Below are 72089 nucleotides of genomic sequence, written 5' to 3'. Positions count from 1 at the left end.
TATTATAATTATTTAATCAGTGTACTCATACGTGCATAAGTATAAACATGCACGTGAAGACTGTGAAACAACCACCATCACTAGCCACCATCCACACTCCTCCGTTGGGTCCATGAATAATGCAGAACTCCCATTTTCATACCACTTCCTCTTCCCTCCCCTCATCCCCTTTTTTCTCCTCCTCCTCTTCCCCTGTGCCATAGTAAAAATAGATCCATAAACCTGCAAGCTTTCGCTCTGGTGTTTACACCATCGTGGCCCTCCCCACTGCTCTCTCTCTCTCCTGACAGTAGGGTTATTACTCTCATTCATCTCAGCCTGTTCTCTCCATCTTCCACGGGAGCCAGAGAGCAGAAACAAAAGAAGAGGTTGTTGGGCCAGACTGCGAGCAGAGAGAAGGTCCTCAGGTAGCATGTAGATGCTTAATCTCCATATCTTTATTATGTTGCTCATAAAAATAGCCCTATGTTCCACGTCTCCCCCTTCCTCCTCCGTGTGCACTCACTCTTAGCTCAGGGGAAATGAGGAGCTCCTCTACCAGGCATTAAATGTACAAAGTGGGATGCACCGAAAGGAAAAAAAAATTTGATGTCCGCTCCTTCTCTGTGGATGCAAAGCAGTAATAAGTTTACTTGTCAGTGCGTCGTCGGGGAGGTAAGATGCGAAAAACTGCTGTAAATTCACTTTATACATTTTTGTTTGGTAAATTAAGTATGTCTGCTTTTTCCTTACGGTAAATAATATTAGACTTGTTAGTGGATTGAAGCGATCTCTATGAACATAGAGAGGTTTGGAGCAAACCTAGCTTGTTTCACTGAGTAGCTAACAAAAATAACCTGTGAATTACCACTGAAGAAAACAGGATGTTAAAAAAGAAACTTGACGCACAGACTTAACTTAAACCCTCCCCCCAACCCAGTACCGTCTGCTTATAGGTCAGAAACTCTAACAAGCACAGTAGACTTACCCAAGTTGTGGACTTCATATCCTAAAGCAGTGCACGTGTGGCTTATATAGAAATCTTTAGTGTGCAAAGAGTTTGGAGGTCTGGGTCTTTCTTATATAGCTTTTTCCTAATTAACCCTCCAAATAACAAGAGTGTAGTATAAGCTTTGTGCTTCTCTGCTCTAATATAAGGCTCATTATGTCCATTGCAAAGAGCTTTTCATTAGCTAACTGCATCATCATTGGGTTACGGGTTACATTAAAATCCCCCACATTAATGTCACATCAATCCAAGAAATTTGATCATTTGATCATCAGCCAATGGGCTCTAAGCAACACTTAAACATCCTTCCTGATTTATGAGCAAGATATTATTTGTCAGCACCTTGTAAACTCACTAAGTCATATCTGTTTTATGATATGATAAAACTATGATTATGGTCAGTTTATGTTTAGAGGTTTGGGTTAATTAATTAATAAACATTGTACTGAAGTTAGGGAATAGTCATGGTTATTGTTTAAAAGGATGAATGACCATAAATGACGCCGAGCTCCTTTCTATAGGGATGTTGCCGTTCTGTTATGATGTCACATGACTTCCTTTGTTGGTTTGATCATATTGAATAGAGCTGCTGTATGTCACGGCGGGGTGCGCCGATGTGTGTGGAAACAGGACCCAAAAGCAGATGATGACGAGGAATTGTAATGATTAACAGAAAGGTGAACCTTTAATGCGATGACGGCAGGGAAATGAACCAAGAGACCAAAAACAAACAGGCAAAACACTAAGAAACAAAATACTAAATGGTACTGAGACCAAAACCTAAACTATGACTGTGGTGGAAAAATAATAAACAAAGACCATGACTAAGACTAATAATACATAACAGATGAAAACTAGAACTATGACTGAGGTGAGGTAAACAGGCTAAGACCATGACTAAAACTGTGACCCTGGTGAGATAAACAGACGAACCGACAATGGCATGAAGAAAACAAAAAGCTTAAATACAGACATGAGGTGATCAGGGGAAGTGGGGACACATGGGGGAACAGCTGACAGACATAAACCTAATGACAGGACCAGGAGAGAAGGCTAAATACAATGAACAAAGAACACATGACATTGTCAAAATAAAACAGGAAATACTAACAACTAAACATGACAACACAACAGACCCAACACGTGATGAATAAATACCAAACCCCAAAACATAGAAAACCCAGGAACAATAACCAATAACTGCCTAAACTAAAAAATAGGAAATAACACAAACTAATAACATATCAAAAAATACAAAGAAAACTCAGAGTGCTGGGTCGGAGACCCAGCCTGTGACAGAGCCCCCCCCTCAAGGGCGGATTCCAGACGCCCGAAAACACCCAGAAAACAAAACCACAACAACCCACCAAGGGCGGGCGGCGGGGGCCCAGGACGGAGGGCCAGAAACAAGGCCACAAAAAACAAAGAAACGAAAACACACAGAGCAAACACAACAATGGCACAAAAAGTCCGAGACCCGACTTCAGGAGGGCGACCATGAACCCGGCAGAACAGGAGCGAATGGCGAAGCGGTTCAGGTGGCCGCCCCGGAGGCCGACAACAAAACAAAAGACAGTTCAAAAGTTCAGGAGGCCGACCAGGAGGCCAACGGTCCAGCAGTCCAAAATCCATGAGCTCAGGGGGCCGACCCGGAGGCCAACGGTCCAAGAGCCCAGAAAACAGTTCAGGAGGCCGGCCAGGTAGAAGGCACCGGTGGCGACGGAGCAGATCAGGAGGCCGACCGGGCGGGAGGCAGCGACGGCGACCGAGCAGGTCAGGAGGCCGGCCGGGCGGGAGGCACAGGTGGCGTAGCAGTTCAGGGGGCCGTCCATGACGGCAACGACGTCCAGTCATCGGCCGGACAGAACGTGCAGGACGAGCAGGCCGGACAGGACGTGCAGATCGGACCGGACGTGCAGGACGAGCAGGCCGGACAGGACGTGCAGGCCGGACAGGACGAGCAGGACGTGCAGGCCGGACAGGACGAGCAGGACGAGCAGGACGTGCAGGCCGGACAGGACGAGCTGGCCGGACGGGACGAGCAGGCCGGACGGGACGAGCAGGCCGGACGGGAAGTGCAGGAGCAGACGAAGCTGAACACTCGGAGGCCGGACCAGGCGGAGCTGCAGAGGCTGAGGCCGGACCAGGCGGAGCTGCAGAGGCAGAGGCCGGACCCGACGAGGATGAAGACTCGGATGAAGCTGGACCCGACGAGGATGAAGACTCGGATGAAGCTGGACCAGACGAGGATGAAGACTCTGACGAAGCTGGACCAGACGACGATGAAGACTCTGACGAAGCTGGACCAGACGACGATGACGACTCGGATGAAGCTGGACCAGGTGACGACGAGGCGGCCGCAGGTGGCGGCTGAACGGTCCCCTCGGACCCTCCAGCTGACGAGGCATGAGGCTGGACGGGCTCCTCGGGCCCTCCAGCTGATGAGGCAGGTTGCTTTTCAAGTTGCAGCAACACACAGTCTATAGTGGGTGAAATGAGTTCGTATGAGTTCTCAGACTGAGGTGTGGCAGAACCAGGTGAGGCGTCGTCCTCAGGCTGAGGCGTAGAAGCAGCAAGCAGTAGCGCAGCAGGTGGTGGTCCTGCAGGCGGCGGCACGGGAGCCGCAGGAGGTGGCGCTGCAGCCACAGGTGGTGAAGCAGAAGGTGGCCGGACGGGCTCCTCGGGCCCGCCAGCTGACGTGGCGTGAGGCTGGACGGGTTCTCCTGAACCTCCAGCAGACGAAACATGAGGCTGGCTGGGTTCTCCTGAACCTCCAGCAGACGAAACATGAGGCTGGCTGGGTTCTCCTGAACCTCCAGCAGACGAAACATGAAGCTGGCTGGGTTTTCCTGAACCTCCAGCAGACGAAACATGAGGCTGGCTGGGTTCTCCTGAACCTCCAGCAGACGAAACATGAAGCTGGCTGGGTTCTCCTGAACCTCCAGCAAACGAAACATGAGGCCGGACGGGCTCCCCGGGCCCTCCGACTGACACTGAAATTGGCTGCACCAGCTGTACCTCCGTCTCCAAACCGGCCTGGATAGCAGTCCCACAGCAGCTTAGCTGAGCCTGATGGCTAGCTTTTCCAGGGCAAACAGTCTCTGTATAGCCGGGCTCATTAACCGGAAAAGTAGTGTCAGTTTCCATAACCTCCGGAGAAAAAACATGAGGTGCCAAGATATAATCACTCACTTGTGTTTGTGTAATGGAGCGTCGGCGGCGCGCACGCCGCTTTTTCTTAGGAGTGGAAGACGGCGGTGAAATAGGTGGAAGTCCCTGGTAACTCCGAGGTCCCCCGAGAGCCAGTCGAGTTCCCCGGAAAGAGTGCTCGTGCTCCGGAATGAGCCACGGCTTCCACCGGAGCTCCTCCTCCAATAGAGCGCAGTATATCGACTGACGCTCGTCGTGATCTAAATCAACGGTGTCCAGCGCTTCCTCGCGCTGGACCGTGGCAGGAGTATGGCGAGACTGTGATGAGGGCGTGGAAACTGGTGAGCTGAGAGGTGGTGACGCTGTGGCGAATCTCAGCGAACCGACACGAACACACTCAGGTTCCGGAGGCAGCAATGGAGATGACTGATTGTGGGGTTGTTGTGACTGGTGGGTGCTGGAAGCCATTTCCTGACTCGACAGTGCCTGGGCCTGCAGCATCTCCTTTATCCTGGTAAAGGCAGCAACTATGGCAGGTGAGTCCGGGAGCTGGAGAAGGCGGGGATCCCTCTCCATAATAGCTTCAGCAACGTTAACCATTACCTGCTTGCTCTTTAAATCGGGCGCTGTAAAGATGCGGTCGAGGATCACTTGGATCCGAGCAGTCTCCTCCAGACACTCGGTGAGAGCAGCATCCGCTGGGTCCATACTGGTCGGTTCGTTCTGTCACGGCGGGGTGCGCCGATGTGTGTGGAAACAGGACCCAAAAGCAGATGATGACGAGGAATTGTAATGATTAACAGAAAGGTGAACCTTTAATGCGATGACGGCAGGGAAATGAACCAAGAGACCAAAAACAAACAGGCAAAACACTAAGAAACAAAATACTAAATGGTACTGAGACCAAAACCTAAACTATGACTGTGGTGGAAAAATAATAAACAAAGACCATGACTAAGACTAATAATACATAACAGATGAAAACTAGAACTATGACTGAGGTGAGGTAAACAGGCTAAGACCATGACTAAAACTGTGACCCTGGTGAGATAAACAGACGAACCGACAATGGCATGAAGAAAACAAAAAGCTTAAATACAGACATGAGGTGATCAGGGGAAGTGGGGACACATGGGGGAACAGCTGACAGACATAAACCTAATGACAGGACCAGGAGAGAAGGCTAAATACAATGAACAAAGAACACATGACATTGTCAAAATAAAACAGGAAATACTAACAACTAAACATGACAACACAACAGACCCAACACGTGATGAATAAATACCAAACCCCAAAACATAGAAAACCCAGGAACAATAACCAATAACTGCCTAAACTAAAAAATAGGAAATAACACAAACTAATAACATATCAAAAAATACAAAGAAAACTCAGAGTGCTGGGTCGGAGACCCAGCCTGTGACACTGTAAGGCTCTGTAGCTTGTTTATGTCATTTGTTGTTTTGGTGCTCACTAACTGAAACTCTCTGTTTTAGGAACAACGTTCAGATTACAACCATCTTTGAACTTGTTTTAGGTTTGCTGACAAAATTGGGCACTTTCATTTTGGCAATTTGTTTTTTCATGGGTTTTTTTCTGTTTTTTAATTGTAGTTTTTAACTAAATCTTATTAACAGGAGTTCTAGCCTGACATTTTTCATGTATTTTTCCCTTTTTCTCTTCCAAGCAGTTTAAGGCTACATCCACACTAATGCGTTTTCGTTTGAAATTGCATTGTTTTCTCTTCGTTTTGGCCTCCCGTCCACACTGAGACGGCGTTTTGAAAACGCTCTCGAAAACGCATACATTTGAAAACGGTGCTTTTGCATCGCAGTGTGGACCACGAAAACTGAGAATTTCTAAAATGATGACACATGTTAGTCATATGATGCAGTCATGTGACCAATTAAGCTAAGATAGTGGAGGGCATTACACAGCAGTTGTTTTGTTTGCTCTGAAATTTGACAGCCCTATTAAAGATTAAATTCTTTAATTCTCACCCACTTTTGCAACTTTGTACTTTTGTGTTACTCGCAGCAACAACTCCACCTCATTGTTAGTCCATTTAAAAAACTCAGTGCTTTTCCTCGACATTTTGCCGCAACGTTTCAAAAAGCCGGAAGGTAAATAAGCAGCAGACAGAAATGAGGCAGGCCGAATCTTCTTGCGTTTCACGCATGCGCAGGACTGGAACGTAAGCGTTTTCAGCCGTTTCAATGTGGACGTGCAACTCTGTGAAAATGACTAGTGTGGATGTAGCCTAAGACTACAGCCTCAAAAGTTATTCCCCACCCCAGCCGTAAAAGGCTGCTGGGGTATTGATGTCACCTGACCACATTCAGGCCTTGCAGATATGCAAGTTTGTAAATGCAATAACTCGAGAATAAGACAATGTAGGATTTTGAAATCAATACCATAGATGTGTCTACTAGGAGGCTGAGAGTTAGCAGTGGCAGCCAACAAAATTTTTGTTTATTATTTATTTATTTATTTATTTTTAATTTATTTATATTTATTTTATTTTATTTTATTTTTATTTACTATAAGCTGTTCCTGACAATAAGACCGCCCCTCCCTGAGCCTGGCACTGCCAGTGGTTTCGTCCTGTTAAAAGGGAGTTTTTCCTTCCCACTGTCACCAAGTGCTTGCTCAGAGGTCAGTCATTTGATTGTTGGGATGTTCTATTTATTATTGAGGGCTCTTACAGCGTAAAGCACCTCGAGTTACTGTTGTTGTTGGCGTTATATAAATAAAATTGACTTGAATTCGGAGTGGTCTTGTCACACTGTTATCACAGAAATAACTGGATGTCCTGTAATACAAAACCAATGTGTGCATTTTCCCCCTTTTCTTTTACATTCCTATGTACTGAATAATTTATGTAAGCTAAGATGTTATCAAGTTCCAATAAATGGATAGTTAGAAAAGCTTAGATGTCATTTCAACAAACCCAATGCTGAAGAGGAACAATAAGCTGCTTTTTGAAGCCTCCTGAGTTACTGTGGATGTATGTTGAATCCTGTGATTGCTGTAGAAAGCTTACATGCTGTACTACAATGCGAGAAAGTTATGGCAACAGTAACTGAGGGTGACAATGGGGAATGCTTTTCATTCATTCTGTTCTCTCCCATGGATTTTTCTTATTTTTTTACACATCACTGGACTTAAATAAGCTTTTATATAATAAATGATGAGACACTTATACTGTGAAAGGGGCACAAAAGCTTCCACGCAGAAGGGAACAGCAGTCCGGTTAGTAAACATTAACAGCAAATTTGACAGGAGACAAAGTGGAAATTGAATGCATGGATACCCTCCATTGACTAAGGTCTCTTTGTGCTACTTTTCTCTCCTTCTCCTCCACGCCTTCAAAAGGTCACACAGTAGACTACAAAAAAAATCCCATTTGAACGTTTTGAACATGAGAAAGAGGAGTTTGTTACACCGATGCTCGTCCCACACAGGTTTCCCCTCGACACAAACTCACCACAGAGCATTTCAAACGAGCGAATGTCAGGCTGTGATTCAGGGATGTTGGACCGAGTCTACATAAGCCTGTTTGTGCGTCGCACAGACAGAGGAGCACAAACAGTAAAACCTCTGACAGTCTGCCACTGTCTGAACCTGTGATTCAGTTCAAAGAGCAGAGAGAGGTGTGCTAGACATGGAGGAGGCACAGTCCCACATTTCACCTCTCAAGGTGACAGTGTTTTGAAAACACGTCGGGTCTGTCATGCTTTTTGATTACATGTGGCGTGTGAGGTATTGCTGAGTAGTGCTTTTGTCACTGTCTTGATCTGTGTTTGATGCAGTTTTCCAGGAATCACTCTTTAAATTTCCCCATATGTATATTTTTCCACCATTTTTAATAATGTTCATTATAAGGCACGACACCACTGGGGAATATCACAGATACAGACAGCACTTGTCATATTTGTGTCTACCGGAAAAAGACTCTGCAACGCTAGCTTTCACTTCTGTCACTTCAAAAAATGAAAGTTGTAGCCATTAAAATCTAACACGTAGCTGATGTATTCACATTGTCATCTGAATGCTCCGCATTTAGTATTATCCTAAGTAGCTCAGTGTGTTTATGGCGCCATGTCTGCACAGCCTCTGTGTGCTGAGTTTTCCACAGTGGCGTCCTCATTTGGCGACAGTCGATTTAAAAAAATATCATTTTTTGTCACCGAGGGAGTGTGAGACTGATGAATTTTAAAAAGGCACCTTAATCACGCTGCCAACAGCAAAATTGCTTCCATATTACTTCTCAGGCCATTTGCTTTCTAATTATCTGTCCAGCATGAGTCCCTGCTTTACTCTATTTTCAATCAACAGCATGTTTGGGTTATTGGGTTTTTTTTATATAAACCAACAAGGCATGCAGTAGAGCAAGGTCACAAAACCAGAGTACAAGACACGGCCTTTTGTGCTTTTATACAGTTACATTTTTAATAAGGAGAGCTTGTTGTTGATATAAACTCTGTATACCTGAAATTTAAATAAGATAGCTCTACACTGAACATGAAATGAATGCAGACTGATGTGTGTGTGCACCATCTGTGCTGCTGTTTCTCTGTTTTTACCCCCACCCCCTCAATTCAATCAGCAGTTCAAAGCCCTGAAAATACAGATGTAGTTATCCCCGTGAATATGAGTTTTCTAAATGTACCTGTTAGACAAATTCCCACTTTTTGCTCCAAGGTCTAACAAGGCAATACAAAGAGATTCATATCAGTGTAGAAAGATATCCGTATGCACGTGTTGTAGAGGATCACATGGCATAAACTGCACTTCTGTAAGTATCCCATTGTTGAGACATTCACAAGCAGCAGACGTCACCATGTTTAGCTAATTTAACTCTTTCTGAGAACTGCATCAGGGGTTTTACATAAGTCGCTCATTTAAATAAGGCTTACAGTTTGCATTATTGAGGGCTTGGCCGCTTTGACTGACAACCGAATGCTGCCACATGTGGTTGTAGTCAGCGTATGTCTGCTAGGCCTGTATTACGGGGATATACACCTCTTAAACGTTGTGCTGTTAGTGCCGTTTGGTTTTTTTTTTAAAATCCTGTCCCATCAGTCTTGTAAGTACAATGTCCCGCCATGCAGGTAATTACAGATGCACTTTGCTAGCCAAACCCGCTAAAGTTAGCTGACAGCATAGTACATGGTAGCAGGCAAAAGGCTAGAAGAAGATTTTCAAGAGAAGATTTTCAAACTCGTATCATATCATATGTTGTATAATTTTTAAGAAAGATAAGAATGCAAGTTAAGATCTCCGCCACTGGTGAATAAGCAGAAAAGCAGCTGTGAGCGATCAACATATGGCACAAAACTAAATCAAGTGAGAGAAAGTACATCGACAACAGTACATGGTAAATGTGTGGAGACTTTTGTGAATATGAAACATGTCGCAGACACATCGTGACTCTTTGACCATTTCTTGTGGCAAGCTTTTTTTCTCTCTCATTTTTTTAATTACCCTCTGGGCATCCTGCTGTCTCCAAAGCCTTTGAAATAGGTTTTAGATTGGCATTCGATCCGCTGCTCTCCTTCACTTTAGACACGTCTTTCTTCTTCTTCATGTCTTTCATGCAGAGCACCTTGGCCGCTGAAAGGGAGCATTGGAGAGCTGCACGGTTATTCGATGTGAAGGCACATGACATAAAGTGAGAGGATAGGAGAGAAGATTTAAAGGAAAAAAGGAAAGGAAACAAGGATGTAAAGAGACAAGGAGAGAACAGGAGAGACCGAGAAATGAAACAGAGAGAAGATTAAAGTGGACAGGAAAGAAGATGAAAAGAGAGGGGGGAAAGGAGGGAAGAGGAAATTCAAAGAGGACAGAAGAGGGGAGGATGAGCAAAGAAGGGTGACAAAGGGATGAGTGTACATAAAAGAGAAGAAGAAGAGACGATTGAGGGTAAAAGAAAAGAAGAAAAAGTGTGGTAGAAGAGACAAGGAGAGAGAGAAGGAACTAAGGTTAAACGAGGGGAGGAGAGGAAATAAGGATAGGGAAGGAGACAGCATAAAAGACAAGAGGAAACACGAGGACACATGGTGTGGAAATGAAAAAGGGAGAACATAAAAAACAAGGTGAGTGGGTAAAAAGGAAAAAAAGGGGGGAGGTAAATGTAAGAGAGGAAAAGGGAGGCAAGAAGGAGAAAGAAGAGAAAGCAAAAAAGGAGGAGAAAGTGAAGGAGGTGTAAAAGAAACGACTCCGAGAAGAAAGAAGAAGAAAAAGAGAGGACAGGAGGAGGATGAGAAGCCAGTCGTTCTTTACCCAGGGGGAGGCGCGGCGGGGGGTGGGGGGCTCCTCATCCCTCTCTCCTCCAACTGATCCTCCTTCTTCAAGGTCAACCACACGCATGCATACACACTCATGTACACACAAAACAGACGCATATACACACACACACACAGACAGGCGGTTGGCAGACACGGTACACACCAAAATACACACACACACACACAAATGCATTTAGTCGAGCTCAAGTAGAAAAGACGCCTTCTGCCCGCTTTTTTCTCTCTGACTCTGTGTACCAACCAGCCAAATCTCAGTCAACCATCTGGAGATAAAAACATTCTTCCCATACACACACACACACACACTCGCAGAGACACAAATGCACACGCACACTGTGTGTTTATGATAATAGACCAAATGCCTCTATTGATTCTTTCTCTGTCTGTCTCTCTCCCTCTGTGGTTGCATGTAAAATCAGTTTTATGTCTCGCTCCATTCTCCTTCTTTAAAATATCTATTCCTCTCTACTTAGACAAAAAAGAAGAAACAAACATATGACTTCTCCGTATTAATACATCACCTGCTCCTCATGATCATTACATTTTGACTCGCAGGGATCTAAAACGCCGTGGCCAAAAATAAAATGCCTCCGAACCAAGAATGCAAAGAAAAGAAAAGATCTTGCCCGAGAGGTGAAAGTGAAGGCACAAAGTGTCGCTGAAACTCCAGCTGCTGTGAACCAGATGGGGTTTGAATTCACATGAAACAGGATTAAATGTGCCTGCTTAAAAGCACAGAGTGCTGAAGGAAAATGTCAGACATGGACGTTTTACCAGTATTAGATCGGTAATGGAAGGCTCACATGATTGCTCTTGTATTAGCGCCCTGCTGCAAATACATCACAACAATGCTTTCAGGTAGCAACCTGAAAGCATTGTTGTGATGTATTTGCAGCTTGACAGCTGTTAGTGAAACATAAATATAGTTTGTAATTTTGTGTGTGTGTGTTCTGCTGTGCACATTGTCAGTCCTCATTTTACTACAATCTTGTTTCATCTGTTTGATATTTTTTCTGCTGTGTTTGGCTTGGCTTTGCATCCCTGAGTCATCTTCATTGGTGAGGGGTAATTCTGCTGAGCCACCTCTTAGCTTCTGGCTACTGACTAGAGAGATTTTAGTGAAACTGTTTTTCCAACACAAATGCAAACCTTTAATTGTGGGACTACGTTTTCTCAGCATTGGTTATGTAAGAAAATGTTTAGTCTTGTAGTGGTGACTCTTGACCTTCTGGAGTAAAGGAGGAAGAAGTGTGAAGTCAAGAGTGAAATCTCGAGGAAGGTAAAGAAGTGAGCACCAATAGGGACAAGATATCACACAGAAAAGCCCTATAGGTGTGGTCAACGAGTGGTAAATGGAAACCAGTGGATAACGGCTACATGTAGATATGAGTAAGACACTGCTTCACTGCTACTTAGGAGACATTCTCTATGCATGTTAAATATCTAGGATAATAACATCACCTACATGCAACTCTAGATGCATGTTTCAAAACGCAGTTCTGTATTAGAAGCTGTGATGGTGATGGAGGGTGTTGGACTGCTTGTACGTTTCCACTCGTTTAAATCTGATCCCTGTTAGATTCCAGGTTTTCCTCCTTTGTAGAGCTGCAGTGTCCCAACATTCAATGCCAGGATTTTACAAATATATGTTTCAAGTCTCGAAAACAACATTTATCTTTTAATTAAAAGGCTGTTTTGTACCTAATTTTTTTCTGTTTTACAAGGTCTATTTGACAAAGTCAGTGTTGATTTTTTTGCCACGACGATCCAGCAAAAATGGTTAAAAATCAGCAGAGCTGAAACCTCTAATGAGACATGGAGAACAGGCTGTAAAATATTCCTCCTCTCCTCTTTGGGTTAACCCCCACCCCCACCTCAGCACCTCCTCACCTCTTGTTCTTTTTTCCACCTCTTTATTTTAATATATATAACTGGCTGCAAATTCACTGCTGTTCATTACCCAGGCAGGGTCAAATCCCCAAACAATGTGTTTGGTGCCACAATAAAAAGGGTGTTTTTTACGGCGTGTAGCAGTAAAATGCTATTAAACAGATAAAACACCGGCAACGAGCATCAGGAGGATTATAAAAAGAATTGCCTTGATAAACTCTGCATATCTGCGCGGCGACACACCAGCAGCTCTCGTCTCTCCAGTCCTGGGTAGGACGAGCCAGAGACCGAGGAGCACATGGTCTCAGAATTTTCGCAGCTTTACAGCGCCACCATGTGGTAAGGTCGAAATACCAATTTTTGGTTCCGGGGAAGAGGAAAAAGAATGAAGGTAAAAAGAAAGAACCTTGGACTGCATAACCATTTTCACAAATGCACAGCAGCCCTGAAGTTCTCCAGGCATTGCCCAGCAGAGCTGTGCATGAGAACAAAGCTCATGAGAACAGAGCTTATTATTCATATCCATCTATATTGGTGTGGTTGGAGAGGGTTTGAGCAGTGAAGTGTGTAAATTATTCTTTTTCTTCTACCACTTCTTCTTTCTTTGCATTTTTCTCAAAGATTGGCATTGTCATAATTTGTGTGGCATTTTTAATCCCTCGCTTCCTCTGAATCTTTGCACCATTCATCGTCTACTCTAAACATCCATCCATCAGATTTCTGAGCCTCATATCCACATCGGGGTGGGAAGAGAGCTGGAGCTTATCACTGCTATTATTAGGAAAGTGGGGGGTTACACCTTGAACAAATCACCAGTTCATTGCAAGGCTAATACAGGGAGGCAGCTGCTCACATCCACACCACGAGCCAACTTGAATTCATTCATTTCCCTAACAGTCTCCTGTGCTGGGAAGAAAATGGAGCAGGCACTGGTAGAAAATGCAAAGTCCATAACAAAGGCTGACGAGGAGGTTTGAACCTAGAACATTGCTGGTAAAACAAAGTTCTAGGTTCCACCCTGTTTTCTCCCAAAATGAGGTCTCAACAAAAATCGACGACAACAACTCACTGAATGCATCTGTACAGATTCAAATTAGACACTATATATATATCTATATATCGATAACTAAAATCTAGCAATGGTTAAATGGGGGAAGGTTGAGGGTGGTACAGCGCTGTCAAGAAGATCCTGCGTTCAAATTCAGCTCCTTCTGGCAGGGATAGCTCAGTAGGTAACGTGGTGGCCCCATGATCGGAAGGTTGGGGGTTCGATTCCCCTGAACAGCTACCCTGAGGTACCCCTGAGCAAGGTACCGTCCCTTCACACTGCTCCCTGGGTGCCCAATGGCTGCCCACTGCTTCACTGAGTGAATGGGTTAAGGGCAGAGAGGAATTTCCCCATGGGGATCAATAAACTACACTTTCTTTCAGTGTGCAGTGTGCAAGTTCTCCACAGGTCTGGACACCCTGGCCAAAGACATCCATATTAGGTTAATTGGTGATTCTAAATGTGAGCGTGACAGATTGTGTTGGCCCTGCGATAGACTGGCGACCTGTCTAAGTGTACCTGACAGCTGGGATAAGCTTCTGAATTGAATAAACAGAAGAAGATGGATGGATTATTAAATAATAATTAAAACTCAGTACATCTGTCCATCACACTGCCACCTGGTGTCAGTTCACAAATCTACACCTCTCTTTATGAGAGTATTTTTCATGTCGCAACATCACCAAAGAATTTGACATATTGTCAAATTCTTTGACAATCAAATCAAATTTTAAACGTACTTTGTGCATATTGCACAAAGTACGTTTAAAATTTGATTATTTCTGACTGTCATGAGCCTTTTAATGATGACAGCTTGGACACTGATCATATCCACTTTATTTCTTCTACATTGAACATCACAACAATCTGTTACATCTGATTATGTAATGTCTGATATAGCCATATTTGTTCATTTCTACATATAGAATGTTTTTTGTTGCAAGATTTAAAAATCTAGCTGATATATTTTTGCTCATTCTTGGATGTGTGATACAGAATATTTTTTATCAGGATTTAATTATGTATGTATGTATGTAAAATTCTAACCCAGTGATTAGGTAGTAAAACTGGATCTGTGTCCTCTTGAGTCCCAGGCTGGAGTTCAGTCTCCTCATTAGCATATAAACGCCTGAGAGAAAATCTGCAAGTACTTCACATTAAGTTTGCAAAGTTCTCTCTCTCTCTCTCTCTTGTTTGCCTTTGGCTGATCTCTTGAAAACTTCTCACTTGAGATGGCTTACGTTTTCTAGCAGATTGAATGTCTGCGAAATCTATTCGTGCACATGCTCAGCTGGTCTTATGCTGCCCTCTTGTGGTTAGATTCTGAATGGCTACAGCAAGTTGGTCTTTTTCACAGCAAAAAGTTGGGTTGTCATAATTTGAAAATCATTACGTGTGCTAAAAGCTTTAACTTTTTCTTCATTTCATCAGAGGCTCTCAGTAAACCATTACAATGTACTTATTTCTGATTAATGTGAAAATGATGTACACTGTATCTCTTGTAGTGTGGTTACAAAGAAAGTGAAAGGTGATAAAATGCAGGGCATCTTCACCATCACTGTGAGTCAGACTGTGCTTTGGTGTCAGTAAGGATAAGCTTAATACTGTTTCTGTTGTAAAGTTTTTGCAAGAATTGTACTGACACTGACTTTAATTCCAGCTGTGTGCAAGAAGCAGCATTCATCTTTTGAATAAATCTATTCATGAAGAGTTTTCCTCTGGGACCTGCCTGAAACTTACTGCAAGAAACACCAGAACAACTAATGGATCTAAGTGTAATCCTCATGCTAAAAGTAGAAGAAAATGGAAGATAGATATATAGATAGAATTTTAAGGGCTTAAGTTAAAACTGCATATTTTCATTTTAAATGTTTTTCCTAATTTGTAGATCCCCAACGAATGAACGAGTGTACAGGCGTAGTTCAGTACATCAGACAGGCTCTTTAAGACAAACAGACTATCACAATGAGATGTTACAAAGTTGTAACTGGAGGCAGTAACTAGATAACTTGAAGAAACAAGACTTAATGTGCCCCAGGAAATATTCAGTAACACATAATTATATTACCATGTGGTAGTAAAAGCACAGACCTGTTACAGTCGAGCAGAGGTTTCATTAGTTTGAAAAGCAAGTTAAAATCCTTTTTAAAAAAATCCCCCGTGAAGTTAGATATTTAACCTTGTTATAATACATTTCTAATAATACAAGTTGTGATCTATAATCGCAGTACTTGATAAAAATTAATAAATATTTTTTTAAAAACCCCGCAGCTCCACTAAACTAACAAATCAATACAACTAACTGGGGGCCACTGGGAGAGGCAATCAAGGCTGAGGAGCGCCCAATGATGTATAAGTTTCAGATAAAACCACGGGGCTTCCAAATTAATTAGTTAACTGGACTGTGTTTGTATTAATACCGTTGAAAATATATATATTTAAAAAAAACATAGAAAAAAAATAGAAAGTAGCTTGTCTGTCACTAATATTTTACAGAATTTCTGTTTCCTGCTTTGTCATATGTCTAATACGGCTTTAGATGAACGCAGCGACCCTCACGTTTACAACACGCTTTTATGACCACCAGCTTTAGCTGACAGATTTTTATTGCTTTTGTTGTGTAATTATTGAATTGCAAATAAACCGCGTATTGTTTTTTTAGTTATTTTGCCAGACGTTTCATGGGGCACGAGGGTGTCGTTGCTATCCGTTCATTCTCGGCATTTTCCGGCATTTTCCGTCTGCACTTCGTTTATTTCCGGTCAGCGTCGCCATCTGCTTTCTCGTCCTTCTCCAATCTCCGTGTTGTTGTTCCCGGTGACGCGGCGGAGGTGTAGCCTGACGCGGGCTCTTACGTGTCGGCCAGAATAAAAGTGGAGCTCCGGAGGCCTGGGAGTGACGAAGGGAGACTGTATCGGTAAGGACGAAGCGGTGTCCGGGGCTCACAGGGACGGGACACTGCCGTAGAAAGTGTCGGTCTGGTCGGGTTCGGCCCGAAGCAAACAAAGAGATCATGGCGCCGCGGTGTGTTTGTAGCAGGATGGAGGGAGGGGAGTCTGCGGCTGTTTGGGAGAAACGGAGCAGATGTGTGGCTTTGCTAGTGAACCAGGATGGGCAGAGTGTTAAGACACAACAAACGGCGGTCGGACTTTAGCTTTGTTAATACGCTCACATGTAAATGATGCTGTAGCTGACTGAGCTTTCTGCGCAAAGATTTGCGCTGTTTCCCTCCCGTTAAAGGCGCACTGAAAACACTAGCTACGATATTTGCGTTTTTCTCCGTCACTTGAGAGACTTGATTGTTATTCTTTTATATGTATATATGTACATTTACATGTATGATTGCATACCCATTTGTATCGACGCTCTTTCGTGGTTAGTGATTTTGCTCCGAGTTTGCGTCGATGTGCACACAGAAATGTGACATCGTAGGCCTCAGCGTTTGGTCGCCCGTTAAAAACATAACCCACGGGCCTGTGGATTTAACGCACATCGTGTGTCTGCGGTCTCATTACTTTTTTAAAAAAATTGCGGCACATCTCCTGGGATGTGATCGGTGTGCGTTGAGGGGGCGTTACCCGGCCATGTGGCGCTGCTGTCACACACGGAGCATCCGAGTGATTTTTGAAAAGCAGAGGGAGAAATGTGTAAAGCCAATCATGCAGCGGGGAGAAGCTACGCACTGTGTGAGATCACGGAGCTCAAAGAACAACACGTCCCAGATCAACACTCGCTGCATCGCCTGAAGTCAGGCGGGGATCACCTCTCCAAAGCTCCTTTATTAGAATCATAGTTAATGTGGGGGCTTTGGGTTAGGAGCAGCTAAGTTGAGTTTGAAGTGTGACCTCCTGATAATTGATCAGGATTTGTTAGGGAAGCCCAAGATGCCCTTCATGATCATTAACCATTTTTATTTTATTAAAGAAAAAAGAAGTTCAATAATTTTCCTTTCCAAAATAAAAGCATTTTGTGTGTGTTTGTTATTGAAGATGACGTGGGGCACGCCCATGTGTCCCCTTGGAATTACCCTGGATCACCTTTGTATGTGTTAATGAGTAGATTTGCATCTTCACAAAATAATTTCTATCCCATTGTTTGGGACATTTTTTTCTTTCATAAACATTTGTAACTTTATCAAAACCTGCCCATGCAGACAATGGTGAAAACACAATTCAGATGCACAATATAGTGTCTAGTGCAGGGATGTCAAACATAAGGCCCAGGTGCTCGAATTACCACGGCAAAAACTCCAACCCAGCCCCCTTAACAGCTTTGGAAAATGTGAAGAAAAGCAATGATTTAATTTTAAATGTAAAAGTATTAATGGAATTAAAATAACATAAACCCTGAACATAAAGATGTCAGTTTTGATTCATCTTCAACTAACTGCTCGGCTCCAAACTCACCTTCCTGGACGTGAGGACAAGGTCGAATTTTTTTGCTGTTAGATCCTGATCAACCCTGTCTTTATTTGGGGCTGAATTTCTCATATATGAACAGTGAAGTTACTGCTCTTGGCGTGACTCCTTTATACATGCGCACAGTTGTCTCACTTTAAAAACAGAATTATTCTGATGCTTCACATATGTTATAAACAGCTGAAATAACTGTCTTAGTACTTAATAATTACTCATTTAAATAACAGTAATGTGAAAAAACAGGAAATTCCTTCTTTTTTTTATTTTATTACAGGACAGTCTTGTTTGTGAGCCCCCAGAACTTTTTCTGTAATTTTACAGAAATAATTTAAGCCCAAAAAGTTGTGCACTTCTTTCAGTTACTACAGCAGTAATTCTCTGTCTTGTAGAAAGACTGTTGAAAGTGCACTGCTTTCACTTATATTTGATATATAAAATGTGCAGTTAGACTTGTTTATGTTTAACTGCATTTTTTTGTCTTCCCCGCGCAATTGGTTAATATTGTTAACTCCCTGAAAATGGCTTCAGCAGCAAAATTAAGATGTTGATCAAGCTCTGATAATGTGGTCTGAATTACACAAACAAAATGAAATTGTTGATAATCTCTAAGAACAACCTAACCTGTGATTTGGTTATTTTTTTAAGCCTCTGTCACAGAGTATGTCACTAGGGTGACCAGATGTTTCTCTGTTTTTATTCCTTATCCCTCGACCCACATCTTGAGACAGTGTCCCACATTTTCTAAAGGCTGATTTTTACTCTGTGTATATGAAGGAATGGCTTTTTTAAATTACAGTTGGAAGGAGGACGTTGGCCTGTCTGATGTCATACTCATCAGGGAAAGTCACACGTCAGCAAAAAGTCACACTCTTTGCAGATTTTGTTGAATATGATGGAAGCTACCATGAAGAAAATCAAGCGGCAATATGTCCTTAAAAAGAGTTTTTGTCTTTCTTTGCTAGTTATTTTTCAATTTCACAGAGAGGCAAAATACGGTGTGAAGCGACGATACGCGTGTCATAATTGGATAGGGCATGTCAGTCTGTGGATGCATTCAAACTGAAACCGAAAAACTGTTCCCAAACAGAAGAGCAGATGAGATAACGTGGAATAAAAGAGAATACAGGAGTGTAGAGATGATTTTCAGCCTCTTTTATCTTATTGCTCCTCACGGTTTTATTCATTGAGATTCGTAAGGCTATTGTGAATACTTTACCGTTTGACGTATGTCAACAATCCTGGCTGTGCTGTGATTTCAGCTGCATTTACATAATAACAGTAAGTGAAGTGATCACAAGTTTTCATCTGACAGGGTGCTCTGCTCTCTGTCACACTGAAACCTCTGCTCACTCTGAACAGAGCAGAGATAAAGTGTCGTGCCTGCGTCGGGAGAGTAAGGCCTTGTTGTGAAGCAGTGTTGTCTGTGGGTGTTTTCAGAGTAATGACATGGTAAAAACAACCTTTCCAGGGGAATGAATATTCAGTTATTTCCCAATGCATCCAGGTCATGTTTGTTATATGAATGTGTGCCAAGTGTTGTAGCAGATATGCGGTGTTACTTTTAGTCACTGAAACTATTTTTCCTGCAGTTTTCAGTTTTATTCTGATGTTGTTTTTACTAAAGCCAAAAATGTGAGCAAATAACAGACACAGCATTGTTATTTGGCACAAACTGATTGAGTTGTGCAGTCGGCTGAGTGTTTGACTTTTCCTCCAGTCAAACACTCAGCCGACTGAGTGGGCAAAGTTACGTGACAACACAGTAGTATGTTTGAAAGGGGATAGTACATAAAAGTATTAATGGAATTAAAATAATAAAAACCCTGATCAGAGGTTCTGAATGTCAGTTTTGATTCATCTTCAACTAACTGCTCAGCTCCAAACTCACCTTCCTGGACGTGAAGACACAGTCGGATTTTTTTGCTGTTAGATCCTGATCAATCCTGTCTTTGTTTGGGGCTGAATTTCTCATATATGAACAGTGAAGTTACTGCTCTGGGTTTGTTGGTATGTTATAAACAGCTGAACTAACTCAAAAACCTTTTTAACATTTTACTGTAAAGTTATATTTTACAATATTTACATTTGTAGTAATGTGAATAAGTTGAATGACAGAAACCTGCAGGGGAACCACTTAAAATGTATTGTGCTTAAATTTTAGGGAGAAAAGTCTTTTTTTTTTTAGATTAGCTCGGGAAATGTGAGACTGTGAAACCGACTGAAAGCAGACGCTACACTGAAAGCATGAGAGCTGAAAACCCTGTTGGCCTTTTCTGTTCTTGCTGCTGTTACCCAAAGCAGTCGTCTTTTGCTGAGCTGACAAACTCGTAGAGAAGCAGAAGAGTAGTAGCTTTGTGACGCCATTCTCTCAGAGGTATGCTGTGTTTAAATTCATGCAGAATTATTTTAAGGTCTGACCTAGTAAGTAATTGCAGTTCTGCCTTTACAGAAAAGTGACCAGGGTTTACATTCAGACATGAAGACGACAAATGCCTTCAGCTTATTGTAAAGCAGTGCGGGCTTTAAATACCAGAACATTGCACAGGTATAGAAGAAGCTCCAGGAGATTTTATTATTGATGATTAGCATCATAAAAGCCATATTTTTTTAAGAGAATGATAGTATGTTAAACCTCTTTACTCAGATGGCCAGTGGTTGACAACTGTTGTTATGTTTACTGTTATTGACTCCTTGGTGACTCATTCTGAGTCATCTAGTTTGGTGTTTTTATTTAAGTGGAAGTTTAAATTCAAACATATTCTAAGCTTCAGTCAGCTTCTGACACCTGGCAAGTCGTTTGCTGCAGCTCCCCAAAAGCTTCGTTTTAACACGTTCATTCAAATCTGTACCCAGGTTACAACATCAGGTTAGCCAATGAAGATGGAGTCAGCAGCAGAGGTTCAGCAGGGGGCAGAGACTGCTGTGACTGAGACGGAGAACCAGCAGATCACCCCGGCACAGATTGCTACTTTGGCGCAGGTATCAATCACGTGATGAAGATGATGTTGACACAATTTCCCCTACTTTCAGTGCGTTCAGTGCCCATCTTGAAGTGTGTTAAAATGCATGTGATAGCTCAGTCATATCACCTCTGAATTTAGGTGTCCATGGCAGCAGGACATGCTTCAGCAACAGGTCCCACAGTAACACTGGTACAGCTGCCCAACGGACAGACGGTTCAGGTCCACGGTGTGATCCAGGCTGCGCAGCCATCTGTAATCCAGTCCCCACAGGTCCAAGCCGTACAGGTGAAGCTTGAGCAGTACTGTCTTTTTATTCAGCCTTAGCACAAGATCATTAGCCATGAAGTGTTGATTAATGTCTTGTTCTTTTGATTGATGCTCCAGATCTCCACCATAGCAGAAAGCGAGGATTCGCAGGAGTCTGTAGACAGTGTGACCGACTCTCAGAAGCGCAGAGAGATTCTGTCACGGCGCCCCTCATACAGGTAATTAAGACATTCAAGACAGTGGTGTTACGCCACAGACGAGTCTAAAGCTTTGGGGGAAAACTGTCAGATGGCCACTAAACCATTTTCATTTGGCTCTGTAAATTTCAGGAATCGAGAAGTAGTTCCCAAAAGTTAAATTTCTTCTTGCTTGATAAAATTGATAAAATTGTGCATATTGGTTGCAATACAATCTGCTAATTTTAGTTTGTGTGTGTGTGTGTGTGTGTGTGTGTGTGTGTGGGGGGGGGGGGGGGATATTGGTGTGCCTACAGCATGGATATGGGCATTTCTTTTATTTGTATTCCCCCAAAAACGAGTGCAAAGTGCAAACTGCATCCCGGACAGAAACAACTCCATTACGGTGCTAAACCAAGCTCCTTGCAAGCATCTACAGAGTCAGTGTGCTAACGTTAACCTAGCCTAGAACCCAAAATGATGTTAAAACTGAATGAATGCAGACCCCAGTCCAGCAGCCAGATCCTGAACTTGAAGAGCTAACAAAGGCAGTGATGAGCAGTCAGGCTGCAGCCTCATTTTCTATTTGTTTCTAAAGTAGACTCACTGTGATGCCTTAAAGTCTCTTTGTGCTGATTTTCACCTTTGCTTTGTGCTGATTGCTTTGTTTTTATACCTAAATTCTAAATAAAAGGTCATATGTGTGTCCACATTAGGATTTGTGTTGGTGTGTGGCCTCAGATTTATATTGTTAAAGGTTTATTATGAGACAAATAAGTTAAATCCAAATGTAATGTAACAAGTAGTAGTAGTATACCAAATTATGTTTTCATGGGAGCAATTGTAATAATGTAATATTACTGCATTAATATTTACAGGAAGGATACAAATAAGCAGTGAAAGATGCTTTATGGAACAGAACACTGTTTGATGTTTAAAGAGAGAGTTTGCTTTCACTTTGGTAGCTGATGTCTATTTTTAGATTTCACAGGGCACTGGCTGTCTCGCTTGCCCTGACTTAACGCTCATGCTAAGGCTGATACATTATTTTATATGGATAACTAGGATTGACAGTAAATCCACTTCTGCGTGTCCTAACAGGAAAATTCTGAACGACCTTTCGTCTGATGCACCTGCTGTCCCTCGTATCGAGGAAGAAAAGGCCGAAGAAGACTCATCTGCTGCTGCCGCCACACCTGCAATCACCACTGTTACTGTCCCGACACCCATCTACCAGACCAGCAGCGGCCAATACAGTAAGTGACATTTGGTTCAGTAATTAAATTATGTTAAGTTATTTTAGTAATTAAAAGAATATAATTAGGAATTAAAATATAAAATATTTATAATAATTAAAGCAATTTAACCATCAACCTCACTACTTCATGTGAAGTCTTAAATGATCTCCCCAGTAATACAAAAACCTTGATTACTTAATATAAATGTAAACATATTGAGGGAGATCACACTAGGATTAAAATATGTTATGTTTTCAGTGCAGTTTAAAGCATTTTTAAATGACTTAAACTGGGTTAAGAAAGTAAAGGGCAGTTAATATTCCACATATTCATCACATCGAGGAAGACAATGAGTCTGACCTGTTTAGCTAATTGTTTTGTTTGTGGGGCAGTCCAAGAAATGTTTAACAGTTTGTGCAAGTTCATCACAGAAATACAGTTTGATGCTTCATGTTTGATTAAGCGCAAGACTCTAAAAGAAACAATAACAACTTCACAGCACATTCATCACAATGTTTTCTTTATGGGAAGACTGGAGAGCGAAGAACGATAAGAATGAAACAAATTTATAATGTGTTTTCTGTCCTTTTATTTTTCTCCCCTTTCATTTGTCCCTCAAATAGTTGCAATCACACAGGGTGGAGCCATTCAGTTGGCCAATAATGGCACAGATGGAGTACAGGGCCTTCAGACTCTGACTATGACCAATGCAGCAGCAGCCCAGCCTGGTGCCACCATACTGCAGTATGCACAGACCAGTGACGGCCAGCAGATACTGGTTCCCAGCAACCAGGTGGTGGTCCAAGGTAAGAGTGGCAGTCTATTATCCATGAGCACAGCCATTCTTCAAAGCATTCTTTTGTCTTTGGCAGCAAAGACAAAAACATTTGGATGTTCATCGTTAGTAAACAAGATAGTTAAACAATGAACTCGGTTCATTAAGAGGCCAAATTAAACATCTGCTTTCTGTCAAATTTTCCTGTTAGCTGCCTCAGGTGACGTTCAGGCCTATCAGATCCGAGCAGCCCCTGCCAGCACCATTGCTCCCGGGGTAGTCATGGCCTCGTCCCCTGCTCTTCCGACCCAGGGTGCCACTGAGGAGGTCACCAGAAAACGCGAGGTCCGCCTCATGAAGAACAGGTATAAAAAAGGAGGACTGTGTGTTTTTGTGTTTGTTTGTTTTGTAATGTCTTTGCAGTTTCTTCAAATACATTTCTACGGCTGCAAGCACCAGGAATCGCAGGGTATTCATAGCAAGTTAATAGTGATTCATAGTAGTGAGTATGTTTCAGCCCAGAGTTTGGTACATTTGAGAAGTGTTCACATTGCAGGTATTAGAAAGGAGGCTAATGAGTACCCATCAAATCCAACATGCAGAAGGAAACAAAAACCCAAATTGTGTCTTATCCTTCTACAGAGAGGCGGCCCGTGAATGTCGCAGGAAGAAGAAGGAATATGTTAAATGTCTGGAGAACCGAGTGGCCGTTCTGGAGAACCAAAACAAGACACTAATTGAAGAACTTAAAGCCCTTAAAGACCTTTACTGCCATAAATCAGAGTAGTTGCACTCCTGAACACCACACTGGGCCAAGTAGCATTTCAATACCTTTCAAATGCTTTGACTGTTTCTGTCCACCTGGCCTTCCGGTTTGCCCTTGCCTGGTCTTTATCCCCACCCCCACAAAATGGCTCAATCCAGAAGACTGTTATTACAATAAATTTAAAAAACAAAAGTTGTGTACTGTTATCAAGGTCTGATGAGAAAAACTGCAAAAGTGCTAACTGATACTTCATAGGCAATTACAATACAGATCGCAATGACAAGCATATGACAGTGGTTAACATGCTGCTTTGTGTACGAGCCTGAGTTTTATTGTCATAGTTTTGGCTGATGCCCAGATCATTTAGTCTAATGTTGCTTCACAGAAGAAGAAGAAATCCTGATATCTGCTTGTTTTGTTTTCTGTTTGTTTTTTCTTTGAGTAAATGGTTCAACTTCCAGACCAACTTGAAGATGCAAATCATTCATAATGGTTTACTGAGGTACTAACTTTTACTATCTCTCTTCCAAGTTCAAGTTTGTTTTTTTGTTTTTTTTACTTGAATCAAGGTTCAGTTGTTGAAAAACAGTTTATTTTCTGGCCTCACTGGACTCCCGTAGAGTCCTGCATTTACTATGTAAGCAATAATGCCATCTTTAAGTTGGCCTTGGAGTGTCACTGTTGTAGCTGTCGCTTGCTGTTTAATTTGCCCAGTGGTTTTGGTTTAATATCAAACTGTAAGGCAAGAACTATTTTCACTGTGTCCTAATATGTGAGTCAATAGAAACTTGCCAAAAAAGGTTTTGTTGCAGTGGCGCAAGATCACATTGAAGGCAGTCAGCTTTGAAAATGTTTACTCGCCAAAACTTTGACAAGAACACAAAGCTTGTTTTAAAAAGAAAGGGGGGGGGGGGGGGGCATTGGTTGATTTGTTTTTTTATTTTATTTATATACATATAAAATTATCTTGTCAATTGATATTTTTCCAGCTGTACTTTTTTTTTTTTTACTTTCTGGAAAATAGCCAATATGTTGCTGTACCAGGCAAACCCAGTCAGTTGCAGTTAAAGGCTTTGAATGAAACATGAATTTCTACTTGATCCACTCGTTTATGTGAACCACGTTGTAAAGGGGACTCTACAGCTAATTAGGCACAAACAATCCTTTTTTGTCTTCTAAATATTTGTAATGATGCTACCAACTGCCAAAAAGGAAGAAAGTGGAGCTACGTAGGTGCAAGCAGAAAGTTGATTGCCGCAGTCGTATGTGTTATATAATGAAATGGTAATATTACAATTTTCTATTCAATGCTTTTTTTTCTCATGACGATTGTCGCTACTCCCGAAAGATCATTAGCACTGTTTTAAAGGCAGATTATTTTTGTTACAATCTAGACTAAGTTTTTATAGTTTTAGTAAAGATTCCTAGTAATTCTGGGAACATTTTACTCATTAGCTTAAGGAAAATTTTCAATTTTAGACATTAGGTATATTCATGGTTTAAATTATTAAAGTGTTGCATTTGCCAATGCACGCTCTTAATTTGGTGCGTAAAATGCTCTCACAACAAAATTTTAGAGGATTAAAAGAAGAAGGAAGCAAACCCAAGTAACACAAGCGACAAACTTTTATTTTGTTTTGTTCTTTAATCTTATTTCCATTTTGCAGTGTCTGTTAAATGATGGTAAAATCTGAATTGTGACACCACAAGATTGCGGGTCATTTCTGGATATGTAGCAGATTGGATCCTTGGTGAACTCTACAGAAGATAACGGCTACAGTAACATGAGTTTAACTCTAATAACCCGTGAAGATGTACACTCCATTGAGAGGAGATCACTTTGTGGGACTGTGTGTGGTTTTTGAACAGATATGTGTATGTATTTGTGTGTTTATTTTTTTATATTACTGTACATAGACTCTACAGCATGTGTAGAACTCATGTATTTCTGTTTGTTTGATATGGAAAAAAATGTTCTTATGGCTTGTATGAAAATCAACTTTGCATATTTGTAACATATATCAGTGTATAATTGAAAGAAATGTATGTGTGTATTCATGTTATCCACCGGGCCTACCACCGTCATGGCAGCTAGTGTATGAGAAAAGGCCTTCAATGGAGATGTTATATTTTGGAGTGTTCTTTAGGATCAGTAGTGTTTGTAGACAAAAACAAGTCTGTTGAGAAGCATTTGGGGTCCACAAGATATATCAGCTTCACAATTTTGTCATTGGAAAACTTTATTAGGTTTCCTAAACATATCTTTTGTCTATGCTCATGGAATTTGAGAATATCTTTCCCATTGTTTAGGGTGACTTTCAAAATAAAATGTATTTCATAAGAAAGCAATATTTGTTTTAACAGAACATAGTGGGGAGTTTTAGCAGTGATACGATATGTATATCAACTGTTTCTGTTCAAACAAATGTTATATTATATTGTTGTGACATAAATTTGTTATGAAAATCATTCTAAATGAGCAGAACCTCCAGCAGGTCTAAGTTAAGAAATTAAAGCACAGTTTTTATTTTTTCTTATGTTAATTCAATCTTTCATTCATTTCAACCAGAACATTACTGCAATCCTCTCTAATGAAAAGTTTGAGGCATTTTTAGTAGGAAAGATGCTGACATGAAAACTTCAAAAGCTAGAAAGGGAAATTTAAAAAATGTCCTTCAGCCCACGGTTGTGATCTTTATACTCATCAACAAGTCGTTTGGTCCACTTATTAGCATTTGGGAAGCATTTGAAAGCTTTGTTCAGAGCTTTCAAATGCTTCCCGCTCTTCATCTACACATTTGCACAACAGAGTGCGGACTTTGATTTAAAGCAATCTGTAGAATTCGTAAAGTCATAAATAATGTTCTTGTACTGCACTCCAGGGGATGATGATGATAAAGTCTGATGATCGAGAAAACCATAAATGGGCTAAAAATCTGTATTTAGTAATAAATGCATGGTGAGTGCCAGGGCTCTAACAGTGTGTTCAGGGATTGGTAGCAGTGACAACTTTTAGATACCAGTGCCATTATGATGCGACAGAGAGGAAATGCAAGAAAGTCAACCCCTTTGTAATTCAAACTTTCAGTGGTGCTTATATTAAAAAAATAATAATCTAGTAATAACTTTCTTTTCTGTTGATTTGATATGGTGAGCTCAACTTTGTGATGTGATTACACAATATCTTTTAAACGATAATTGTTTTGATTTCTGTTTGTGTGCCAGAATAATTTGTAACAACGGGCCTCGTTTGTGCATGTAACAGAACGATATCCATGTGTGTAAAGGTGTGTATATATAAACAGGATTTCTAGAACAGTAATAATGACATTTTTTCTAACTTTTAATGTGATGAGTTTGTATATTGCCACTTTTGCAAGTTATCAATTGAAAATGCCATGTATCATACGGTACCTTGTATAGACGGGGTTGCCAGATGAAGAATTCAATACTGTTTGTTTAAACATTGTCAAATTATAAAACTATACCAGCCCATTATTTCAAAGTGCTGTTACTCTGGCATTATGTCACTCTTTTGTAAACACTTGCTATGTCACAATAAACTGATACTGAAGATTATATATCCTATTGTTAATTGTATTAATTGTATTGTGTGTATTTTCAATCTGCTTGACTGCGTTGTGTTTAGTGTTCTATTTCTAATAAAATGGTAGCATGTCAGTTTAATAATCATGATTATCCAAGTTTCAACATGTACGAGGACATCGAGAAAGGGGTGAGGTGTGAGCTTTTCAGTGTGGCAGTGGTGTTACATCAGTGATCAGCTCTGAGCCTTGTTTGCAGTGGTGTTTGACGGGTTGACAGATGAGGTCAGGGAGGAATATGATGTTTGCAGACGATACTGTGATCTATAGTGAGGGTGAGGAGCAGTTCAAAGAGAGCCTGGAGAGATGAAGGTGGAGGTATGCACTGGAGAGAAGAGGAACAAACGTCAGTACAAACAAGCCGGAATACGTGTGTGAATAAGAGATGAAAATGGCAATGTAAGAAGCAAAAGCAGTAAAGACGAATGAGTTGAAATGCCTGGGATCAAGTATTCAAAGCAACAGAAAATGTAGGGGTGGGGTGGGTAGAAGTCTCAAATCTATTCTAACATGCATTTAAACCCATAATACGTGACCATGAACACTAGGTATGTGTAAGCCACTAAGCAAAAAAAAAAAAAAAGAAGGTTGTTTGCTATAAATTTAAGCTGATGGGTTTGGGGTAACTGTGGCTCAGGTGGCGGAGCAGGTTGTCTTTGGGATGTCAGTGGCTTGATCTCCTGGCTTACCGTATCAAACACACTGTAACTTAAACAATGGAAGTGGTTAGGGGAGAAAATCATTTGATGAAACAGCTGCAGTAAACAACTAATAGTAGCTAATTATCTATAGTCATGTGATCAGAACGCACTTTGCCTGCATATTTTTCTCCCTCACAACACCAATGATCCCACACTTCTTTTCAGCATGTCTCAGTCCTTTGCATGTTTTGGTATCTGTCACTTCTGAAGCTGTTCCATCACGTTTTTGTCACTGCGAAACACTTCCATTGTTTTTCATGTGCTTTTGCAGTATTTTCTATTTGCATGTGCTTTCTTGATGTTCATTATGATTTTATTTATATAATCGCCTCAAGGCGCTTTATTTTGTAAGGTAACACCCTTTTAACAGGAAGAAACCTCTAGCAGAACCAGGCTCAGGGAGGGGCAGTCATCTGCTGGGTTCAGATTGGGGTGAGGGGAGGAAGACAGTGTGTAGTGTGTTTGACCTCTCTGGGTCACCGTACTGGCTCTTCCTGTCCATGTGTCCACCCCGAGTTGCCTATGACATATCTTTAGGGAGTGTGAGTATGTGTGTGAATGTTAGGCAGTGTTGGTCAAGTTACTTGAAAAAAGTAATCAGTAACTAATTACTGATTACTTTCCCAAAAAAGTAATCCCGTTACTTTACTGATTACTTATTTGCAAAAGTAATTAATTACTTAGTTACTTAGTTACTTTTTAAAAACACGATTTACAACCTGAATAGGTGATAAAGCGATAGATCCTTCAGCCCAATTCTACTTTTTCTACATAATCCATCATACAAAATGTAATCAAATGGAAAAATCTCTTTTTTTAACTTGTTTTATCAGTTTTAATCTTTTAACTTTATGCATCAAGCAAAAATGTAATTATAGGCTATGCAACATTCTCTGACTGGAAGAAATTAGTTTAACATTTAAACCTATTTTCTGCACATTCCAGCACATAAAATAAAATATTTTTTGTGTTTACACTCAGTCTTTCAAATAGATGCAAGTAAAACACAGCAGAACATAAATAAAGTCAAAGACTCAGCGGTCCTGTTGCTCTATTTTCACCTATTAAGCAGCACCGAGGTAGGCGGAGGTTTACCCTGGTGCAGGTGTGCCACAGCGGTCAGTTGAAGAATCCGGGACTTTCTCTGTGAGTTTCCCATTACGTCGTTGCGCACTCGGTACTTGCTTGGAAGTTTAGGGGGTTTTTTTCGCTGTAAAAAGAAGTTTTCTTCCCACGCACGATGGACGCTAATGTTTTTGTCACTTTTTATGGAATCAAACTCAAAGTAAGGTCAGTACTTCCACGCTTTAAACGCTGCACGCTCATACTCTCTCCCGCACTCGATATATTATCCATTGTTGATCCGCACACAGCTGTTGTCACTAACGGTGCACTCGCTTACGTCACTGTCGTGAGACATTCTCGCAAAAAATCACGGTTTTAGTAACGCAGTGTTCCTACGGGAAAGTAATGGTAATCTAATTACCGATTTTGCAATAGTAATCCCTTACTTTACTTTAAAGTTACAAGTAACGCGTTACTGCCCATCTCTGGATATAAGTGCTTAAGTATAGATTTGGGAAAAGAAATACTGTATAACTGTGTGTAATTGGGTGAATGAGAATGAAAGGGTTTTGAGCACTTAAAACTGAGGAGAAAGATGCTTATAGGTACCAGTCCATTTCCCATTTATAAGTAAATTCAAGTATATTGGGTATTTACTTAAAAAGTAGTTGAAGTCTGCTGAAGTATGTTTTTTAGTCTCCAGCGTGAACTTGCAAAAATAGGGTTGGATGACTGACATGGCTTTCTTTGTTTGTACTTAGAATTTCATGTTTACACATTAAAATATTCAACATACACACACATACTGCTGGCAGATTGACACTAGTGTATGATTTATGTCATTTGCTTATTTAATCATTGAGCAAATTTTTAATACAATCTGTGATTTCCCTGCTTCATCACATACAGCCAAGAGTGAGAAGGAAGAGGAGTCAGGAATCCTGTTTCTGAAACCAGAGAATGTGAATTTAAGTTCTGTCTGAGCTGCCACATTTTAATAAAAACTGTCTGACACTGGTTTTCAGTGGCCTGTAAGGAAATCTATCATCAGCTCACGGATTCATCTTTAAATATTTGTCAGGGCTTTGTGGGGGGTTTTTTTATCCCTAAATAATAATAATAATAATAATAATAATACATTTTATTTGAAAGCGCCTTTCAAAACACTCAAGGTCGCTGTACACAGTAGTAGTAGTAGTAGTAGTAGTAGTAGTAGATCTTCCTCTCACTCTTAGGCTTCACATTTAATTAAACAGCCATTCTTATTTGTTTAATGAATTAAGATTTAACAAATGTAGCATGTTAAAAAAATATACCACCTGACTTACAGTCCCTGCTTGCCTATCCAAATTTATTGCGTTGTTTGAATAACAAAAGATGCACTGAGTGACAGGTAGTGCAATAGAGGATGGGCTTCGGTTTTCACTGTCAAAAAAGGGTGTGGATCAGTGACGATACAAAAATAGGAGCGTTGTAATTACATTTCATGAGTTTAAATCTTCTTTGATAGACAGCCTTCACAACCAATTAGCAGGGTTTAAATGCTCGCCCATTGATTTATTAGCCAATAGTAATGCATGGAATTCCGAGGTGGGCGGGCTTACCACGTTCAGTGCCAAGGCTTGTCCGTTTGGGAGCTCCGGCAACAGATGGTGGCAGTGGCGTCTACCTACGGCACAAATCTGACAGGGAGGAGACTCAAATGGGGGTGTCCGGAATTGTGAATAGAGTTGGTTGTCTAACGATGGACCGGAAGAAGACTTTGTCAGTGCAACTCCATTGATAATTTCTTGGCTAGTCTTTTAGAATTTTATCCTTTTTTTCTTTGTTTTCCAAAGAAGGCCGCAAAAGCCTCGAACTGGATTTGTCGACACACTGGGCTCAGTTGCAAGAGGGCATCTCTGGGATTGCTCGGAAAGTCTCGTAAAATATGTCTGCTGGAATGTGACATTTTGAAGACGTAACACGGTCATTTTGAAGAGACTGTTTTATTTACTTGGTACCACAAAGTTGAATTGATGAGGAGCAGAGAAAAGTTAACGAACCGAGCTAACTAGTTAGCTAACATGCTATAATGCTAGTTGGCTACTTAGCATCGAAACTCTGGCATGTTGAATGAATGAATGGACCAGCTGCTTTAAACTAAGAGCGGCTTTTGTTAGGACGAGAATATATCGACTGTTACATACGCCCAGTCTGACTTTCCACTAAAAGGCAAAGCTTTTGGCTGTTTGGTCTCCGGCTGCTGCTCTACTTAGCCACAAATGGACAGGAATGCAGTTCCTGGGAATTGGTGGAGAGCGGCGTTTTAGGACGCAAAGATAATGTGCTTGTACTGAGTGCAGCCTGGTAATGTTTATGAGGCCGAGGGAGGCTAACCTCAGCTAGCTATATATATTTGCACTACTTGGATTTGGCTGCTATCGTGTGAAGCTTCCGCTCAGTTTGGAATGGGGAATACGGTGTCATGCTGCGTGTCTCCGGAGTCGAGCCCCAAACTGCCATCGAGACTGCCGGCAGAGCGGCTGGAGGAGTTCCAGACCAGCACCGAAGTGAGCGACGACACTGTGCCCTACCTGCAGCACATAAGCGACAGAGAGGTCCCTGATGGTAAGAGCCTGCCAGACATCCAGCACTTAACGATTCCTTTATAGCTTTAACCCCCGTTTCACTTTTCAGTATCTGGGCCTGTGAAACACTACACCCATATGTGTTTGTTTACAGGGAGGCTCATCCTAATCCACCCACTGGCACAGAGCAGAATGATCTTTGTGTGACTCCCAAGCACACACGCAAACTTTGATGACTGTATACAGGCTACATCATGTATGCACAAACTTCTGTTAATATTGACCCACGGGATGAATCGAAAGCGAAAGATCATCCAAGAACTAAGTAATAATAGTGTTTCACAACATGCACACACCACACCCACTTTGGTTATTGCCTAGTTACACCTTCTTTGTATTTATTACCATGCCAGTGGTAAAACTGGCCTTTTTAATTAGGACATTCTTGGCACCATTTATCCACTGCATTATATTGATCAAATTGGCATACATACAAAAGTTAGACATCAAATGTGAAAACAAGCTTTTTGATATCTTGGTTACTTAGAATCAATTTCTGCAATCTACTGTGTGGGGAAACTTGAAAAGGTAAAAATAAAGAAACTGAGACACACACACACACAAAAACAAACCCAAATGGCAACTGTGTTTAGTATTTTCTTTTTTTGCATGACATTTTTATGTTCACGCATGAAATTTACATATTCCTTAGGAAATAACTTCATCTTAATGTGTCTTTAAGCAGGTAGTGGTTGAACACAATGTTACAGAATAAAAAGTACATATTAAGTGTTGTCCCCCTCTTAGTTTTGATGCCCACACTGTAATTTCATGCTGTGGTACAGACCCCGATCAGGAAAGTATCTCAGATATTTCTGTGTGATGTAGAGCCAAGCTCAGTCCTTATGTCGCCACTCTTTATTGATTCCCCAGCTTGCACAGTTTATTCCATTTATGAGGTTATGGACAGTTGTGAGTGCAGTTTGTGAAACCAGCTGTTGGCAGGGTGAAAGTGGGAGGGGGGAAACAGGCCAGCAATCTGTCGTGCATTCCTTATGGTACTCCCTTAACAAATGCTTCTATCACCTAATCCCTTGTATTTTATGTAATGTGCCGTCTGCATGAATTTGGAGAAAATGGATTTCTAAGTTGTGGACGTCTATGAACCAGTGCCAGCAAATCAAACTAATGACACTTGTGCTCTGTTTAATGTCTAAGTTGTTTTGAAAACCAGAGGTTTTGTTTTAAATGTAGTGAAAAGTTTTAACATAGTGCTTGTGTCCTTGATAGTCTCTGTATTTGCACAGTAAATTGAAAAAGTAATTGGACAGTAATGCCGTTGCATTTGCTAATAGTACTCGGGCAAATTGGATTTAAGGAGTAAAGGTCATTGTAATTGTAATGCTTTAATTGAAATTTTGCACACAATCCACCTGTCAGGCAACACGATTACATTTAGTTCTTCTAAGTCAGATGTGTTGGAGGCTTTAAACCTCCAACACATAAGCACAAACAGGTTCCCAGTCTCTCTAATCTGTTCTGAGCTTCATGTCTTGTTTGTCTTTAAACAATTAAAAGACTGTCTTTATTACATTATTCTCCACTATTTATGATGATGATTTACATAAATACACTGTGTGATCTTATAAGTGTTTGATGGTTTTGTTAGCTCACAACTTTATGGTTTTTCTTTTCTTTCTTTATTAATGCAGAAACAGGAGCTAAATGCTTCACACCAGCCACTAATAATGAACATTTAAATGCTTTTCTTCCTTTTGTTGTATCAGAGCTGGCCTTGGAGTCTAATCCATCGGACCACGCCCGAGCAAGCACCATTTTCCTTAGCAAGTCCCAGACAGACGGTGAGCAATCATAACATGACACTCACACAGCAGTGATTCACACAAACTGTCTTCATCTAAATCCCAGTTAACAGAAAACATGCACACATCTTTTCACTTGAGCAAATGTTTGAAATTCAGTGGTCTTTAACCTGCCAGCTCCCCTAGTTGTGAGATGATCGGCTACACCCTCAGAGAACAGCACCGGTAACTGTTGGGTGAAATTACAACACTCTATCCTGGCTGAGACCTTAGTTATAGATCCTATTGTTATAGCTGCTGCTCTGCAGATACATAAGTGTCTTTTAAAAATTCATCACTTTCTTACTGTAGAGTTTAAGACTAAGATGTATCATTTAAAAAACCAAGTTGGCGATTACTTGAAAGGGTCTCAGAAGATTTTTAGAATTTTATAAGGAAAATACAAAATAAATCACTTTTAATGGTTTGCTAACCTATGCATTATGAGTTATGTGTCCAAGACATAGTTGAATAAGTATATATGGTATTATATTTACAGAAAAATATCTAAACAAATGTAAATAAACTCTTCTAACTATAATTTATTTTACATGATTCTTGAGTGTGAAAAGGCTGTTAAGTGCTGTGGTATTACAATTAGTCTTCTGTGATTGATGCTGCTTTTAGTCTTTGTTGAACATTTTAATTCTTTTGCAGTACGAGACAAGAGGAAAAGCAACCACATAAACCATGTCAGTCATGTAAGTGTTTTGAAAATTTACATTAAATTTTTGCTTTTAATATTTAAAAAAAAATCAATCACACTAAGCTTGGTTTTTAATATCCTAATGGTGACTTTAATATAACTAATTAAATGGAACTTATGAACTTAATTTATGGGCTATTAGCTTGTACATTTCATATTGTAGAGGGCTTCATTTGCGTTTATTGCCAGTGAATGAATCACTTTCAGCGAGGAAAACATTTAAACAAAGATGATCCACAAATATTGTTAAAACAAAACAATTATAACACAGAACTTTCAAAAAATTGGAAATGTAGGAAGCATGCGTGACCGTCTGTCCCCTGAACACCAGTTAATTGTGTGTTGTATTTTTTTGTTTTTTTAAATGTGTGAAGGTGTCCCCTGGTCCACTCTCAAAGAAATACAGCTCCTGTTCAACCATCTTCATAGACGACAGCACCGTCAGCCAGCCAAACCTCAAAAGCACAATCAAATGGTGAGAATGTCTCTCAGAAACACAAACACACAGGGCTATGTTGTCCAAAGGTCCCTCCCTCAAAACAAAGTCCTGTTACATCAGAGCATAGTAATCCTGGAGTGTTAGAAAACAGATGCGTGACTAAAGCTCATGTTGTTTCCCCTCGTTTAGGACAATAATCTGTAGTGACATTAGTCCAGTGAATGTGGATCATTATATCAGGATTATCTGAGTGTGATTAAATGAAGCCTTCTCGCTGAATGTGTCAGATATTTTGTCACACTATAAGCTCTAATACACATGCACACACGATGCTAGTGTCACACTGAGGTTGTAGCTATTAAACTAATCGGGGGGTTTTCTTTCTCTTTCAGTGTCACTTTAGCAATATACTACCACATCAAAAACAGGTATGTGTAAATGTTGGATTTGATTACTATCGTGTAACTTTTGGCAGATTATTTTATTAAAACTAGTGTGCCTGTGAAGTATATTGACTGATGTATTGCTTGTGCTGTAGGGACTCGGACAGGTCACTGGACATCTTTGATGAGAAGTTGCACCCCTTGTCGGTGAGCATGTTAATGAAATTAACCAGCTCTCCAGCTCAATAATGGTGGTAGACTCACATCGTTCATGTTGATGTGAGTCAGTATGAAGACCCATCACATTTACATGTGTAGGCACTCTGCCCACCGGTCTTCTTTGGGCCACGTTTTTCTAGAAACTTCACAAGTTATTAAGAGTTGTGATGCATCACAAAAGGGATGTGAATCACTGTTTTAAAAAGAACCCATAATGAGGAAGAAAAACATCCTCTCTTGCGGTCTGCATTAATGACTTCCATTCAGTTGTAGATTTGCGATAAAGATGCAGAAGTGGTTTCTTTTCACTGCCTTACAGCGTGCTTTTGGCAGAGCTGAAGTTATCGTAGTGGAAAATAAAGAAATTTCACTGTTAAACTTATTCTACAGTTTCCATTAATAATGGATTTCAGCAGCTAAATGGTACAGCTTCTTTTTCACCAATCAATTTTCTATACTTAAGAATGTAATCATTGCATCATGCCTGACACATCCAGCTTTTTGTGGTGCGTTTCCACACAGCTTTTGGCTCCAGACTTTCAGATGAATTACTGAGCTACAAAAAAATAACCCCAAACAAACAAATGTGACCTGATTGTTGTTAGACCTTTGTTGCTTCTGTCAGACAAGTGTGTATTTTTCACCTCATGCAGAGAGAGCCGGTGCCTGATGACTACGCATATGTAGACCCAGAACACAAACTGATCTACCGCTTCGTCAGGACACTGTTCAGTGCTGCACAGCTGACTGCAGAATGTGCCATTGTCACTCTTGTAAGTGGTGTCTTGATTTATTTATCACATTTACAACAGTAATTGCATTGCACACTGCATATTTGATTTCACCCAGTGTGTTTATAATGTTTTAATTCTTTTTCCTTTTTTTATATTGTTTTTGATTTCTGTCTGGGTTTGTTTTTTGTTTTGTTTTGTTTTTTTGGATGGAGCTCATGCCATGGTGTACTTCTACAGTATCAGAATTTAATCAAACACACAAAGATCACCAAGTGGATATTAATTCAAGTTGTGCTCAGCATCGTGTTTGTCTGTACTGAAGATAACCTGAGTGACATGAACACAGCTGTGGAGGTTTTTGTTGTTGAGTACTTTGATGTTGTATTAAATGGCCACCAGATGGCAGTGAACGCCTGCATTTATGCTGTTTTCCCAAATAGCAGAAATGACAGTTGATCGTCAGTATGAAGACAAAAGACACTCTTAAGTCAGAGCTGTCAGAGTAGGATTCTCGAATTTTTCTAGCTCAATCCCTATATTTACTTTCAGTTTATATCATCCTACAGGCTGGGTATTTTGGAAAGTAGTGTTTTGCTTATTTATTATTTTCAGCTGTTGCAAAAATGAAAACTCAGTATTCTGTTTTCAAAATGGCAAAAAAAACAACAACACATCTTTGTAGTTTTGCAGTGGTGCTGTTGTGGCTGTTGGCTTGTCTCATAATCATTGTTATTAGAACAGAAATACAGTGTGGTTACATACTGTAAAAGTAGTCTGGAAGGTGCATATAGGGATTTTGCTCAGTACAGATACACACACAACCAGACTATTGTTCCTGACTAATTGTAGTGAACTAGCAAAGGAATTATTAAAACCTCTGAAGCTTTTAACATTCTTCGTCCTCAAGGTGTACCTGGAGCGCCTGCTGACCTACGCTGAGCTTGATATCTGCCCCGCCAACTGGAAGCGTATTGTCCTGGGAGCCATCTTACTGGCTTCTAAAGTCTGGGATGACCAAGCTGTGTGGAATGTCGACTACTGCCAGATCCTAAAAGACATCACTGTGGAGGACATGTAAGTTGTACAAGTGATCTGAAAAATGAGAACATGGTGACTGTAAAAGAACCACTGGATTTAGTAACCTGTTTCCTGTTAATATAGTCACATCCTTGGTGAACTCTAATTTCTGTAGAGAAGATCAATCAACTTGTTCAGAAAATACATGTTAAAATAGTAATGTCAAATATTACCAAGAATGTAAAGCAGATTTAGTGCTTTAAGTACACATATCAAGGCAAATCTTACTCAAGGGTTTAGAATAACAACAATTCAAATGAAGGAGTGAATTTATCAAGGAAATCCTTGTTTTGCTGGTGCTGACTGATCAAACAGCATACCGACTGTGGAACCAAACAGTCTTTTCATTCTGCTGTACTGGTATCTTGCAGGCCCGTGTGAAGCACCACGATCAGAGTGCATTCAGTCAAAACTAGTTTGCTAGCAGACATGCTAGAAATGAAATGTGGTAATAGCTGTTTCAAGCACTTGTAAGTGGAATGAAAAGCCAGAGAAGATGTGGGTAGAAGCTTGAATATGATGCACAATTTCAGAACATCGCTTCTGAAACATAATTGTGACATTTCACTTAAATTTGAAAGAAAGTGTTTGATAAATTCAGCTAGGAAGAAGAGCACTGTCCCCATTTAGCACCTCCTAAGGCCGTGGCACTCAGCCTGTGTACGAAGCTGATTTCCCCCTTTGGGTTTGGAAAGAGATGCCGCTGTCACTGAATCAACATTGTTCCAGATATCCTCAGGTCTGTTTGAGAGGTTGAGAGAACATACAAGTACCCAAAATCTTTATTGGGTACTTGTTTGGGTTTGTTCTTGGTGAACTCTGGGGTGCCAAAATGTGGGTTGTTGGCATGTTCAGGTGGGGAAAGCTCCAGGAAATGCACATGCAATGAGAAAATGAAGAAATGTGTTGATTTAATAATTTATTTATTTGTTTTTTGCTGTCCAGCTAGGAAAATTGTTTGTTAATAATGCTCAATCTGCCCCACTACCATCATCACCAATAAATAAATAAATAAATAAAAGGAATACATCAACAAGGATGCACTTAAAGCAGACAGATGAAATACGGGGATGGAGAGAAGCCACAGCAATCTGTGCTGTCTGTCAGGCTATAAGAGTCGAGAGGCTGCACTTGGAAGACCCAGGCTTTATTTCCTACAATTGCTTTTCGTGTGTGTGCGCGCTCATATGCGTGTGTTTGTGAAAGAGGTCGAAAGTGCCTCCTTGTTTTTTTGTGATTTGGAAAGATGCGTGTGCGCTCTCTCTGCGAGCCCCCATCCCTCTCATACGTCTGACCTACCCTGTCTGTGCCCTGTTTTCATTGCTTCCTCTGAAGTGTCTTTGTGATCCCGGCCCGGTCTGGATGGAGGGATGGGAAGAGGAGTAGAGGGAGAGAGAGAAACAGAGACAGAGAGAAGTGGAGAGGAGGGTCTCAAGTGCTCTCACTGCTTCTACATAATGGTCCTGGCTCTCGCCCGCTCCATTAGTTGCCCCGGGAGACCAGACATCACACACACACTCACACACTCGCTCTCACCACCTTTGCTGACCAACAAAGCATCCTGGATGCTGTCTCCTTGGCGACCACCTCCCTTAGATTTTACTCGTGACTGTGATGATGAGGAAGGATGATGGAGGTTGTAGTCTTGAAAAGGATGAGCTGCGATACTCCAGCTAAGTGCCTGGATGTCTGATTACCCACGTGTGAGTGTGAGCCCTTTATAAAGATATATCAGATTCCATCTTCTGAGAGATGAGTTTTAAAGCTGAAAGCGACTGAATATAAAAGTTTGTGTAGAGAGAGGTTTGTCCTGTCTGCTTTTGTTTCTTCAAATCGTGTCGTCTTCACTGCTGCTTGCTAAACGAGCAGAACTCATCAAAATGTCTTGTTGAGAAGTTGTTTCTTACCTGTCAGTTGGACCCTGGTCCCCTTTTCTGTGAACAAGTACAAAAAGGAACTTTTGCAGTGGTTGTTTTGGGGGATTAGTTTACAGTGGCTTTTCACTAAAAAGATATTGTATACTAGGAACTTTCATATGTTGTGCTTGCAGGAGAAATTGTCTAAGCTAAATATTCCCTTAATGCACAACTGTAGTTGACTATTTACTTCAAAATATTACTCATCCACCTGCTACTAATCAAGGCTGTCGCAACAACTAGTGCTGTGTGATACTGCAAATTTTAATATTGATCCGATACCATCTAAATACAGGGCCAGTACCATCCATCCATCCGCTTCCACTTATCCTTTTCAGGGTCGCGGGGGGTGCTGGAGCCTATCCCAGCTGTCATAGGGCGAGAGGCAGGGTACACCCTGGACAGGCTGCCAGTCTGCCGCAGGGCTAACACATATAGACACAGACAACCATTCGCACTCACATTCACACCTATGGGCAATGTGGATTAATCAATTAACCCATCCCCATAAGCTGCATGTCTTTGGATGGTGGGAGGAAGCCGGAGTACCCGGGGAGAACATGCAAACTCCACACAGAAAGACCCCGGCATGATGGTGGAATTGAACTCACTTCATGCTGTGCGGCAACAGTGCTAACCACCGTGCTACCATGCTGCAATAATACAATAAAGGCAGCTTATGTAATGAAGAGACCGTGTCATGAGTTCTGGGATGAATCATCATCATTTTTGTGAATTCTCAACATAATTGTAATGATCACTAAATAACAGATTTTCAGTTTTCACAATAATTTAAAAAATCAAAACAACAACACACTGAAGTTTTTCATGAATTTTAAATGTGTCTGTCTTTAAAGCACCTCTGTCAGCTTCTGCTGTTTAGATGTGCTATAGTCTACAAATAACATAAACATGATAGTCCACACAAAAAATAGACATTTGTCATGGTTAATAAGTTGTGATTTTGTTTTTCTTTATTATATTACAATAAAAAAAAAAAAAAATTAAAAAAAACTCAATTCAGTTGATACATACTGAACTTAAGCGACACAAAGTATCTATTCAATACCAAAACCACCAGCAATAGCAACAGTACTATTAATATTTGAATCGGTACGCCCACCTCTATCCATAACCAGCCGCTTGAAGTTTCAAAAAGCAGGCTGCAAAAACAAGTGTGATTCTGATAAATCTTTTCAAATGTCTCCTACTGTGTCACAAATTATGTAAAATGCAATTATTTTTTTTAACTTTGAGACTGGGTGACTAGGCTGTTCTTTCCTAGGTAAAAAATGGGCTCTATTTTTTACACACACTCATACCTTACAGTCCAAATTACGTCCCAGGTTTTGACTGTTGGGAATAACCCTAAGGTGTCTTCCTGATCTCTAGGAATGAGATGGAGCGCCACTTCCTGGAACTTCTGCAATTTAACATCAATGTGCCGGCCAGCGTCTACGCCAAGTACTACTTTGACCTGCGACAGCTGGCCGATGACAACAACCTCAGTTTCCCTCTGGAACCCCTCAACAACCAGCGTGCCCAGAAACTAGAGGTAAGCTTCCTTCCAGAGACTACAGAACATCCGTCTGTAATACTCATCTACCGCTGCCTCGGATTAGGAGTTGCTGGTAGATACTCTGTATTCTCAACAACTGTTGGCTGTTTATTTTGGCAACTGTTTCTATGGCATTTACAAGCAGGATTTAATTGAACTAATAAAAGTGTTAGTGATTAGTACAGTAGGAAGAACCACCCTCTGAAAACAGTCTGAGAAATTTCTTATGTAGCTTTTTTGCTCATGACCTGGATTTTTAAAGTGCAACAAAGGCTGTTTTATCATTTACTAATCATTAGATACCTTTAATTCAAACCACCTGGTTAAATCAAAATGATCTAGTCCATCTGTGTGTGACTTTTGAGTAATTGTGCTTTGATAATGCTCCTCCAGGCCATTTCAAGACTATGTGAAGACAAGTACAAGGACCTCAGTCGAGCCGCAATGAGGCGATCTCTCAGCGCAGACAACCTGATAGGTATACGACGCTCCAATGCTGTGCTCTCATAGACTGCTGCCCTCTGACCTCCAAAGTTCAGCTAACCCACAGCCAGCCCCAGAAAGCATTACCCACAGAGTTATCAGGCAAGGACAAAATGCCACTGTATGACCTGTCCACACGGTAATTTACATTACAGCTGTAGACGTGCGTGATTGTTAAATTAAAGGTGTTTACCTTATCTGAAGCATTATCATTTGACTGTTGTTTTTACAAGTCCTTTATTTATTTGTTATGTCTATCACTTCTGAGAGAACACATTGAACATGAATGATTGAGTTCATCATCTGTCTGAAATACACTTTAGTTTCTATTTTTTTCTTTTCTACAAAAGTGTTTGAATTACTTCATGCAGCCTTAAAGGATGAAGAGAGTGGTGAGTTATATTTGTTGTTACTGTCACCGTATTCCACGAAAGACCAAAACCAGCAAATGTTAATTGTTCAGATGTGGCGAATTGTTTTTTTGGGGTTTTTTTGTTGTTGTTAATGAAGATTGAAATCATGCTTGAGTGCTATAGCAAGTTAATGTTGGTTGGTCATTTCCTGGGATTCCTTAACAGTATATAAATATAAACTTTCACCAAATGTATCTTTTTTTTCCTTTAGCCACAAAAAAAATGCAAAATGATCTTTGTTGTAAATTAGATTTAATACCAGAAGTTACTGTGGCGACTGTAACTCAGACATGTTTACTGTCGATATGTTTCGAGTACATTTTTCTGTCCATCAGGATTGAACATCCACCATGTCTCATATTACAAGACACTGAGCTGTTATCACTGTGTGGGAGCTGGCTGACGTCTTCTCAGTCAGCTGTTTTGTGACAGGAAAATCAGGAGTGCCATTTGCAATTTGGTGTTAAGTTGTGTATACCACGGGTGATCAAACAAGGCTGTTTACTGACTCTGGATCAGTATTTGAAAATTAATGGCTCCATATGGAAGTTGGGTATATGCAGGTCAGCCTCAGTATTAAGTTCCTTAGATCCTCATTCCCACCGCCCCACCCCCCGCCCCCCATCAGATCACCAGTGTTGTTCTTGTCCAAGCACCCATCCAGCCTAAGGTTTGGAACACACTACACAGATACTGAGGGGGAAAACAAACTGATGGATGCTCCCCTTCTCTTTTGCTTACTATGTAGGCTTCTAGCTGTGAAGTTTGTCTTGTTTTTAATTGAAAAAAAAAAACATTTGCAGATGGAGTATTTTAAATAAACACTAATCATGTAACAAATGTGGTTTATTGTCTTTTATATTGTGTCTTTATGATCAGCTAAGTTCTAAACATTGTTGAGAATATTGAGCCTGACTTCCCAGAGTTCAGTTTAAACACTGTGTTATAGCCGAATATTAGAAAAACACAACATGCGCCATTCATTAACCTTAGCTGGCATTATGATATCTAAATCAAAAACAGCCCACAGTTGTGAGGGAATCAGAGAATCGCTCCTATTGTAATTCCTTGGTTTTTACAGACATGCAGCTGCACGTCTCTTAACAGGTACTAGAAGCTATGAACACATCACTCCAATTTTAGCCAACTTACATTGGCTCCCTGTTAAATATGTAGATTTTAAAATTCTTTTGTTCACTTTTAAAATTATAAATAATTTGGCGCCCAGCTATCTTTCCGAACTCCTCCATTTGTACAATCCCAATAGAGCACTTAAGATCATCCAATCAGATGCTCCTAGCACAACCTAGGTGTGACCGAGCCTTTGCAACGGTAGCACCCAGACTCTGGAATAACCTCCCTGTTCATATTCGTACTGCTGAGTCTATCCAGTCTTTTAAATCATGTCTTAAAACATATCTTTGTACTTTGGTTTTTGATTCTAACTAGTTGGCTGTTATCTGGCTTGTTCTGCTGTCACCTATGGTTTCCTGCCCTGTTTTCTTATTGTTTTAATTGTCTCATGCTTTCACTGACTGTGAAGCACTATGGTCAACTTTGTTGTTTTTAATATGTGCTATATAAATACATTTTGATTTGATTCTAACTGTTACACAGAACGCAAGCAGTCCAAAGTAGAGCTGATACTTCGCACTAGGAGTACACTGAGAAACAGGTGTGGCTACATGGTTGAATTGTAAACCAGTTTAAGCAGTTTATCTACTTTTTTTTTTTAAGGAAGCAGTTCAAATTGTAAACATATATATGAGGCTCTTTTTGTCAGTGGTGAAATTGAAACAAGTTTTTCTTAGTTGAGTTAGATAAATCATTCTGATTGCATAAATATCTAAAGATCATATGAAAGCACTTGTTTTCTGCAAATTTCTGTTAACTGTACTGCAAGTATAGGCAAAAGTTTGTTAAATGCATCTTTTGAATCTATCCTTTGTTGCTTTCAGTGGCATAACAATATACACTCACTTGACACTAAAGTACTACTACCAGGTTGGACCCTTTTGTCTTTAGAACTGTCTGAATTCCACATAGCAAAGATTCAACAAGGTGCTGGAAACATTCTTCAGAAATTTTGGTCCATGTTGACATGACAGCATCACAGGGTTGCTGTAGATGTCAGCTGAACATCCATGATGTGAATCTCCTGTACCACCGCATCCCAAAGGTGCTCTGTTGGACTGACATCCAGTGACTGTGGAGGCCATTTGATTACCGTGATGTGATGTTCAACAAACCAGTTCTGAGATTTGATTTTTGTGATGTGGTGTGGGATAAGATGGATTTGCTCATCAGCAATACTCAGATAGGCTGCAGCATTTAAACAATGCTCAGTTGACAGTAAAGGACCCAAAGTGTGCCAAGAAAATACATTTCTCACACTATTACACCACCAGCAGCCTGAACCTCTTATACAAGGCAGGACTGATCCATGCTTTCATGTTTATGTTCTGACCCTACTATCCTAATTTTGCAATTGTCCAATTTTGGTAATCCATATAAATCATAACCTCAGTTTCCTGTTCTTAGCTGACAGCAGTGATACCTGGTGTGGTCTTCTGCCAGTGTAGCCCATCTCCTACAAGGTTGAAAGCTGCTCTTCTGCACACCTTGGCTGTAATGAGCAGTTATGGAAGTTACTGTTGCTTTAAACTGTAGGTGGTCTTGACCATGTCTACATGCCTAAATGCTTTCAGTGTGTGTAACAGGACTGTGTGCATATTGAAAGTGAACAGATAGAATTCATACAATAGTGGATTTATTTATACAATAGCAAGTATCTTGCTTTTAGTCAGCTGACAGCTTCCTGGATTATTTAAAGACAGACATTCCCGTCAACTGTATTGTCTCTAAAGTTATTTTCACCCCCCAAAAAGTACCTGATTATACGTTGAATACTGTTGTAACACTGTATCTAAGCCACATCAAACCACACATGGTTTACTTCCAACACATTGGACTTCATTATTTTTCTGTTAAATTCTAATGTCCCTCAGGTCAAGTGCTGCATTTTCAGCTTGCTATCAGTAACAATTACTCACATACATCTGATATTTACATATGTCTGGCTGAAGGAATGAATGAAGAATGAATAGGTGTCTTGTTGTGACGTTTAACGATGTAGGGTGGTGCTACAATGTGACAACACATTCCAAGAGATCAGCAATCTATTCAAGGAAACCCTCTTGCAAGAAGTAGGTGAGACTTCGTAGAATAGTTGTGTATTTCCACAAATTTGTCATAAACAGGGCAGCAAATGGTTACACATCCACTATACTGCCATTATTAGTGAATGCAAGAACTTCCAAATCAGGTTACTGAACAACTAATTTCTTCCTAGTTGAACTTTGCGCTCTCGTGCGCACTCTTCAGCAGTCAGTTAATGTTTTAGGGCTTCATACACAGTCAAAAAGCAGTGCACAACGTTCAAGATCCAACACTTTTAATTCCACAACATGAATCAAAATCTACAGTATTTTATCAACGTCCTTTGAGGAGGTCTGTCAATGTAAAAACTGAAAAAACCCCAACATGTACTCTTTAATCTACACATCAGTTTTAGGAGCACTTCTTTTTTTTGGCATTCATCATCACTCATACAATCATTTCCTTCACACACATCAGACTAATAAATTAGAGCTATCTAGCATGTGGGACACACGGTAATCTAAACAACACAAATGACCATCAACAATGAATGGAAATATTACAGAACGTCACAGGTCCAGTCAGTTCTGCATTAGCGCTGCAGCACTCTGCACTGAGACGGATTTCATGTTGTACTCGTCCACCGTCATTCATTTTGTTGTCTTTAGCACTCTCTGTCTCTCTTTCCCATCCCCACCCTCCACACACGCACACTTTTCTGGGTAAACTGTACACCGTGCAGTGAGTGTGACTTCTGAAAGTCAGTTTTTATCAAGTTGTCAAACAGATAACTTACATTAGACCACAGATCCATTCAACATAGGAGGGTTTGGTTCTTACTTACATGAGAAAAACTCAAAATACAGGTACATTCTAAGTTCCTCAGTTAATTAACTATTAAGCAAAAGAGCTTTTAAATTGTGACATTGTTCAAAAAGAAGATTTTTCAAAGTGCTTGTTTTCTTCATCCAGCAGTCCAAATCCCAAACAGAACAAGATAAATAACAACCTGGGAAAATTTAAATTGTTACTTTGTACTTCTATAGATTTAAACTATGGATTAAACTATGTCTTGGTTATTTGTTAAACGTGGCTAGTTCAGTTTTCCAGAGTCTAAGGTGACCTTTACTGTACAGAGTCTAACCCTAACATCTGTTTGTTCTGGCAAAATACTGCTATAAAAATCACTTTGTGGTTCTCAAAGTGAGGTCCAAGGACCTCTAGAGGTCACTGAGCTGAGGTCAGGGCACCACAGAATAATCATTAATTGGTCATTTATGCTATTAATGTTTTTCAACAGCTACGAACAAAATTCAGATGGGTCTGTGGTCTAATGTTCATCTGTTGGGGGTGATGTGGGGGGTGAGCAGGTCCCCTTTGAACCAGCAGATGGGGCTGAAGTTTCATCCTGTATCTTTAACATAAACATTGTGCATTGGTTCACAATACATGAACAAAACTAGATTCCCCCCCACAGAAACTTTAGTGATTTAACGAGACAGTTAAAATGAGAAAAAGACTTTCAAAGAATTTCATCTCTGGTTTTGGGAAAAAGCAACATAAGGACCTTTTCCCACCTTCAGTTTGTAACCATACAAAACAATTCACTCAGACACTGACACACTACAGCACATTTATACACGAGTGTATACAGCTCAAATCTGCTTTGTTTTTCTGGCGTCTTACACTTACGATTGTGGCAGTGGCATCAGCTGGTTAGAAACTAAATATATGGCATGTTATCTTTTTTTTTTTAAACACCAAATATTTGTACAATATATACATAAATAAATATGTGTTTTTTTCTCTCTCTCTGTCAGTGCTCAGGATGAGGAGAAGCATGTGGGACTCCATTATGGATCCATTTAACTCAAAGGTTAGTTCCTCAGTGACAGTCAAGTTCAGTCAAAGGTTTGAGCTCTACGTCCAAGGAAAGCAGTTCTAGCTCACAGTTCTGATATATGTCCACAATCCCAGTCTGTGTTTGGATACTGGGAGATGTGGCTGTACACGAGTCCTCTTAAAAGCTCATATATGAGGCGGAACAGCTTTATGGTAGATCCCTGATGTCAGCCCAGTTCCAGTATGTCCAGTTAAAGCAGTACTGGCCTCACTGTACATGGAGGGTGGAGCGGTGGCTTTCTGTGGCCAACAGGGACAGCATCGAGCCACAAACCTCCTCCAGGACTCTAAAGTTTTTCCCGACCAAATCCAGACTCCTGAGGTGATGCCCACCACTAAGCACATGAAATATTTGAGCATGAAGACGGCGTAGTCCGGGCCTAGTCCCAAGCGCTGGCGTTCGGACGGGCAGAGGCAGGCCAAAGCTCGCTCCCAGCCAGGCCGGTAGTGCTGCTCATACACCAGGCAGGCCACCACAATAGTGGCGGGGACAGTGTACAGCACCGTAAAGAGCCCGATGCGAATCATCAGCCGCTCCAGTTTGTCCGTCTTGGTGCCACCTTGCTTGATGATGCTCCTGATGCGGAACAGAGAAACAAAGCCGGCGAGTAAGAAAAGCGATCCGGTGAAGAGGTAAACCACAAGAGGTGCGAGCACAAATCCCCTCAGATTCTCCAGACTCTGGTTCCCCACATAGCAGATTCCAGCCACAGGGTCCCCGTCCACAGAGCTGAGAGCCAGCACCACGATGGTCTTGACGCTGGGGATGAGCCAAGCGGCGAGGTGGAAATACTGTGAGTATCCCGCGATGGCCTCGCTGCCCCACTTCATCCCTGCGGCCAGAAACCAGGTGAAGGACAGCACCACCCACCAGATGGAGCTGGCCATGCCGAAGAAGTACACCAGCAAGAAGACGAGGGTGCAGAGAGCGGGGCCGTTGGTGTCATAGAGGATGTGCAGGTGGTCGCCGCTGGCGCCACACGCCACTCGCTCGTGACCTGCCACCAGCCGGATGATGTAACCCAAGGAGACAAAGAGGTAGCAGGCAGCCAGGAAGATGATGGGCCTCTCTGGGTACTTGAAGCGTTCCATGTCAATGAGAAAGGTGGCAACGGTTGTCAAGGTGGAGATGAAGCACAGCACCGACCACAGTCCCACCCAGAAGCTAGTAAAGGCGTGCTCATCTGGCGAGAAGAAAGGCAGGTGGCAGGGCTGGGCGCAGTTGAGCTGTGGGCCAGTCTGGACCCGGCCATACAGGCTGTGAGACTCCCTCATGATGGGGATCAGCGGCTCTCTGCAGCGGCACTCCCTGTCGCACTGCGGGGGGCTCGGCGGTCTAGTCCTGCCCTTAGGGGTGGGCTTGGGGAACGGGGGAGCCAGGGTGGTGGTCTCGCTGCTGTTCTGGTCCATGCACAGGGTCTCATCCCCTAGCTGTGGCAGCTGCTCACAGCTCATCCTCTCGGGCCACTCAAAGCCATACTGACTCATGAGAGGCGAGCAGCCCCGTTTGGCTCGTTCACACACCGAGCGGCAGGGTGGGAGCGGCTTGCGGTAGTCTGGCAGGCAGATTGGTGTGTACATGCTGCACAGGAAGAAGAGTAAGTCCGGGGAGCAGCGGATCCGGACCAGGGGCCAGAACTGGTGGACCTCCAGGCCCACCTCTTCCTGGGTGTCGTGGTTAAACTGATTGGGCATGTGGGTCAGGTTGTAACCAATGCCCCGACACATGGGCACAGTTATAGGCTCACACACCAGATCCTTAGAAGCACCTAATGTGAAGCCAGGGGAGTGGAGGAGCAGCAGCAGCAGCATTATGAGGGGCCACGGCATGTGTCTCACTGTAGATGCCATAAATAAATATTAAAATTCACAACGATTCATTTGGAGTCATTTAACGAAGAAATCTAATACAAGAGTCCTTTTACTGCATGGTCATCTCAGAAACCTGACTGAGAACTTTCTTCTTCTGGTGAATAAATCTGGACATAAACAGCCTCTTAATGGTTAAAGCATAAGCTGAAGTCTGACGGTAAATCCAGTTGATCCTGCGAGCAGCTGTCAATCATTCACCAGAGCTCCTGCAATCATTACGGAGAAAGTTCATCTCCGGCTGTCACGTTCCACTAAATTTAACATTTTGTTGTTGTTGTCGTTGTTGTTTTTTTGTTTTTGTTTTTACACCGTTTCCTTCCGATAATTCACAGACGCCAGAAAAAGTGGCATCATGAAGTAGAAAATGTCCGTGACAACGTGAACAAACACAGAGCAAAGAGCGGTTCTCCGGTGTACGACAAACGTGTGGCTGTCTCCAGCGCACGAAGCTCGGTGCGTAAAATCCACTTGTCGTGTCCTCTCGGGCTGGTTTATTCCGTCAGCAGCATTATTTTCAAACTTTTAAAAGTGTCCCCTCTGCCGCACCTGTTGCACTTCTCTAGGAGGGAAAACGAAATAAAACACGAGAATAATCCGCAAATGTTCTTCAGGGTAAAAACTTATTAGTGCAGCAGCGCGTGTCAGCCTCGCGCACTGAGCCCGAGGACGGAATAAAGTCCGTTTGAAACTGCAGCACCTCCTCACCGCGCCGAGGGTCTGCTGCATTCAAGGCTGTCGGAAATGTCACAATTTCTCCTTGAACACACCTTTCGAGTTTCTTCTTACTTGAAATGAAACAAAATCGGGTATTTCTGCCAAGCAAAGTCAGTACGGTGTCCGATTTTTATTACAGAAATGTGTTTTCAATTTTTAGACATTTTTATGTGTATAAAGTACTCCATTTAATAAAAACAAATACAAAATGAAAGAAGAAAAATAAAATTAGGTTACAAGGTTACAATTTTTGTGAAGTAGCTGCTACACACTGATTCTCGATATTGAATGGACTATTTTTAAGGGTATTTTTGTCGCCTGTCTATTATTATGCAGTTAAAAAACGTTCTTCTTGGCCAGGTTTTTATAATGAGGCAAAAACCTGTATTTCAGTGCTTTGTTTGGTCTCTAGTAAAACCCTAAAAGCACTCAGTTTTTCTTTTACAAATGAAAACGTTCTTTATATAAAGAAAACGCACACGTTGGCTTTATTTACGTATTTATTTATTAGTAAAATGTGAACTCCTTTATTTGTGTTTCCTTTTGTAGCGCAGCTCAACAAAGCGCCTGTGCGGTTAGAGCGCATGTTTGGGATTGTCCCCAGTATCGAGCAGCACATGAACGCATCAGTGAGTCATATTTATGACTTCCTGCATTAGGGACTGGACTTTACCGGGAGAGCTTGAAGGTATCAGATGATGGATAAGGTCTCTCCACCCACTCACACCTCCACCACAGGACCACACACACACACGCACTAAACGGACTTCTCCATTCATTTTCAGTGAAGCAGACACGTGCATTATAATCCACGAGGTTCATGCTTTATTATTATTATTATTATTATTATTATTATTATTACTATTATTATTATTATTATTGAATGCTCCTCCGTTTTGTTGACTTTGTTGTCATTCATTGCTTGTTTTTTCCTGACAAAACTGTAATTCTTGATATGTTTTTAATAAATATAAGTAAACTTTATATTTATTGTTGCTGTCAGTCACTTCTGTTTAGTCATTCTGTTTCCATTTATCAGAACTCACAGTTACACATATAATGTATTTAATATCATATGGCAATAAGAAAAACAAAACAGACACCAGGTTATAGTCAATAAATGATGAAATTCTCATTAATAGTTTGGCTTTTTGATGGTTTAGCATCCATTAAACTGTTTACACATTTAACTGTTATTGTTTGGAGTTGAGCATGTCATTTTTTTATTTTCATTTTTTGTCTTGTCCTTTGTTACATATAATTATTTTTTGTTGTTCAGGTGTAATAACAGGTCTTTTGTTTACGGCCTGTTGTTCACTCCTTGCTTGGTCTACTTATGCTGAACATGCCATTAACTGTAAATGATGCACCGAAACAAGAACAACAAGAATTTACTGATCATTATTATTATTCATTTATTTTACCATGTTACAATGGACCCATATTTACCTTCCTCCCTGCCGCCATACTAAGGTGAAATTTACCCTAAAAGGACTTTTCAGTCTGCACAGCTTACAATACCCGGCAACAGTGTTTAGTGTAGCAGTGTGTTTCAGTATTTCTTCATTTCTTTCCATTAATCAAAGAACAAAAATCAGTGTATGAGACAGTTTTCAAGGTGTATCTAGGGATGGATGCTTTAATTGCCTCCATACAAAGCTAAAGAAGGTTAGGAGAGTGGAGGTGTCCTCTGCCGTGTGAGTTAAACAAAGTCTGCTTTATTTGGAGTTAATGAAATTAGAAGCCTTTTCTTGTCAAATAGACCAAATTGAATCACTGACCTGTTTAAACTCCAACGCCGACTGATGTTCAGGTCTCCTCACATGGCAGCACTGGGCCTTGATTAGATCTCAGAAATCATGTTGACGGAGATTTGCATGAACCTTGCATCCACGATGCACTGATCAGAGCAGACACATGAAGAATGATGTAAATGGTGCAAGTATAAAGGACACTGTTTGGAAGGAAGAAAAAATAAACACTATTAAAGTTTTTTTTTAAGCTGTTATATTGTTACAGAGTTGTTACAGTATGTTTGGATCTTTTTCAGTCTTTTAATATAAATAACAATTTAATCTATATTTGCTTTATTAAATTAAATATCCTTTTTTAAATTGCCATCAGTTTCACACATGATGCAGTGTATCCACATCATCGCCTCAAGGTCACAATAGTAACATAAAAAATAATAATAATTTTTTAGTGAACCTATTGAAAGAATTTTTGTTCATTCTGCCGCGAAGTAAAATCAGTTCCTCATATTTGAAAGTTAAAACAAAGCAGAGCAGTTTTACTGAAGCTGATAGCAACAATGTAAGTTCTACTTTAAAAGGGGAAAACTCTGTGCGCCTGCTTAAGCAAGATAGTAATTCTAAACTGGGATCGTGGAGTACTGGACAGTTTTTTTGAAACCTGGAGTTATGGACAGGTTTCCTTGGTTATCAGAGCAGCATGCACGTGGGTGTGTAAGGGAGTGTAGGTTGCCAGCTAAGGTCTGAGAAATGCTCGCAATGAACGCACTGATATCTAAATGAAGTGGTAAAAAAAATCAGTTGTGCTCGATAGCAGATCTCCTAACGCTGCTCTCTCTCTGTAGCCACACTGTACAAAGGTCACAGCTCTGGCTGGGGGACAAAGGTTTCCAAAGGTGCGTTTGTGTGTTTTTGTGTGTGTGTGTGTGTGTGTGTGTGTGTGTGTGTGTGTGTGTGTGTGTGTGTGTGTGTGTGTGTGTGTTCAGCATATCAGCTGAGACGAGTCTTTCTGATTTACCCCTCCTCGGCTCACACTGATAGATTAAAGCAAACAATGAGGAGTTCATATGTAAAGCTGGCAAGGCATCAATCTGTCACGTATACCAAAGCACACACACAGACACACAAACATATGCATGTGATTACTTGTGCCAGTTGTGTTTGCCTAAGATTTAAGGGAGAACACACGGAGACGTGACCTGCATCACTAGATGTTCAGGTAACCACAACACACACACATCTGTACTTGTTTCACCCGCGAGGACTCTCAGTGCTTCCCACAGCCTGCTGAAGAATTTCTGTCCACAAGACAAAATTAATGTCTATTTAAGTGACTGCAATGAGGATCTCTAAGGTTGCTGTTCGATGCCATGCATCCAAAGCAGTACTTCATATGTTGCTTAGCTTGGCTTTGTATTCCTTAACCACAGTTTTCAAAGTAACCAGTGTTTTCCAAAAACATATCTGTATGATGAACAGCTAAAGTGAGGGAAACAATTCTTTGATCATCTGCTTAAAGTTTGCTCCCTTATAAAGAAATTCTCTAACAATCCTCTAATAATAAGTATTTGATTGGCTATGTGCACATGTGGCACACAGATTACAATCAGTCAGTCAGTTGATCAATTGCACATACTCCAGATCAAAATTCTTTTGTGTATAAAACACACCTGTCCACAGAGCCAACTTCTTCCACTGAAGAATCTCTCCACCACCATTGGCAAGATCAGAGAGCTGTCAAAGGATGTCGGGGACAAGATCGTAGACCTGTACAAGGCTGGCATGAGCTACGAGACCATCAGCAAGAAGCTTGATGAGAAAGTGACAACTGTCAGTGGGATTATCGTAATGGAAGAAATGTAAAATGACCATCAATGCAAGATCTTGGCCCATGAGGTGAGGATGATCATGAGAAAGGTGGTGGTACCACAGTCACCAAGAACACCACCGGTAACACTCTCATTAATGGCACCATCAACTACTAAGTCATGTTTTGCTTGGGAATCAAGCAAACATGTAAATCAATTTATATTTTTTATGTAATGAGTTCTTTATGGATGTTTGGTTGATGTTCTCCATTAAAATGAAACAAGCATAAAAACAGGGGGTTCATTTCTTTCTAAGTGTACAAACTTCAGCAGGGGATCAAATGATGATTTTCCCAACTGTATGATCTATACTTGGTGCAGGGACCGAGCCTCAGGTCCCAGGAAATGTGTAATGTTAGTGGATGCGAGGTGTGTTCAAGGAAGTATAAAAGGTGTTAAAGCCTTTACACATGTTCTCACTTTCTTCGTCTTCTTTTGTTTAACAACAACTGGATCAGCTGATCATCGCTTGATGTCAACTTTTTTTCTCAATGTGATTTTTCTGAAAACTATCGTTTTTTGTTGCATAAATGCAATGCTTTTCAGATATATATATATATATATATATATATATATATATATATATATATATATATATATATATATATATATATATATATATATGTGTGTGTGTGTGTGTGTAGATATAGATATATGACAAGTTTCCATCAGAAAAATATGGAATTTCGTGACATTTTTTTTGTAAAGGCCTTTAAGCTAAAAACCTATGATAGCTAATCTGTTTTGTTTTTTTTGCTAATTCTTGTCTACAAATGTCACTTGCCAAGGACTGTAGCCATTGTGCATTTAATGATTAATTGTCTGTCTGCCTGTCCATGAATATAACCAACAATCAGTCCAATGTTTTTGTATGAACAGCAACAAGAACAAAATAACACAATCACCAGATTCATGGCGAGCCAGCAAGCAAACTGCTGTTATGTCTCTGTTACACAAGACGCAGATGCATTTTTGACATAATCTTTAATATGTCGACCGTTAATTTGGTTTATATTTGGTTTATTATCTTTAAAGAAAGACAGTCTATTGTTCTGTAAAATCTGCAAGGAGCTTGCACTTCATACCTCATAGACACAATTTTTAAGCTATTTTATCCAACTCGTTGTTTCCCCAAATCTTTAGAATTAGTTGGAAATTGCAAAGCTAGCGAATAATCCACATAACAGACCTTATAGAATAAGTTGCAATCAGCTGGAATTGTCTTTCAAAACCAATTCCCCAACAGTTTGGCAGCTCATGAAACCTCTTCTGCCTGGCTTGTCACTGGTTTGTTGAAGGCGTTCAATAAAAAAAACAACAACAAAAAAACATCTCATTAAGGATTTAAGTAGAAAACAGTGGATCTACCCTTTAACCTTGGTAAAAGCACACTGACAATCAGAGGCCTGCTGAAAGCGTCGATGTGGCCAAACGAGCGTCTGAACAACCAGGTCACTGGGAACACTGGGGCCCTGCCAGCTTTTGTGTAGCGGCTCGATAAATGTCGAGGGGGGGTACTGTGTATGTGTGCGTGTCAAAGCCATGCACTCTCCACTCATGTTGGGAGAGCAGAGGCCCGGTCCTTCCTCCTCTGTGACCGTTGTCCACATTCCCCCTCCTCCTCCTCTCTTTTTCTTTCCTCGTCCTCTTTTCCTCCTTAAACTGTCTTTTGTTTTCATTTTCGTTGGCATTTCTGCTCCGTCGTTGTTCAGTCCACTAAATGAGTCTTGACTGGCTCGCAGGCCACTGGAGAAGCACAAAGGACTTCGTTCTACTCGCTACAGTTGATCCATTGTGGGCGTCCTACAATGCACTAATTGGCGATGACAATTAAGCACGGTCGACACTCAGCTTCAATTTGCCCACTGCTCGACATACATCAGAGGCAAATGAGTCAGCCTCTGAGCTCCCAGCTCTCTCACACAATATCCATGTTCACTCTAGCAGGTTTACATGCACCTTTATTCACATGGATCTTGTTTTCTCTCAGCTCAGCTTGAGGCTGAGCTCATAATCTGATCATCGGCTGCAAACTGACACGTTATCGTTTTTCACCTCAGCAAACTGTGAATTAATTTGGAAATTGTTCACGTCACACGGCGCTTTTCGGCACATGGAGATGATCCACGTGTCACAATCTGTGAATCTTGTGCTCTCATTAAACTATTGCTCTGTAAAAGGAGTTTTATCTCCTGAGACTTTGGATGAAATACTCAAATGTGGTACTAAACTCAGCTGCCAATGCAGTGCGCAGTGTGAGAATACAGGCATCTAACATCTGGTTTAAGTTAAAGTTCAACAAATTAAATAATCCCAGTTTTAGGTTGCATTGTTTTCTACCTTATATGGAGTACAATAAGTCAGCTCAGTGAATCCTCCCTTAGTTATGCTGCAATAGACGTAGGCTGCCGGGGATTCCCATGATGCATTGAGTTTTTCCTTTCCAGTCACCTTTCTCACTCACTATGTATTAACAGACCTCTCTGCACTGAATCATATCTGTTATTAACCCCTGTCTCTCTTCCACAGCATGTCTTTATCCTGTCTTCCTTCTCTCACCCCAACCGGTCGCAGCAGATGGCCCCGCCCCTCCCTGAGCCTGGTTCTGCCGGAGGTTTCTTCCTGTTAAAAGGGAGTTTTTCCTTCCCACTGTCGCCAAAGTGCTTGCTCATAGGGGGTCATATGATTGTTGGGTTTTTCTCTGTATCTATGAAGCGCCTTGGGGCGACTTTTGTTGTGATTTGGCGCTATATAAATAAAATTGAAATAAATTGAATTGAATTTCCAGTTTAAATGTTCTGCCCCACAAGATCTCTTTTCCACAAAGTACTGGTTTCCAATCTCTATCCCATCATGTTACCCCTCACACACCCCACACAAAAACAGATTATTGCAGGTTCGCAAAAGCTTTCAGTATCATGGCACCAGAAAAAATTCCTGGCCCAAATTTGGAATCATTCGTCGACAGGGTCTACTGCATGAAATTTGCAATTTCACAGGGAAAAATGTGCAATTATTTCATGATTTTCATTCCGGTAGAAGTTATCCTAACATCTCCTGTGTAACATTTTGTTGTGGGGTATTTCTGAGAAGACAGAACGTAGTCAAGGACTACGTTGGTGCAAAAGACATAGGATAGTCACAAGGTTAATTTGAAGGGTCGTGAGATGGTTATGATATAGAAGTTATGCTATAGACATTCACAGGTCACTTCATCAGTTAGACCCTACTAGTACTGGGTAGGACCAGTTTTACTTTCAAAGCAGTCTTAATTCTTTGTTGCATAAATTCAAAATGCTGGGAAGGTTCCTCTTCTGTCCATGTTGACATGATGATATCACACAGTTGCTGCAGATCTATGATGTAAATCTCCTGTTCGACCACAGTGAAGTCACTGTCATTCTCAAACTGTGACATAGTCATGTCATGTATTTACTCCAAAGTTCATTTTCACTGAAGATATACTAATGCACAGCTTCATTATCCATGGATGTATCTTAACACATTCTGAGAACAACCATATCTTTGTGAAAAATACTGTTAGCAGTTATCTTCAAGTATGACCCTTGAAGCCACACATTGATATTAAAGCCATATTAATGTCTGCTGGAGGCAGGTGATGACAGGCATGACTTATGAACACATGATTTCAATCTTGCTGCATAAATACTTAAGGCATATTTGCATTTCATGTAATTTACATATTAGCAAATGTGTTCAGCATGTTTGCACACTGTATATTTATTCAGATGACTAGTAGGATACCTCTCTTTGTTTTAACAAAAAGTGTTTGCCCTCGAATTGTTTCAAGTTCCACTTTTTGTCAGTTTCCAATATTAACATCTTCTCAGACTTGTCTTTCTCCTTTCTAAAGAAAAAAAAAATCAGATTGATGTCAGTAAATCAAAACTTTGCCTTCTTGCAATGAGATGACTGATTAATAAATTACCAAGTAAAAAATCAAGTCTAATGCTGCATATACACATATCTTTCACTTGAATCAGTTGCAGTACGCATGCATCTGACAGGGCAGATATGTTGACATGACAGCATCACACAGCTGCTGCAGATTTGTCAGCTGCACATTCATGATGCGAATCACCTGTTCCAGAAGGTTCTCTTATTGGATTGAAATCTGGAGAGTGTGGAGGCCATTTGAGTGCAGTGAACTCATTGTCGTGTTCAAGAATCCAGTTTATATGATCTGAGCTTTCTGATGTGGCATGTTATCATATGAGGGTACAATGTGGTCATAAAGAGATGGACATGAGCAACATCATGCAGGCTGTGACATTTAAATTGTTCTCAGTTGATAATGAGGTGGCCAAAGTGCCTCAAGAAAATATCCCCTACACCAACAGTGTCAGCAGCATCAGTCTGAACTGTTGATACAAAGCAGGATTGATCCACGCGATCATGCTGTTTATGCTAAATTCTGACTTTACCGTCTGAATGCTTCAACAGAAATCAAGACTTGTCAGACAACAGTTTTTTCCAGTGTTCTGATTTCCGGAGTTATTTTTGTCTTCCTATCAGCAGCAGGGCTGTTACCCCTCTGACCTCAGGTATCCACAAGGCATTTTTCACCCAGAGAACTGCTGATCACTGATTATTTCCTCTTTTTTGAATCACTCTCTGTAACTCTAGTTCTCTGAAGAACCCCAAAGTTCCCCACAATTTTTACTTTTTGTATCATGACTATATTTTAATGCAAAATTAAACTACACATCTGTAGCAAGAGTATTTCTACTACATGGTAATACCAATAAGTTCAATTTAAGCTTAGAGTACTTCTTCCACCCTCAGCTCAGACTCATAATTATCCAGGTTTACAATTAGAAAATACACCTCTTATTCTTGGATGCATCTTAGTACATTCTTTTCTTTTTTTTTTCTTTTTTTTTTTTCTGGGGGAAAGAAGGGGAGAAAGAAAGAGGGAAAGAGAAACAGCTGAGAAGAGGGACGGGGGAGAAGGGCAAAAGACAAAAACCAACAGAACGGGCAGAGAAAAAAAATGCATATATCAATCACCTGGATCACCTGCTGAGAAAGAAAAAAGAAAGCAAGCAGAAGAGAACAAGAGTAATAGAATAAACAACATCACAATGATATATGGGAATATGACAGTAAATACTAAATGTTAAACATTATTGTGCAGCACATAAGATCAACAGAACACAGTGTGCTTTGAGGTAGGAGCCAAAAAGGGTGTAGTTTGTGGGTGTGATCACCCGTGTGTACACCTGTGAGCATGGACGCGCTTGTTTTTTGTTTTTTTAAAAGGTTCCTTCGTGTAATAATCTGCTAGAGGGTGTGGGGGGGCCACAGCCCCGTCCTCCAGGGCGTGAAGCAGGTGTGGAGGAGATCAAAACTCCAGACATCCAGAGGCCCCCAGAACACAAGAGACCAAGGAAGACCAACAGAGGGGCAGCTGCGCCACTGTCCCGGAAAGAGCTGAGGAGAGTCCCAGATGAGGGCTCACTCAGCAGCCGCGGAGCAGAAGTCAGGGGGAGTTGCAGTGACGTGCCCGTGAGCTCCGCCGGCAGCCAGCTGCGCCTGAGTGACCGAGCCCCAGGCCGAGAGGCCGGGGGCACCCCACCTCCGAAGTGGCCCGAGCGAGCCCCAGGCTCCAGGCCCCGATAAGCGGCCGCCAAGGAGTGAGCCGGTGTGTACCTGGACGCCCACCCCCAGACACAAGGAACCACCAACGCACCGATGTCTGAGGGGGTCCGCCACTGGCAGGGGAAGTGGTGGTAGGGGGAGATAGGCCTCCAAACCTTGGAGGGCCTGAGATGTAGTACATTCTTACATTTTTACACTGTACTGTACACAAAATATTAGCAATCCTTAATGCAGTGAAACCCAAACAATTTCTCAACATGCACTCAAAACACTTTCACTGTTGAGAAGTTTGTCTTTATTGGCATCAGTGGCTAGCAGACAAACCTGAACAAAATCCAACAGCAGGAAGGGCTGATTAAATAAGACAGAAAAAAAAGTTCAACTCCCTGTATTTGCATCAGAATTTGGATGTGAAAACAAGGATAAACAAGGACAATAAAAAAACTTAAAAGTGCAAAAGATTTTCAGTCCAGCTACTGTGCTTAAATACTGTACAATATATTATTCTCTAAGACCATACTGCAATGATCCCCATGTGCCTGAAACATAAGCAACATTTCAAGTCAAGTACCAAAAAAACAAAACAAAACTTCCTTAAAATTTCAACTTAGGCTTGAGCTGGAGGTTACTAGGATAACACTGCAGTCATGTAAAGAAATAAAAAAGCAGCTGGGACAAAAGACATAAGAGATTTGCAGATGTTGCAATATTGCAGTATTATTTAAAAATCAAATAAACATAGACCTGCACTTCCAGGTTGCAGTGAAACAACAGCATAAAATTAGCAAGTAATTTAATACATTTCTCAAAGTACACAATCAAGTAACTTTAGCTACATAGCGGCAAATTGTTGGGCCCAGCAGGTATTTGTCCTATATGGGTTTTCTTTCCATAAATTAGGTTTCTGCTCTTTAAAAATGCATCATTAGACTGGAGCAACAGAACTAAATGTCCCTTTTACCTTTTAAAAAATAGTTATGGTTGTACTTTCTATTATAGATCAGTAAAAATATGGTAAAAGTGAGGTAACAAGTTGGAAATGAGGAGATAAAAATTATTTATTAATTATATTATAATTATAACACATAATTATCTTGTATCAACAACTATAAAGAGCTGAGTAATATTACACTGACATTTATGCAGATGGGTAATAACAGGCCATATGCCTATGGAGCAAAACCAAAAGCTAATCATAGTAATATGTTGATAAAAAAATAATAACCTGCTAGCAACAAAACAGGAATATCTGTATTCAAATTTTTATACACTGACTTGCAGAAACTGGTAGTAACCTCAAAATAAGGTAATGTTGGTTGATGTTTTATATTTTAGAATACTATTATCATATTACAATACTAGAATTAATTCTGCATTATGTCAGAAACAACAAACAGAAAAACATCTGGGTCTTAATTGATTTTAATGTCACTTTTATCATTTTGTTTGGGGCAGATGAGGACAGGCATGACTTCTGGACAGATTCTAATGTTACTGTTTATGCAAACATGTCTTTTAAGACCTCGTCTGCATTTGCGTCAATTTGCATATTGGCTTATGTCTTCAGGATGTTTGCACACCTCTTGCTGTGTTTTATATATTTATTCAGATGACTTCACTTGTACAAATAGAGAAGCGTGCATCACCCCGAGGCTATACTTGTGCTCTGAGCTATTTAAGATGACAATAACTGATGTTTAGCATGCATAATGTTTACTATGTTTGCAATCTTAGTTCATAGCGTGCATAGTATAGAAATGTTTGATAATTAGGTCTAAACAAGTAACTACACAAATGCATATTCCACCCATATTTCACTCAGATTCACAGATATAGGCTAATGATAGCATTACAGTACCGGTAACATCATAAATATCAGCGTTGATACAAGATAATTACTTTGTAATTAAGTGGTAATAACTTGTAATTGTGCCATTATTAGCTTTTGTTTCTTACTGCCCCACTATTACTACATTGTTACCAACGGTAATATAAAGTACTACGGTAATTAGTATCCAGTTTTTACAGGTAATTGTTTGAATTCAACTTTTACTAATATATTTATTGTCTTTGAAACAATTGTAGCCAATTCACTTAGTAAGTCGGCCAAAAGTAAATGCATGTCTCTTGCTTCACACAGGTTCTAATTTTTCAACCCACTTTACCCACACACAGCTCAGTCGATTATACTTGTATGAAATTGTGGCTGACACAGACACACAAACACTGGTTAGTTAGATGTAGCCTCATTTCTTCAGTCATTTTCTTCTTTGAGTCCTTTTTCTACTGTTGCACTTTTGCTTGTGAAATTAATATTTTGGGGATAACGCCCCACATTTTTTTTTGCATATTGTGCAAAAATCATAATATCGAGTCTGTACTTTGTTTGTATAACTTTGTCTAAGCTGCCTGTTTCCACACACAGAAAACCTGTAACGCCTTTCACTTCTATAATTTATGCATCACTGGTGCTTTGTGTGCTTATTCAGTTGATAGTTTATGGAATTTAAAAGAAAAAAAGGCTTTCAATCTTTTGCCTTTTGCAGTGTGAAATGTTTTAGTGGCATGAAATCAGATTTTGTGGGTGATGTGTAGACTTGTAAAAATAGCCATAGTCTGAAAACAAACAAACAAACAAACAAACAAACAAACAAACAAACTCTACAATCTGCTCGTTATGCAACTGGAAACAGATGAGCTAACTTTGTGTGGTGGGCTGGATTTGGACTTGATTACATGTGATTTATTCTCCCTGCAAAACTCTGATCTGTGTGATAAACAGTTAAATAATCTTTGACCTCTGCTGGGCTCCAAAGTACAAAAACAGCATGAGTTCACAGTCAAAAAGTGTAATAATAATAATAAAAAACTTCATTAAACAAAACAAAAACAAAAGGTTTTTATGCAGCAGGCACGATCAATTGACAACTTAAACACTGTTTTTAATATCACCCGACATGACTTCAGTTATGACCATTAAAACAAACAAAAATAAATAAGTAAAATAAATAAAAATGATTTAATTTCAGCTCAAACACCTATTTAGTTTCAACGCGCAGCATCCTGAGTGCTTCACAAACACGTAGAACTGTCACTGATCTCACAAAAACACATATTCCTGAATCAAACCAGAGCTGAAGTTTGTCACATTTCAACATTGATGTAATTTTATGGCTCAAACAAGCTGATGAAGAGGAGGTTAAGAAAGGACAGATGGGAAAAAGTCTGCACTGAGATTTCAGCTTGTTAGGAAGAAAAACAAAAGACAAAAAACAAAACATATTACACATTTTGGCATATTGAACTTTAAAGCTGCAGTCCTTGAGTCTTAAGACGTTGAGAAATCCAATATTTTCTGGTTTGCAATATATTTGAAATCTGATTTTATAGCAGTGCCTAAAAACAAAGAGAGTGCAGCTTTCATCGATCACTACAGGCAGACTTTACTATCTTTTACTGATTGGAGCAGTTTCATATTTTATGTAGAAAAAATAAAAGCTTAGTGTATCTAACATTTCACTCTACACCAAACCAGAAAAAAATAGCAGGATTTAATTATTTACTCTTAAACCAGCAAAGAAGACAGAAAATTAATTAGATTAATTTCCTTTCATTATTATATTCTTAAAACTTGATGTAAACACAGCTCGTTCAGCGCTGTAAAGAACATGTTCCCAGACCTTTACACATCAGAGCTGTGGATTATAAAGGCCATCTAGGTTGCATAGAGATACTAAAACGCTAAAGCTGCTATCATGCTTGATAGATTCTGCATGAATAAAGCACAACAGGAAGTAGAATGACACAGGAGGGGGAAAAGGCAACAATAAACAATTAAGTTACAGTTTATATTATTGCCCCTTTTGTTATTTTACAGTCAGAGAGATGGAGGGAAGAAAACGTGCCCAAACACACTGACAGAGTCTGCACTAAAGAAACAGCGATCAAGTGAGTGAGTGAAAATCCACACGTTAAATAACTTATAAGTAGAAGAGAGGGGAAGGATTTTTATACTTTCATACACATTATTTTTTTTGTTTCTTCAGAACAGCAGCAGCTGTGGTCAGTTTGGATTTAGTCAGACTGTAAATGTCACTGCAGACACGTTGCCACAGTTTAAAAAAAAACAAACTAAATTACTGCTCATTAAAACAGCCCTGCAGCAGAATCCACTCTGCTGGGTTTATCCACGTGCTCCAAATGCTGTCAGAGTTATCACACACTACAGTAAAAATATTATAAATAATACAAATATTAGCTGATTTAGTAAATTAATACTGTCATTACGAGACAAGCTGAGAACATTTGAGTCCCGCTGAAAAAATAATCTGTCACTTACAGTAACTCTGTTCAGGGACTTTGAGCATCTCGACAACAATTTGTGGCACTATTGTGAAATCTGGTCTTATGATTTTTATGAGCCACTCTGCGTCAGCGCACCTGTGCTTTCAGAGAAGATGTGATTTTAGTAATATTATAGGAAATCTGCTCTTATGTGGGTAAAGCAGCTGATTGTGCTGCAGGACTGTTTTGAGAAGTTTTCCTCCTGGCACTATTTTCATGTAAAAACAGTTTATTTGAATCACGCCTTCCTGTCCTGCACTCGTCATTAAAACACACTTTTCTAAATCCTATTACAAAGGACACCGTTTGTATACTTCATTCACTCTAGCATGTTCTGAAAGTGATCTCAGGTTCAGTCTTGATTGCAGACTGAGGACTGTGGAGTTTTAGACCAAATAGCTTCTGTTAAAATGTTTTTTTTTTCTTATCAGTGGTCAATAAGAACATGGAAAAAAAATACAGCTTATAAAATGTGTTTCACTTTTGACTACCATTATAAAATTAATAAACTGATACCTTACCCTTTAATATTTGACTGCTGACATAAATACATGTCTCTTTCTCTCTGAAAGGAAAAATGGTGAAAAAAGGGTTTGAAGTTTTGAGAGCTCTATCACTTTAACATGAGTTGACGCATTTCCATTACACACAGATCTGTTTTCAGTTATTCTCTATTTTAGTCTGTAAACAAAGACAAAAACATTGCATGGTCTCGGAGGAGGGGGATTTCAAAATTTGCTTATTTCACCCAAAAGAGAGCAGCAAATTTAATGTTTTTTTACACATCCATTGCCGAGATTGTATACTAGTTTTCTGCCTACTGACTACTCATTTTATTGTTAAACTTAAGCTGGACTTTGAGAGCAGGTGGCTACAATCCACAACATTGTTTTTAAGCTTGAATTCCTCCAGTTGATCAGCTTCGATTATGCAGGTCTAACTCCTGCAGTTGGAAAAATGTAAAAGGTAGGAATGAGGAGTGAGGAGGAGATGGGATAGAGGATAATCAGAGGATAATCGGTTTGTGCTGGACTACAAAATGCAAGTAGTTTGATCTGTAGAGCCTGACTCAGCAGTTCTTCAGTTGGTTTTCTTCTTGCTCTTTACAGCAAACCAAAGGGTGCTCGGCTCAGGCGTGTGCGTTGGCAAGTCCACACACAAAAACACAAACCTGACGCTGCAACAAAGTGCTCCAAGTCCACTCCCTGGTCACTGCTCCCACAAGGTCCATCCTGCAGACACACACAAATCAGAGAAACAGGCCCATGTTGTCCAGGGTGATGGCTGGGCGGCGGTGCCCTGTTTGTTATGGCTCCTGCGGGTATTTGTCTCAGGTGTCTTGGTAGGGCACGTGGAAACAGCCTGGGCTGTCGTCATCAGGTGACCAGAAGGACGATGGCCTCTTGTGGTGGAGTTCCCGGCGAACGCAGCGAGGACACGGCTGTGCTTTCTGTCGACACTCGGCGTGGAAAACGGCGCCGCAGCTGTCACACCTACAAACACACACATCGGTCAAGTTTCACCAGCTGTACAAGGACACTATCAGAGAGTCAGATTCAGACTCCATACCAACTGCCATGCATCAGGCGTCATTTGGCCCTGCAGGACTGAGTGGCGAATTATGTGAGGAAGGAGTGGATGGTGACTGTGTGGTGAGATTATGAGATTAGGTCTTTATGGTGCATATATGTGGCATGACCTTATGCTTTGGCAGTTCAGGGTAAGGCTAAGTAAACATATTTGAGAATGTATCATTTATATCTACTAAAGCATTGCATGAATCTGACTTCTAAATATATTTATTGTACTCAGATTACTGGTGCAATCCAATTTCATTCCCTTTCTTAAATAAGCCACCTGAGCTGCTCCTCCTACCTTGAAACCAGCTTTCTTCTGATTTGCTAACCCTTGAAAACAGAAGGTTTGAACTGCAGGTGGGTGTGGCTTTTGTGCTCAATGACATCATGCAGAGCTAGGAGTTGAAATTTTTTTTTAAATTGAGTGTTTAAGGTAGTCTGAATTTGAAACTTTAACCAAGTTTACTAAGTGTCCAAAACTATAACAGAATTTTTGTAATTAAAAATAATCTTTTTAAAATTAAGCAAATCAGCCGCAAGTGTTTGTTATACCAGTGAAAGTGGCATCAGGGCTCCCACCTAAATTTTGGTTAGAAAGGAAACAACCAAACTTCCAAAGAAGTCTAACACTTTTACTACTAGTGATTAATAAGTGATACTGAGAAGCGCATATAGATTTAATATGGGTCTTAAGTTACCTGCTGATTACACTGATCTGGTGAGTCAAGAAATACGAGTGTCTGGTTAACCAAAGTGTCCAGGCCAACAAGCTCTTTCCTGTTTCCTTTGGCATTTTAGATGATTTCCCAATGACTTTAAGCTCCAAATAAATCGATAACTATAAACTGATAAAATGTAGTTTCCAAACTGTTAAGTGAAATGCATATTGCAATATTCCATAATATGATTCACTGTTAAAACCACAAAGACTACATTGTAATCTGATAGCAATAGATTGGAACTGTCCATGAAGTAGGATAGGCAATTAACGCCCAGTTATTGCTCATTTCCTGCATCTTCTGAGTATGTGTAACTAAGTCAACAGCTCAGTAAATCTTTACAGCTCTGTTCCAGTAAGGACAGCAGATATGACTGTTATCAGTTAACACTTCTCAAGTCATAAAACACAGCTCAACAAGTAGGGTGTGTGTACGTCCAGAGCTCACAGTCTTTCAACTATTGGTCCTGATCAGCTCTTATCTCTGTGATATCTGTCACTCTGAATTTCAGTGATGGGGACGAGGTTCTGGACACTGTCGTGACAATCCCTGCACCCAAGACAGACACAGACACACACACACAGACACACACACACACACACACACACACACACACACACACAGCTCTCATGCCAACCAGTGTTAGTAACAAACAGCAGACTCAGTCTTGGTGCTCAAAAACTCACGTACACGTTAGCACCTCATTTCCAGATAGCAAAGTGTCAGCTCACCCGGCTTTCTCCCATGCAAACTGTTTTTAATCAATTTCTGGATTCAAAACAATTACTGAGTCAATAAAGTCTCCTGACTCCACTGAGTCAACTTTAAATACATTTATCTGGAAACTATCAGTTATGTGCGCTGATCTTCCATCTGATCTTCCAAATGTAAAACCAGTCATGTTTAACTTGTAGAAAGGTTATCGAAGGATGTGTACCTCCGGGTGGCGTTCTCCTGGAAGGGATAGATGACCTGCCCGTTTTGGCAGAGTTCACAGATGAAGCCTTTCTCTCGACACAAGCTGCAGCTGAAAACATGTGAGCTGGCAAACTTGATCACCTTGGACAGGAAAGGAGCGAGTTTTCCATCAATCACCTAGAGAATGATAAGAAAGCATGGACGGGTGTGAGGGATAAAAAAGATGAGCAGCAGGAGACATAAGAAATACATGAAATGAAACAATAAGTGTGACAGTTGCTATGTTTCTTCTTCTGATTTCTTTCATTATCTTTTTTAAGCCCACTAACTCCTCCTTTGTCTGTTTTTATCTTTTCCTTTTTAAGTTTTTTCTTACAAGTTGAAAATCTTTAGGGTGGCCAATAAAGTATTAGTCACACGCACCGAGGTAAAAACTAAATTAAAAGTACTAAAGCATGCATCATAGCTCAACATATACATTTAATGTTTAAACAAAATTCCTAATGAGTGTGTTTGATAACATTTAACTTAATATAACTAATTCAGAAAGCAATTTTATAATAAGCAGCTTAAACTATAATATTTTGACAATCAAGTCAAGTCAGCTTTATTTGTATAGCACATTTAAGAGACATCAAGTGTCAGCCAAAGTGCTGAACAGAGGGACAATGTAATCAAATAAAACAGGGGTGTCAAACTCAAATACACAGTGGGCCAAAATTCAAAACTGGAACAAAGTCGCGGACTAACATTAATATTTATTGAAAAATATTTATTCCTCCAGATATAAGAATGAATCTTTTCTTATGGACTCAAACACGTTTTGCTGAAAAACTGAATATGGAACAAGCAAAGCTTAATACTAAACAATATATATATTAGCTGTATAATACCAGTAGGCCAGCTCTAATAATAATTTGGTATGGCTTCGCGAGCCAAATGTAATTAGGCTGCGGGCCAAATTTGGCCCGCGGGCCAGAGTTTGACACCTATGAAATAAAACATGACATTGAAGGCTTTATTATTATTATTATTATTATTATAGCAGTTTTATTAAGTCAGTCTACCAACAGAGAAGCATCATCCTCTTTACTGGAATGTTTGAAGGTTGCCAATATATGTGTCTTTACATGTCTGACTGACAAAGACATTTCATATCCTTGCTATGCAGATGACAAACAGCTGTACTTCTCTGCTAATGTGCCAGGAGCTAGCACTGTAGCTCATGCAGATTTGGTTGCTGAAAGGCAGGGGCATTTCTATGATCTAACCTTTAGGGGGCTCAGGCCCCCATCATAATATCATGCGTGCAGATGAATAATCACAGATTTCAGTATAATACACCAGTTTTATACTAGTGAACTCTTTAGTTATTAAACCAGAGGCAAAGGATCAGCTATGTTGACCAGACACTGTTTCAGTCTCCTAATCACATGCAGTAGAGACAATAGTAGAGCAGGGCGATATGACCAAAAATATTTATCACGATATACATTTGAAAATTTGCGATAACGATATAACTGACGATATAATCGTAAGACAAAACACTTTACAACTCCTCAACTTTATTAGTGCAAAAAACCAAAACATCAATGTATTTTCACTTAAACAAGCAGCTGTTTTTTATGTGCATTAAAGTTATATAAAAATTTAACAGTGCAAATGCAAATTACTTGCTGACAGTTTAACCAAAAGGCATTTCCAGTGGAAACTGGCCGACATATCCTCAGCATAACCATGTATAATATCCACAAAACTTAAAAAGAGGTTATATACACACAATACGGTAATATTATGTTGAAGCACAGTACGTATCACTCCGCGAGGCTCCTGCCTACAATAGCCCTAAATGCTCCATCAAGCGGTGCGGGTTCGTAGCTTAGCAAAGTCGTACTGAAACATTTGACAGATTTTCGAGCGCCGTGCACATAAAATCGTTTCAAGGTCAGTAAACACAACCAGAATTCATACATAAGGCACACGGGATTATAAGGGGCTCTGTCGACTTTCAGAAAAATCAAAGGATTGATTTTAAGTGTGCCGTATTTTCCAAACAACACGGTAATAACGACGGCCCGCTAGCATGCGCTACCAAAAATAGTGCTTTGTTGTGTATCTGAGGGACAAAAGCTAAACCAGTTCCACACCACTGAAGTTGCAGCATTTTTACAAACCAGTTCTGGTTCATCTGTTTCATTCAACGATCCGCTTTTGCTCTTCTCATTCTGCGTCGCCGCCATGTGCGTATGTACCTAGCAGTACTTTCTTAAAATGGTCCCTTCAAATGTTTCAAGATCATCTTGGGGCAAGGATGTGTTGGCTTCCCCCAAGATTGTTTAGCAAATTCAGCTGAGTTTTAGAAAGTGCAGTTGATCTGGGGCAAAGACATGTCTGAAAGTAATATGGGGGAATGGAGGAAAATGACAAATGAGGAAACTAATGCGACGCCACATTCAAAAAGGACCAAAACAAAGTTGAATGCTTGGTGAAAAGGCAGCAAAACAAGACAGGAAACTAAAGGAAGTAAGGCAAACAGTGTATGAGGTGAACAACTTTTGATGGCAACGCTTGGCAAGTTCCTTAAAGAACTGAGGGATGGGGGGCTTAGCAGTGGGGGGCTCGAGTTGTGGAGTCGTGAATAGACGATGAGAGACTGCACAGAAAGGGTGTACAGACTCTTAACAGATATAACAATTCAACATGGCTTCAAGCTTTGCTGTACCTTGTTAACAGTGCAGACAGTGCTATAAGCTTAATAACCCAGGATATGTAAGACAGAGGGAGAAATTTAATCGAAAAAAACAGAGTAGAAAGTAAGAGAAAGAGTAGCAGATTCAATATACAAGAGAGATCTTGAGAGAGGGCGAGAGCCTGTATTCAGATACAAGTGGTTCCACCTGGCAGAGCTCTGGACCTGCCAATTATAACCTCCTTCATGCTGTTTGTTAGACGATGAGGACGAGAGGATGAGAGACGTAGAGAGGAGGAAGAAACCACACTTACACAGAGGAAACCCAGCACACTGAGGTACAGTGATTCCCTCTGCACTGAGTCACAGGACCAAAGCAAAGACTGCTACACTTTCATTAAGTTGAATGGATTTAAAAACCTATAGGGTACCTTTACAAACATAAAGAAAATACAAAATGATTAGTCTTTGGATGAAATCGAGCCTGATGCCTTGGACCAATATTTAACTAACAACAGGATTCATTCTAGTAATTTTACCATCTTAAAAAAAGGTCGAGAGGTAACCTCCAGGCCTGAAAAATGCCACCAAAAACTTTACTGGCCACTTCAAGTTATGACCAGTTGAAGAAAACTTCAAAACTTTAGAGCAGAAATAAACATCTTTATGCATGCCTTTTTCTCTTGTTGAATGTTTGACTGTATTAAAGAACAATATATGATTACAAAGCTCTAAAGGGTTTGAAGCTCCAGCAACACTTCTGGTATGAAAAACAGTTTTACTTGATCAACATGGTACTTAAAAAAAAACAAGACAAAACAAAAAACCCACCAAAAATCATGTTGATCAAATAATACACTATTATTTGTGGAGCTTCAGTCTATTTAGACCCTTGTTCATCTCTGCCACACCAGAAGTAGCTGAAGTAGTGCAAGAAGTCTCCATTTTGTTTCCACCAGCTGATAACCACCCAGCTCTACCATCCAAATATGTTCACATCTGGTTTTAAAAAACACAGAAATGCTAATTGTGAGGCTTGAAAATTGTAGCTTACAAAACCTGTGGGTGAGTTCACTGTGGCTTTGTCCATCGTTTAAATACAGTCCATGGGAAAGAGAACAAAATGTGGGTTATATGCAGGTGCTCGGCTTTTTGAAGCCATCTTAGAAAAACAAGTACGAGACTGGTGATATAATTTTTTGTGACCAGTAGACTCAACGGGGAGAACTTTAGATGTGGAAAAGGGAAAGAAAGAATTTAAGCTAAGCAGCACGAGAGGAGTCAAAGAATATTACATCCAAGTAAAAAAAAAAATGTAAACATTAGGAAAATTAATAACTAATTTAAATACACTTTACATTATGACGATATCGACATGATTTTTAAAAAATGTTAAGAGTACCAAAACGGTGGAACCAAAATGCAGCCTAAGTTAATGTTAGGGAGAACGTAACAACAGTCAGAAAATAAAAATGTTTCCAGACGGACAGACGAGCGGACAGGTACCGAGAGTGGCACACAGATTTGTGTGTCCCTCTCCCCCCACACCAAACCTAAGTAGGCCTGCTCAGTCCGGTCCAGCCCAGTCCACATGACAAATGGCTCTCCTGATGGAGGCTGACAAGCTCAGTAATTAAGGCCCACTATAATTGCACTGGGCAGAATCAAACGACTGGCAGCACAGCTCTGGTGACTGGCTGGTTCTCTTGGGGGATGATGGGAAAAGAGGAAGGCACAGAAAGATGGATGGATGTAGAGTGAGAAATAAATATGCAAGAAGAAGAATATAAAGGCAACGTAAAGAAAACAAGGAAATCCATTTCTATTTCTTGCCCATAGTTTCTTCATTTAAAACGATTACTGTTTCAAATGAATTACAGCAAACTGGTTTCTCAGTGACTTTAATCACATTTAGGTCCCTGCTGTCAAAGCCTTCCAGAAATATACAGCGACACTTCTATTAGTTATACCGGAAGCCCTGAGACCAGCAAGGTCACTGTGGGGTAATTATTTAGACTAGAACTTCCAACTTGGGCAGAACAACAATGAAGCCAAATATTGACGACCGTCCAGAGTGTGTGGGTGAACCAGTAGAGCTGTCTTTAATGGTCGCTTAGGGACCGACCAACTTCTGTCTCAATATACAAAAAATATACTGCAGAGCAAAACAAACTGGGAAATTATTGGGATTATTAAAAAGAACATAAAGTACAGTACATTCAGTTATCTTCAAATCAAAATTCTCTAGTTTCCCTTTTCACCTCCTTACAAAAGAAACTAGTTCCTGAGTTTAGTTTCAATAAATAAACCTGGAACCATTCAGTTAAAAGTGCTGTCTAAAAATTGGAATTTGAGCATAATTCATACTTAAGGTAAGTGACATTAATAGCTTGAACTGCCAACTAGAACAATGAGACTGAATGGCAGCTCACAAGCTGCTAGTCCATCCCCCAGCAAGCCAGTCACCATGAACGTCTACACCAGTGAATGTGCAAAGGTCCTCATGATTATAGTTAACAAAAAAAACAACATGAAGCACTATCAGAATTCATTTCAGCATACAGAGCAATGCTGTAGAAGTATTCACCTATTTAACCCTCATTCCCTCCAAAAAACCCTCCCAGAAAACACACACACTTTTCACCTCCTCTCCCTCCATCCCTCCTCTTAAACTCCTCCCCCTCCAGTTGAACCTCTTTCTCTGCTCCATGCAGAGTCTTTGTGCTCCAAAACCTCCTAATCCCCTAAAACTGCTGTTAAACAGCCGTTCGCCTGCCCTCCTCTCTCACACACACACACACACACACACACACACACACACACACACTACCGCAGCTCCATTGAGACACTAGAAAGCCAGCTGGGATTACATGGCTGGAAAGACCAGAGTGAGATCTGTTTGGATAGCACCCTCTCTCCTCTCTCTGTGTCACACACACAGAAAACCTGACGTATGTTGGATGTCAGTGTATGGATGGTAGAGTCTGTCTTCTCAGGAGATTCCCCTAAAATCCCCAGACTTCCAAGTAATCTTCTGGCTGAGCAGATGTAAGAAACGTGTTTCTCTGATGCTTTTATTTCTTTTTAGTTTAAAAATCCAACCTTAATGGCACAATAGAATACTTTACTCTTTAGTGACATCATTCTATTTATTTTCTACTAAGGCACACAGCGATAGTAGAAAAAAGATGATTTAGCCTCTTAAAGGATTAAAAATTAACCAAGCTACTTGA

The 72089-nt window shown here is 40.5% G+C and overlaps 4 protein-coding genes across 4 annotated transcripts in view; 2 read left to right on the top strand and 2 right to left on the bottom strand.

Moving 5' to 3' along the window:
• Positions 1–16152: 16152 nt before the first annotated feature.
• creb1b (cAMP responsive element binding protein 1b) lies at positions 16153–27571 on the top strand. Its single transcript, XM_012924058.3, has 8 exons — positions 16153–16304; positions 20659–20784; positions 20907–21053; positions 21153–21253; positions 22313–22467; positions 23073–23255; positions 23436–23589; positions 23867–27571. The coding sequence occupies exons 2-8, from the start codon at positions 20680–20682 to the stop codon at positions 24009–24011; spliced, it is 990 nt and encodes a 329-aa protein (XP_012779512.1). The 5' UTR covers positions 16153–16304; positions 20659–20679; the 3' UTR covers positions 24012–27571.
• Positions 27572–30955: 3384 nt separating this feature from the next.
• Positions 30956–42561, top strand: ccnyl1 (cyclin Y-like 1). Its single transcript, XM_004568937.3, has 10 exons — positions 30956–31971; positions 33719–33793; positions 34451–34494; positions 34874–34974; positions 35331–35366; positions 35477–35528; positions 36194–36313; positions 37182–37348; positions 40660–40822; positions 41219–42561. Exons 1-10 carry the CDS (start codon positions 31812–31814, stop codon positions 41333–41335), a joined length of 1035 nt encoding a protein of 344 aa, XP_004568994.2. The 5' UTR covers positions 30956–31811; the 3' UTR covers positions 41336–42561.
• A 2597-nt stretch (positions 42562–45158) lies between these two features.
• fzd5 (frizzled class receptor 5) lies at positions 45159–49338 on the bottom strand. Its single transcript, XM_004568936.6, has one exon. It carries the CDS (start codon positions 48631–48633, stop codon positions 46909–46911), a length of 1725 nt encoding a protein of 574 aa, XP_004568993.2. The 5' UTR covers positions 48634–49338; the 3' UTR covers positions 45159–46908.
• A 9543-nt stretch (positions 49339–58881) lies between these two features.
• The window catches only part of plekhm3 (pleckstrin homology domain containing, family M, member 3), a 45594-nt gene continuing 32386 nt past the window's right edge, over positions 58882–72089 (bottom strand). Inside the window, exons 6-7 of the mRNA XM_004568934.4 lie at positions 66187–66344; positions 58882–64446 (exon numbers count right to left, since the gene is read on the bottom strand). Of these exons, the coding sequence (XP_004568991.3) occupies positions 64284–64446; positions 66187–66344 (321 nt within the window). The 3' untranslated portion in view covers positions 58882–64283. The remainder of the gene's footprint in view (positions 64447–66186; positions 66345–72089) is intronic.

This window comes from Maylandia zebra, linkage group LG16 (assembly GCF_041146795.1).
Source record: "Maylandia zebra isolate NMK-2024a linkage group LG16, Mzebra_GT3a, whole genome shotgun sequence".
Lineage (NCBI taxonomy): Eukaryota > Metazoa > Chordata > Actinopteri > Cichliformes > Cichlidae > Maylandia > Maylandia zebra.
Note: the sequence above shows the minus strand (reverse complement) of the source record. Positions and strands in the feature narration are given on the sequence as shown.

Excerpts from the sequence above, each read along its gene's own strand:
- creb1b (XM_012924058.3), top strand. The coding sequence starts at position 20,680 with ATGAAGATGGAGTCAGCAGCAGAGGTTCAGCAGGGGGCAGAGACTGCT. Across the intron at positions 21,254-22,312 it reads TCACGGCGCCCCTCATACAG|GAAAATTCTGAACGACCTTT; the intron begins GTAATTAAGACA and ends GTGTCCTAACAG. Across the intron at positions 23,256-23,435 it reads CAACCAGGTGGTGGTCCAAG|CTGCCTCAGGTGACGTTCAG; the intron begins GTAAGAGTGGCA and ends TTTTCCTGTTAG.
- ccnyl1 (XM_004568937.3), top strand. The coding sequence starts at position 31,812 with ATGGGGAATACGGTGTCATGCTGCGTGTCTCCGGAGTCGAGCCCCAAA. Across the intron at positions 31,972-33,718 it reads CGACAGAGAGGTCCCTGATG|AGCTGGCCTTGGAGTCTAAT; the intron begins GTAAGAGCCTGC and ends TTGTTGTATCAG. Across the intron at positions 34,495-34,873 it reads ACATAAACCATGTCAGTCAT|GTGTCCCCTGGTCCACTCTC; the intron begins GTAAGTGTTTTG and ends AAATGTGTGAAG.
- fzd5 (XM_004568936.6), bottom strand. The coding sequence starts at position 48,633 with ATGGCATCTACAGTGAGACACATGCCGTGGCCCCTCATAATGCTGCTG.